The following is a 72089-nucleotide window of genomic DNA, read 5'->3' on the forward strand; positions in this document are numbered from 1 at the left end:
CAAAGCCTCTAAAAGAAATCCAATAATATTAGGTTGGGACATACCCCCAACCATAGACAAAATTGATGTCCAAGTCTAAACCAATAGAGACATAAGAAAACTCAAAGCAAGAAATAGAGCCTTCTGAAGTATGGAAGCTCACCACTTCAAGTCAACACAAGTTATTTCTGAGTCCAATCACTGAGTAGGAGATGTAGTATGACCAACACCTATATTGCATGGGGATGCAGCATCGAAGATGGTTAGTAGTTAGAGCGTTACATGTAATACAAGAAAAAGGATAAAATAATACCAAAAGTTCAGATCTAACCAACTAATGCATATAACCAATGTAATGCATACATATATATATAACCATGCTAGGGTAAGGAACAAGATTAGCATGAACTTTAAAAACATTAACCTGGGTTGTGCAGCATGACCTTCATTGAATAAGGCACCCATGGGCTATTGTTACGACCCAATTTTCTGGAATCGAAATATCACACGGTGCTCATGATCTCGAAGGAACACAAGCCAACCTTCTACTGATATCTATACCTCAAAACTACATAATATAGATAATAAATACGGAAAATTGGTCATAAGGTTCAAAAGATCAAAACATACTCCAAAATTGAGATACATTTGTCCGAAAAGCCTCTAGACTATCTGAATTGCGGAGTTGATGGGATATGTCCCCAACTAAATCCGTCTACTGAAAATAAGCAAAATCCATTGAAATAAAAAACAAGGATCATTCTCAAATTAAAAGGACTCACTGTTACACCTACTGTTGCTGACTGGGACTGAACTGCTGAAGGTACTCTGGATCTCGTGCCTCTGAACCTATGGTGTCAAATAAAACACCATAGTGCAAATGCATCAGTACAGGAATGTATCAAGTATGAAGATGAGGTAAGGCTAAATACAAGGGCTCATGCATGAATAATTACTTAACTGAATAATCATGAGAGTACCGAACGAGAACACATACATGAATGCGCAACCATAATCACATTCATTACAACTCTAAATACTAAAACTCGGATACTACTTTACTGTCATCTGAACTCACCACTAACACTGAGATACTGAATCACTAAATTATCTGATACTGATAACTGATTAACTAGATATACTCACATCAATGACTGAATTCTAAGCTCACTACTCTAGATTGACAGAATCGGAGATCAACCACTCAAATGGATGATTTTGGAATCTACTATCAATGATAAAAAAATGATTATGTCCAAATCTGACAACAAGAATACTCAATAGAATCTGAGACTGAGATCAAGCCTATATCGGGAGATCTCTTGATCTGATAATAAATAACTGTATATGAGACCAAGCCTATCTGACAGATGGTCATGAATCAATGGAACTATCTAAGTTCCTCACTGAGATAGATGACTGTACCTCACAATCCTAATTTCTGAAGATTGATACTAAAACTACAACTATGGGAATTAGTTACTTAACCGACATGCCCCGACCAACCATAGGTGGGGTCCAACCTATAACCCCAGCTGGAAGGGTGTCAATACCATTCCACGGGTAAAGACCTCTTTGGTCAAGCCTCTCTGGTGGTTGACCCTCACAGGATGTCATCCTAAGACAATATAATAGTCAAACCTCTCTCTATGGGTGACAGCCTCTACTGATGGTGACCCCTGCATCCTGCGCTGGCTACGCAGTTCTAGAGTTTAGGAATTTCTCCTAACGACAGCCTCTCTCTCTAACAGGGAGCTGTCATCCCTTTCCTCACTCGGTGCTAGCTCCTACTCCCAACTGTAAGACTCTGAACTGAATTCTCAACTGAACGCAAACTGAACTAAATCTGATACTGTTCATATTTGTCAAATAATCTGACTGAGTTAAGATGAATTCACTTGGTTCTATATCTGACGAAATAATACTAAATCACGGTATATGACTAACGTTACAAAGTTTGAATAGATTACTCGATGACTACCGAGGCCAAAATTGAACACTTGGATACTATAAGATCTGAGCTGAGTACAACACTGAGGCTAGATTACTGGAGATACAAGGATTACAAAGATTATGGAGATTACTGAAATTTCTTAAGTTCTATATCTATCTGAGGATACAGAGTTCTATAATTCACTGAGTTTTGAGAATCATGGCCCGATTGGGATTATCGTAAAAACTGACACAAGCTCTAGACAGAGCTAAATTGTCGGGTATAACTACCCCCAAGACTCGATAACACAAAAGTAAGACATAACCATTCTTGACTATTCATAACCACGGTCATTCATTCATCATCACAATCACCAAAAAATATCTTCAAGAATTTAGGAATCATAACCATATATTCACATCACAATCACTATGGCATCACTTCAAGCATTTAGGAATCATAACCATATATTCACGATCACAATCACTAAGGCATCACTTTAAGCAGTTAGGAATCATAGACATATAATAGCGTAGGGGAAACATTCTATTAGATCATACTCCATTCAACAAGGTTTTGCATCAAGTACTTCGCACGTATATCCGTCTTGGTATGTATTGGATAGCACATGATTGGTAAAACTTCATACTATCATGTCATAATTTACTCGTCAAGCACTTGGCATATATTAAAGGCTTAGTATGTATCAAAGAGCACATAATTGGGGAACTTCCTGCTATCATGTCTCAACTTGTTCAGTAAGGCTTTTCAACAAGAACTAGGCATGCATGGGTCTACACCTAATTAGGGATTTCATGTTATCATACCACAATTCATTCATTAAGGCATTTCAACAAACACATGGCATGCATGAACTTGCATACAATTGGGGTTTCCTAATCAACATGCTATAATGGCCCTAATTCTTCACATAGGCATTTTATCAAACATATAGGGAGCATGCTCTGCTTATTCAACCATTTCTACACTTAACTGAGATGAACATATCACATAGAAAGAAACTTGAATAGGGTTTATCATAACCATTACATGAATTTCACATACTAGGGTCAAAGCTTGAAAGCATTGTAAACAAACATGAATAACAACTCAATCATAGAAGGAACATCAATTTCAACTTACATGAATCATGAAAACCCATAAACACAATATCTTTGAATTTTATAAAAAGGGTTCTTGAGCTTCTTGGATGAAAGGAACCCAAGAATCAACATCTACATACCTTGGGGAAACTCTTTTCTTGAAAGCCCTTGGAGAGATTCTTGATTCTTCTTGATTTCTCTTGATCTCTATTGATTTTTCTTGAAGAAGAAACAAGGGTTTTGATTTTGTAAAACCCTAGTTTTGATGTTGAAGATGGGAAATAAGGCTGAGAGCCTTTTATCGAGTATATATAGGGGCTGAAAAAGAGTGGAAAAAGACCAAAAAGCCCTTGGAATTAAACTAAAAAATCTTGATTTTACATACTGGCGCGATGCGCCATAATCACACCAGTTCACTAGAAATTGGACAAATGGGAAACTACATGACGGCGTGACACGGTGGCAATCGCGTTGCCACCTTGGTTGCAAACTGAAAAGGCACCGCGATGCGGTGGATCACATTGGGGCACTGGAAATTGACAATTCTAAAATTAAGCCTTGGCGCGATGCGCCAAAATTGTGGAGGCTTACTGGATTTTGACGATTGTCATTTTGGCTGGCTCCGTGATGTGCTAAAGTGCCAGGTGGCACACTGTCTCACTAAAATATCTCTAACTCTTTGCCCGAGTATTGGATTTGGGCAAATTTGATATCGACAGAAGGATTATTCAATGCTCTACATGACAAAAAATTGATATTAGGAAAATTCTACATGGTTCAAAGTATTTCACACTTGGGAAGACACCTCTCAACCTTTTAAGGCCGAATTAACACTTCACTGAACACGCTCTAAGGCTCAGACTAGGAGAGAATTTTGTGGGGTGTTATATTATCTCCCCCTTGGAAATATTCATCCTCGAATGTTACTTGATAGACTAAGAATACTGATCAACTGAACTTACTCAGGGAAAAGAACATCTCAAGAGATGACTACACAATTGGAACAACTAACATACTGATTTTCTCATACTGGACATGCATATCTGATGCATGAAATACTAGACTGAAGCTACTCAGCTGAATTCTCATAACACACATGCATATCTAATGCATAGACTCATAATTGAATTAATCTCATGAATGCATGACTGAATGCACTGAAAAAAACTGAACTCTTTCTACTGAACATGAATATCTAATGCATGAAGGTCTGACTGAACTAACTCTCGAAAGCATGACTGGCTATGTAATGATAACTAAGGTTAACTTTGTAAGGAGAGTCTGAACATACAACTGAATAAGTCTAAAGACATACAAATACCACACTATCATGGGGTATCTCCCCCTTGGGACTCAAAGTCCCTCTACAAACTCTTCGCTGAAACACTGGGGTGGTGCATAGGGCACCTACAAATTGGGTCATGATTGAGAGACTTAGATCTGAAACTCATGCATGGCTCATGCTGACATATAAGCTCAAAATAGAAGAAAGGGATCTAACAATGCATATCACAAAGATGAAGGACTCATAACATACCCGAGTCTATTTTAGGGAACTTTTCCCGATCAAGGAGAGCCCGAAGCACATGAAGTCTTCTCTAACACCGACCACTACTGACACCAGAAGGGGCACCCAGCTGAAGAAACTCTCTACCCCTCTAAGCTAGAACTCTACATTCTCGCATTCTATGGCCTGGATCACTACACCCAAAGAACGCATCACTACCGGCTTGACACACACCTTGGTGGCTCTTGCCACACTCTCCACAAAGTGAATAGGTACGAATACCACTAGCACTACGCTGGGCTTTAGAGCTTCGTGCTCCATCATAACTGACACCCTTGAACTCAGGTATGGGTACACTAGCTGAGGATAGAGCTGGGACTGAAAATCTCTAACTATGCTGGGAACGGCTACCACCCTGGGACCCTACATGAAAGAAACTATGACTATCTATCCTGGCCGTCTTTCTTTCTCACTCCTTTTCTTTTATCTTATCCGCATCAATCTGTTACGCATGCATCATCAATCTAGTAAGGTCCATATCTCTGTGAAGCATAGCAGTTCTATACTTTTTCAACACTAACCCGGACACACCAGTCACAAACTTACTCATACTCACTCTAGGGTCAGCTATCAAGTCGGGAGCATACTTAGCTAATTGGTTGAACTTAGGACAATACTCCTTAACTGTCATGGAATCTTACCTTAGGTTTATGAACTTGTCTACCTTAGCCTCTCTCATATCTAGTGGGAAAAACCTATCTAGAAAGGTACCCTGAAACTTTTGCCATGTCACGGGAGCTGCATCATTCCCTCTACCCTCCTTCTAAGTCACTACCCAATCATGAGAAATATCCTTCAACCTATTAGATGTTAACTCAACACTCTCCTCCACAAAAACATACATAATTAGGGTAATCTTTCTCACCTCCCTTAGATAAAGTTGTGGGTCCTCCCTACTACTGACCCAAAGAATTCTGGTAGATTCATCTTCATGAAATCTCTAATCCTAGCTGCGACTGAACCCTCATTTTGCTGAGGTGGGCTACAGCCTAACGGTTGCCCTAAACGTTAGTCACAGCTTAGGCTAGAGCATGAAAAGATGCTCAAAAATCGGCATGTGACACACTCTCAGTCTCAAGATCTACTGGCTGAAGGGGCTGGTCATAAACCTAGGGGCATAATCTCTGTGAGGAGGCATACTCTGTAAATAGAAGAAAGAAGTGGATTAGACTGAGGATCAGCTTGAGCTCATGCTTATTGGCACAACATGAATACAGAATGAAGGGAAACTGCTCCAAAAAATATCTTATAGCCTCGTGTACATAAATGTGGCGTGCAACACACCCATGCATAAGACTCTACAAGATGTAGCTTTTTAGACTCCCTAGGACACTATTGAACCTTAGGCTCTGATACCAAGTTTGTAACGACCCAATTTTATGGAACTGAAACGTCACACAGTGCTCATGATCCCGAAGGACCACAAGCTAACCCTCTACTGATATCTGTACCCCAAAACTGCATAATATAGATAATAAATTAGAAAAATTAGCAATAAGGTTCAAAACATCTAAACATACTCCAAAATTAAAAACTGAATTATGATACATTTGTTCGAAAAGCCTTTAGACTGTCTAAACTACGCAGTTGATGGGACATGTCCCCAACTAACTCTGCCTACTAAAAATAAGCAAAATTCGATGAAATAATAAAACAAGGATCATCCTCGAATGAAGAGGACTCACTGCTATGCCTACTGCTGCTGACTGGGATTGAACTGCTTAGGGTACTCTGGATCTCGTGCCTCTAAACCTATGGTCTCAAATAAAATACCATAGCACAAATACATCAGTACAGGAATGTACCGAGTATGAAGATATGGTAAGGCTAAATACAAGGGCTCATGCATGAACAATTACTTCACTGAATAATCATAAGAGTGCTGAACGAGAACACATACATGAATGCACAACCATAATCATAATCATCACAACTCGAAAAAAAAAATTAAAACTCGGATGCTACTTCACTGTCATCTGAACTCACCACTAACACTGAGATACTGAATCACTGAATTATCTGATACTGATAACTGATTAACTGGATATACTCATATCAATGACTGAATTTTGAGCTCACTACTATCGACTGACGAAATCAGAGATCAACCTCTCTAATGGGTGATTTCAGAATCTGTTATCAATGATAAGAAAATGATCATGTCCAAATCTGACAACAAGAATACTCAACAGAATGTGAGACCGAGATCAAGCCTATCTATCGAGGGATCTCTTGATCTGATAATAAATAACTGTATATGAGAACAAGCCTATCTGACGGATGGTCATAAATCAATGGAACTATCTGAGTTCCTCACTGGGATAGATAACTATACCTCACAGTCCTAATTTGTGAGGATTGATACTAAAACTAAAACTGTGGGAAGTAGTTACTTAACCGACATGCCCCATCCTTCCATACGTGGGTTCCAACCTGTAACCCCAGCTGGAAGGGTGTCAATACCGTGCCACGGTTAAAGACCTCTCCGGTTATGCCTCTCTTATGGTTGACCCTCACAGGATGTCATCCTAAGCCAATATAATAGTCAAACCTCTCTCTACGGGTGACAGCCTCTACTGACGGTGACTCCTACATCCTGCGCTGGCTACATAGTTTTGGATTTCAGGGATTGCTCCAAATGACTCGACCTCTCTCTCTGACGAGGAGCCGTCATCCCTTCCCTCACTTGGTGCTAGCTCCTACTCCCAACTGAAAGACTCTGAACTGAATAAGCAACTGAACGCAAACTGAACTAAATCTGATACTATTCACATTTGTCAAATGATCTGATTGAGTTAAGATGAATTCACTTGGTTCTGTATCTGATGGAATACTACTAAATCACGGTATCTGACTGATGATACAAAGTTTGAATATATTACTCGGTCACTACCGAGGCCAGAACTGAACACTTGGATAGTACAAAATCTGAGTTGAGTACAACACTGAGGCTACATTACTAGCGATACAGGGATTACGAAGATTATGGAGATTACTGAGATTTCTTAAGTTCTGTATCTGTTTGAGGATATAGAGTTCTATAATTCGCTAAGTTTTGAGAATCATGTCCCGACTGGGATTATCGTGAAAAATGACACAGGCTCTAGACAATAGCTAAATTGTCGGGTATAAATACCCCCAGGACTCGATAACACAAACGTAAGACATAACCATTCTTGACTAGTCATAACCACGGTCATTCATTCATCATCACAATCACCAAAGCATCTATTCAAGCATTTAAGAATCATAACCATATATTCACATCACAGTCACTAAGGCATCACTTCAAGCATTTAGGAATCACAACCATATATTCACTATCACAATAACTAAAGCATCACTTCAAGTAGTTAGGAATCATAGAAATATAATAGCATAGGGTAAACATGCTATTAAATCATACTCCATTCAACAAGGTCTTGCATCAAGTACTTCGTACGTATATCCGTCTTGGAATGTATTGGATAGCACATAATTGGAGAAACTTCAAGCTATTATGTCACAATTTACTTGTCAAGCACTTGGCATGTATTAAAGTCTTAGTATGTATCAAAGAGCACGTAATTGGGGAATTTGCTACTATCATCTCTCAACTTGGTCACTAAGGCCTTTCAACAAACACTAGGCATGCATGGGTCTACGCCTAATTGGGGATTTCATGCTATCATACCACAATTCATTTATTAAGGCATTTCAACAAACACTTGGCATGGATGAACTTGCATACAATTGGGGTTTCCTAATCAACATCCTATAATGGCCCTAATTCTTCACATAAGCATGTTATCAAATATATGGGGAGCATGCTTTTCTTATTCAACCATTTCTACAATTAATTGACATGAACACATCACATAGAAAGCAACTTGAAGAGGGTTTATCATAACCATCACATGAATTCCACTTACTAGGGTCAAAGCTTGAAAGCATTGTAAACAAACATAAATCACAACTCAATCATAGAAGGAATATCAATTTCAACTCACATGAATCATGAAAACCCATAAACACAGTATCTTTGAATATTAGAAAAAGTTTCTTGAGCTTCTTGGATGAAAGAGACCCAAGAATCAACATCTACATACCTTGGGGAAACGCTTTTCTTTAATGCCCTTGGAGAGATTCTTGATTCCTCTTGATTTCTCTTGATCTTTATTGATTTTGCTTGAAGAAGAAATAAGGGTTTTGATTTTGTAAAACCCTAGTTTTGATGTTGAAGATGGGAAATAAGGCTGAGAGCCTTTTTATCGAGTATATATAAGGGCTGAAAAAGAGTGGAAAAGGACCAAAAAGCCCTTGGAATTAAGCTAAAATTTTGATTTTACATGCTGGCGTGACGCGCCATAATCACGCCGATTCACTGGAAATTGGACAATTGGGAAACTGCATGACGGCGTGATGCGGTGGCAATCGCGTTGCCACCTTGGTTGCAAACTGGAAAGGCACTGCGATGTGGTGAAATCGCGTTGGTACACTAGAAATTGACAATTCTGAAATTAAACCTTGGCACGATGCACCAAAATCGTGGAGGCTCACTTGATTTTGATGATTGCCATTTTGGCTGGCTCTGCAATGTGCTAAAGTGTCAGGTGGCACACTGTCCCACCAAAATAGCTCTAACTCTTTGTCTGAGTATCGGATTTGGGCGAATTTGATATTGACAGAAGGCTTATTCAATGCTCTACATAACAAAAATTTGATATTAGAGAAATTCTACACGGTTCAAAGTATTTCACACTTGGAAAGACACCTCTCAACTTTTTAGGGAGGATTAACAATTTACTGAACGCGCTCTAAGGCTCAGACTAGGAGAGAATTTTGTGGGGTGTTACAGCTATATGGGCCCAGCTCTCTCCTAACTGGAAGGGCCCTAGTATGTGTAGTCTCACAAACTAAAGAATGTCCATAATCGTATTTTCTTGACTTTCCTAAACCTTTACCAACTTTGACAACATAGCCTCCATCCTTGATTCACTATCCTAATTATCTGGTCGAACATATGCACCACCTTTCTATTTATATTCATCCTTATGTCTCCAGTCACCATCTCTCTCTCTACTTTTATATCTATATCTATCCTTATAGTAGTTTCAACCTTGGTTCCCTTTCCTGGAGTTCCAATTGTCTTGAGCAAATGATTGGACCTTAGCCTTAAAAATAGCCAACTCTCCATCTAGATATTTTGCCTCTTCATCTATATTTGAATTATATGACCTAGAGGCCTTACCTTGTGTACCTACTATACACCTTCTCAAAATTCATCGTTGTGAACTGCTTTGTCAGCAACCCAATCTCTGTCCTTAGCTATGCAACCTCCTACTCTATTGTGTCATTTGCAACTCTGTGCTCGCTAGAAGCCCCAATAGCATAAGTGTCAGTGCCTCTCTATCTTCTGAGTATGCTACCCTCAGCTGGTGAGAGAGATCTGATTTATTATCTTCGATGCTACCTCCCAACATAAGCGGATGAATGCTCCACCAGTAATGGTATCCTCCATTGCTTTTGAACTAGTATTAAGGGCTCAATAGAATTTTCAAGCAAGTTGTTTCCCGTAATTCTATGATTAGACACCATCATCAACTTTTTTTTTAAATTAAAACCATGCCTCAAACATTGATTCAGAATGCAGTTGCCTGAAATTATATATCTCATCCTTCAACTGTAGTATTCTAGTCAGCAGGAAGAAATGGTTCAAAAACTATCTTCGCAACTCGTTCCAAGTAGTAATAGACCTACGACAAATTTTTTCTAACCATAACATAGCTTCCCTAGTTAGATATAAAGGGAACAACCTGAGTTTCAGAGATACCTAATCTACCCCAGGTATAGTATATGAAGTGAAAATTCTAACAAAATTAATGAGGTGCATGTTTGCATTATCAATTGGCAAGCCCGCAAACACACCTTTCAGATTCAACAACTAGATCATAGCACTGTTAATGTCAAACTTAAACCCGATAGCAATGCAGGAGGAATGATAGCTCTTGTCTTGGTAGGCTCAAATTATCACAATTCCTTTTTTGGATCATCATATGGTGGCAATTATTGATAGGATGGGAGTACTTAAGCTCTACCTCTTCTACCTCTATCTCAATTTCTGTCGACTTTTACTCAATGATCCGCTCCTTGTCTCTACCTTTCCATCTCTGCCTCCTACCTATACGATGGGCATCCACATCCCTCATTGCATTAGCAGCATTTGCTTTTACTAATAATTGATCAGTGGTTCGATCAATTATCTTCTAAACTATACCAGGAAGAGAAAGAGGCAAGCAAGAAGGATTGTCCTAAAGACCCTTAAGATGACCTTCACATTTGTGTTCTGTCACCCTATGATTCATTTTTAGGATTATCTTTGGCTCAACATCAAGTGGGAGCAAGGGATTTCCTAGCCTCTTATTCTAAGAATACACCAACGTATGCCCTAAGAAGAACAAAAAAATAAAACCCAAAAACCTCAACAACTTCAATCAATAACTCCGCAGTCATATTCCCCAGTAACCCAACTAGATTAGGGTTGACCCCACACGGAATAGGTCAAACTCATCTCTCAAACTTGCTGAAGTAGCCAGAAGTGAATAAAAGTAAATGAGGGTTTACAATAATCAGTAAAAGTAACAATAGTTGAATGTTTTTGGTTGTAAGCAATCTAAAACAAACACTAGGTTTGTGTTCCCCTGGTTACTTGAGTTGATCTTAGCATAGCTTTTTACCCCCAGACTGATGGTCACTCGGAGTGGACCATTCAGGTTTTGAAGGATATGCTCAGCACATATGTGATGGACTTTGATGGTCAATAGGAGTAGCATCTATCTTTGGTGGACTTTGCGCATAATAATAGCTACCATTTTAGCGTTAAGATGGCTCCTTTTGAGGCTTTGTATGTTTGGCATTATTGCTTCTCCAATTGGTTGGTTTGAGGTTTCTAAGATTACACCACGAGGTACAGACTTGCATCGTAAGTCTTTGGATAGAGTTTGGGTCATTCAGGATAGACTTCGAGCAACTCATAGTAGACAGAAGTGCCAGGTAAATCGTAGACTTTGTGCCTTGAGATTTAGTATTGGTAATCGAGTCTTTCTTCATGTATCACCCATGAAGGGCAAGATAAAGCTTGGGAAGAGGAGCAAGCTTAGCCCCAGGTACATTGGACCTTTTGAAATTCTTAGGACTATTGGGATGTGGCTTATGAGGTAGTATTACCCCCATATTTATCAGCTGTTCATCCAGTTTTTCATGTTTTGATGCTTCAGCGTTATATTCTGAATGAGTCTCATGTCATTCATTGGGATTTAGTGTAGTTAGATGAGAGGTTGTCTTTCATTGAGGAATTTGTCTTCATCTTAGCTAGGGGTGTGAGATAGTTGTGTTCTAGAGATATCTTAATAGTTAAAGTCCTATAGAGACACCAACCTATAGATGAGGCTATTTGGGAGGGTGAGTCTGATATGCGTGGTAGTTATCCTCAACTTTCCGCTGGTTCATGTATTTCTCTTGCCTTTAGTTCGAGGACGAACTAGATTTTTAGTGGTGGATGTTGTATTACTTGATTTTTGGTAATTTTTATGAATTATTTATTTCTGTGTGATTTGACCATTTTACCCCTACTCGTGGTTGCTTTGTGGTACTTCTGAGGTGTGAGAAAAATTGTCATGGTTCCTAATGTTTTTCGATGTGATTTGTGCAAGGTTGTGGTTTACGGTGGTTATAAAAGTTTTATAGTTGACTTTGGTCAAAATTTATTGAATTGTGCATTGGATGGAAAAACAGACTACTATAGCAGCTCCGAAATGTCGATTTTAGGTTAGTATCATAGTTTGCGTAATTTTATGGCTTTTATATATAATTTCAATCCTCGATTTGAAAAGTTGTGAAATTGAATTTCTGGGATCAACTTTGTGAAAACAATATTTTCTCAAAAAACAAATATGGCCATTGAGTTTGGGGCGTCGAATTTAATCTAGTAGTATATTTCGTTTGCATTCTCGAGATTTCGAATAAATTCGAAGGGGTCCATAGAGACTTGAAATTCTTTAAGTTTCCAGCTGGTGCACCCGTTTATGCGACCTTTTGGTCGCTTAAGCGACCTGGAAGACAGTTGAGGGTATCACTTAAGCGACTCCCCCATCGCTTAGGCACCTATCAGTTAAGCGATAGCCATGTCGCTTAGGTGGTACTTCTAGGGTGTGGGAATAAATGCCACGATTTTCAATGTATTTTGGTGTGATTAGTGCGAGGTTGTGGTTTTTGGTGGTTATAAAAGCTTTATATTTGACTTCGGTCAAAATTTATTGATCTATGCATTGGATGAAACAACGGACTGCGTTAGTAACTCCGAAACATAGATTTTAGGTTGTTATCATAGTTGGTGTAATTTTACGACTTTTATATATAATTTCAACCCTCGATTCTAAAAGCTATAAAATTGGATTTTGGGGGTCAACTTTATGAAAACAACATTTTCTTGAAAATCTGATATGGCCATTAAGTTCGGAGCATCAAATTTTATTTAGTAGCATATTTTGTTTGCATTCTCGAGATTTCGGATGAATTCTAAGGGGTCCACAAAGACTTGAAATTCTCCAAGTTTTCAGCTAGTGGACCCGCTTAGGCGACCTTTTGGTCGCTTAAGCGACCTGAAAGATAGCTGAGGGTATCGCTTAAGTGACTCCCCCATCGCTTAAGCACCGTCACTTAAGCGGCAGCCATGTCGCTTACGCGATGAGGCGGGCATCGCTTAAGTGACGCGGCAATTGCTTAGGCAATGTCTAGGTGGGTTAAATTCCCTATTTTTGTAATATTTCACCATTTTTGAGACTTGGAGCTTAGAGCTTGGAGTTTCGAGTTTTTCGATAATTTCTTTCATTTTCAAGCTTGGGTAAGCTCCAAATCCCTATTTCAATTATTTTTCTTCGATTCTTGCCATACAAATCCTTTTAAAACTTAAATTCAAAGGTGAAATTTAAAGATTCTGGCCTGAAAGGTCTAAAATTGATAATTCTTCGATTTACACCCCAATTCTAACCTATTTTCACTTGAATTTTTGTCTAAGGGTTCCTTTAACTATGGGTAATATATTTTTGGACTAAAATTTTGATTTTACCCTTCTTTTCTGAAAATCTATTTTGGGAGTCTGTTTTGATCCTGACTAGTTAATGGGCCATATGGGTATCATTGACTTTCTTTAACGCGTAGATTTTATATTTGTGTGTTTTAGTTGATTCTGAGTCCATTGGTAAAGAGAAAGCTCCGTGATAAAGTCTTTTAGACTAATTTTCGATATTCGAGGTAGGTTATGGCTTAACTTTCTTCAGACTGGGCTAAGTAATAAATATTAATATAAAATCATGTTATGAGTGTATGAACTAATCATGAAAATGACTTTATTATTGTGTTATGCCCGTGTGGAGTCTGATGTATTTATTTGGTGGTTTTGAGACATTATCTGTTATGTATGACCATATGGGGTCTTATATGATGTTGTTGGCCTTATGTATGTATATTTTGTGGCATTTTTCTTATGAAAAAAGCCTAAATTTGAATTTATGTGATATCAATGGCATATTTTTGTGTATATTAATCTATTAGCATATGGATTGCATGAATTCATGGATGGTTGACATATTGAATGAATTTCTGACTCACATGGTTAGTATATTGGTTGGACTTGAAAATTCTCAGTCTGGTTGGTTGTGAGAATTACATCCTTATATTATATACACTTGTGAAACATTGGTACCACTATTGAAATACTGAAAACACTTACTTTATGACATTTTTATAGACCTTTTTGCGATGTATATGCTGGAGAGGAGTCATGAATATTGATATTGAATATTGAATTGTATATGGGTTGACGAACCATCATGGGTCTTAACTCGGGAGCACAGCTCAATAGGTGTATACGGAGGTTATGCGACAACATCGTGCATCACATCACATCATATCATCATCATCATCTTCATTGCATTCCATATATATTGTGCTCATGCTGTGTTGTATTATTATCTTTCATGTGAAATCTGTCTATGTGCACTTCTTTTTCATACTTGTATGTGCGATATCTATATAATTGTGCTTCTTTCTAATATTTTTGTGTGGTATATATGAATATTATAGAACTGTTAGGGAAGATGGTGTGTTCGTTACCATTTGGAACATTTTTTGACTGCAGATGACGTGCCCATAATGTGTATTTTATATTCTTTATTTTCTACTTTACTCAAACGCCCTATGATATCTACTTAGTACAAGTGGACCGTACTCACCCCTACAACTCTCTTTTGATGCAGATCCAGGTATAAGTACACTACTGGTAGCTGATTCAGGCGATATCTAGAGTATATTCGAGGTAGCGATCGACCTATGCTTTCGGAGTTGACCTACTAAATCTCCTATCTATTTCATGTCTTTTGTTTTGTATTCAGAAACATATTATGGTCCTTTTGGTCTATTATTGTATCTTTGACATTCGAGATATATTTAGTAGTTCTTACGCTGTGACACCTGATTTTGAAATATTGTAGGCATCTTTGGTCATGTATTTCCCATTATTTTTATATATGTGCGGTTCGACTACATTCTAGGAGTTTTGCCTTGAATTTTGGTACTATTTCCTCATTTCATTTCATATCAGTTTGGGTGATAGGCTTGCCACGACAAGTATCATCATGACTCTTGATTTTTGGGTTATGATAGCATCTCACATTCGTCTCTGATGTAGTAATTCTCATCACCATACTGATCATGATTTCTTGGACCATCATATCGTCCACTGAACCATCGTACTCATGAGCTTCATCACTTTGCTGACAAGCACTCAAAGAACCCTCATATGGTTCATCATCACTATACTCATAGCTTATGCAGTCACTAATATCATCTCAACAATAATTCAAAGCTACGAATGACATTCTCCCTTATATCACCTTTTGTACCTACAAAACTTGCAAATAAGTTAGTAATAAAAGTCTCACGTCACTCATATATGAACTCTCAATTCACCTTCTATGGCTTCTTCTCAAGACTGCTCGTAAACTAGTTTTGCTCAACTAATTCAAGGTCTCCTATCTTGGTGGTGGAGTGGATTTTTCTGACTCTTGAAAGAAGGACAAGTCAAATAAAGCTAAAAGGACTTAAATCAAGAAGTTTATCTTCGAATTAAGATGAAAAAAGTCGAAGAAAAGAAGCACAAAAAACAATCGAACCAAAAAAAGTTAACAAAAGTAGAAAAATTATTTGTGTTACTCTATTTGATGAATCAAAAAGAGTTTTGATGTTTTGAAACTAGTTAATAGTCATTAAATGAGTTAATTACTTGTTTAATAGTTGAGAAATCAAAGAGGAAAGAGTTTTCAAAAAAGAACGACGAAGTTTGAATACATAGAAAAAATGTTGAGACCCGAACAAAAGAAAAAACTTAGGCTTTGGAACTACAGAAAATTGGCTTCTGAAACTGCACTACAGGCGCGATTGGGCAAGTCAGGGTCACTTGATGTTGATGCGGCTGACCGTGTGGCTGCGGCTTTGGCAGTCAACGATTGGCTTTAACCGTTGACTGTTGACATGGCATGTCCACGTGGAATTTCAAAAAAAAAAAATTCTTTTCAAATTTTCACACGTGGACCTACAAACACTTGGTCAACTTTGATTTTAAAATTTTTGGATCAAAGTTTACTTTTTCTATCTTCTTCAAGAACAAGATTAAGGAGTTCAAGAAAACCAAGAAAAGACCTAAATCTTCACAAATTCATGACTCCTTCGTTTTAACTTCAAATTCAACGAAATTTTCAATCAAGCACTCCTTTCAACACCACCAACAAATCCTCTAATTTTTAGCCTTCAATATCAAGCAAAACATAAATTCACTTTTCAAAATTGACAAACCCTTCAATGATAACTTCACTTCTACCCCTCCAAATCAAATGAAATTCGAGATTTAGGCTCAAAAAACACTAGGAAATCTAAATCTTGTATCAAAAACTACAAATCAAAACAAAAAGAATTAGATTTTTTTGAAAATTTTGGATGATTTTTTTTTTTTGGTTTTTGAATAGATGAATACTCCAAGATTTAGATTTGTGAAAACAAACCTAAACCTAGGGTCTTGATAGCAAACCAACGATTCTAGTCGAAAACTAGAGTTAAAATTGTGAAAAATCAAATAAAGAAAAGAATATATGAAATTATCGAGATTCGAATTTACTAGCAACAAGGGCTTAATATCTTCACCTCTCAATTGAACCCAATCAAACAACAACAACCCGGCTCAATCAAAGATGAGACAATCAAATTAAATCCACAAAAAGGAGACTCGATGATTAATTAAGTGAAAGAAGTTAACACGAGCAATATCAAAAATCCAACCTAATCACTCAACTACAATTAACTACTTAATTAATCCAATGCTAAGCTTCACCTAGAAACTACAAGCTTAGAAGTACTCAATTCATAATAAACATCATAAACTTCATAAACTACCTTCAAAATGAGGAAATCGTTTATTTATGCTAAGAAAATAAAAAAGACTACTAGCTTTTATAATTTTATCATTAATGAGACAAGAGCATTGTTTGGTTGCCTGTTTTGTAAATCTTGAATTTAAGAGATGGTCAATTGCACACATAGCCCTTTCTCCCTCCTCTTCAATTTGATCGACCTTCCATACATTGTATGTGTTCTTTTGACATTCTTATGGCTCCAAGCTATCATCCATAAGTGGAAGTCCATCTTAATGTGCCTCACACTAACCATGCTCGTATCAGTAGAATATCCCATTCACCCACATTTTACTACAGCTTCCGTCCAAGAAGCCGGAAAAACCTTCACTAGAAAGTGACTGTGCAAGCCTAACAGTAGTTAAATGAATGGACCTAGGAAAATGCGCCCGAGAGCATTTTTTTTATGAAGTGTATGCCTGAGACTCAGAAATTTCAAATCAACATAGATGCAACCTAACAGCCGAGGAAGCTGAAACCAAAACTATATCAAATGAGGGTCTGAATCAAAGTAGAGGCAAAAATAACTCTATTTCTTCCCAACTAAGTAAGCGTTTGGCCTTGACAATTGCAACTTTTTGGAATTGTATTTGACCATCAACATAAATTAGAGTTATTTTTTTATTTTGTAAGAGAAATGTAAGTGAAAAAGTGAAAACTAAATAAGTTTTCACTTGTTTGAAACTCTTATGGTCAAATACCGTTTTTGGAATAAAGTAAAAATAAATTCCTGAAAAAAGGTAAAAAATTCTCATCTCAAAGACATTCTCAAAAGTTGTCCTAAGAGCAGTAACGTCAATGGAATTCTTATGGCCAAACACCAGTTTTGGAATAAAGTGAAAAAATTCCTGAGAAAAGTTAAAATTCTTATCTCCAAGACGTCATATTTTCAAAAGTTGTCCTAAGAGCAGTAACGTCAAGATCACATACACCAAATTGATTAAATTTTATTAACATCAGGACAAATGGTACAAATCAACACTCTGTAATTCGATCATCGGGCATATTCACACCACAGAATTTAATTTGACAACATTTACCGACTCCAGAAAATCATACCTTTCTGAAGCCTAAATCTTCAATCACTTTGGCATTGTTACCACAGATGGTCATTGGTACAGTTCTTCAATCTATAAAGCTTTGATACTAGGACTAATAGTACCATATCTATATAGCACCACATCTATACTCATTGATCCAGCGGAAGCAAACAAAAACCTTACTCCCTTCAAGTAGGTGCATTTCAGACATAGGAATCTTAATACTTCTGCTATTGCATTTCACAGATAATCCTAAGTCGTCGTTGTCACACCAACAACAACATTGCTCACCTAGCACATGTAAGATTGTGTATCAGAAATATTTAACCACTAATGAAGCACAAGAAAAAATGAATCAAAGGTGAGCAGTAATAGACAACAATGAAACAGAGGTTGAAATTAGAGAAACAGACCAACTTGCCACTTTCATCTAAAGACATAGGATTCTGGACGACCACGGTTTGATTCTGTGAACGGGCTGTAGCCTATACAAGACAATGTTTTAGAAGTGAATCCTGGTAGGCCAATCACAAGCTGCAAATGGTTAGTAAGGCGCAGCAGATTAAGAACTCACTGTTGAAGAAGAGGGTCCAGCGGAGGATGTCACACCACCATTAGAGGTGTGCATAGGAACTGGGACTCTTCCATCTACGGCCTGTATGGTGATACATAGACACATTAAAACTGAAAAAGAATAATCACAACAGAATGTGAATGGTAATAGCATAAGTGATGAATTAGTAACTGAAACCAAACCCATTTCTAACACAGCTGAGCAAAGCAAGGAGAATTAGACGAGTAAGGCGTTTGCAGAGAATAGTTTCCTGTGAGTCTGTGACATAACCTCTGAACTTATGTGAAGAGAAACACCAAATCAATCAGCAGATATACTTTCTCTTGTTCTGCAATAACTGGTAACCATACCTGGAAATTATGGGTCTCTAACAGCAAACATGATTTCTTTCAAACATAACTTCAATAAAGACCACACTTTGACGGTGAAACCACTTCCCACCTTTCTTTATGCAAGACCGCAACATGTGTCATAAAATGTAGTTAATTCCTTGGTTGGTCACTCAACTTATGAGATTATCTTAATGAAGTCATTTTTTTTACAACTTATGAGATTATCTTAATAAAGTCATTTTTTAAGGACAATAAAGTCACCTATCTTTATGTGAACATAACTTCAATAAAAACCGCACTTTGACAGTGAAACCACTTCCCACCTTTTTTATGCAAGACCTCAATATGTCATAAAATGGTGTTAATTTCTTGGATGGTCACTCAACTTAAAATGACTTTAATAGGACATTCTTAAAAGTTGAGAGACCATTCAAGGAATACACTTTCATAAAATGTCAACCATGAGGTCTCAAGTTCAAATCCAAGCGGAAGAGTAAAACACACTATTTCTTTCCATCTGCCCAAGCCTCAATAAATGCAGTTACTTGATACTTGTGTCACAACCCGAGCGGGGGCTCTGGCCGTGACAGAATGGTATCAAAGCCGCTCCTGTGTCAGCCCTGTCAATGAGGGCCAGAGTTCAAACTGAGTGTAGGCAAATCCCGGTGAGGCGGGGCAAACCTCAGTCCTGAGTCTAGGCAAATCCCATTCGGTGGGGCAAACCTCAGCGAGGACGTTGAGTCCATAAGAGGCGGCGTATATGAAATCCCCAACTTAGGATAAGGAGTCACACATCGGCAAAACACGGGAGAGATACTGGGTATATAAGTAAGCAAGCCTTACTCCCTAGTGACGCGTTTTAAAGCCGTGTGGGCCTAGGCCCAGAGCGGACAATATCACTAATGGGTTGGGGAGTTATAGGGGTCTCTCGGGCCTTGATGGTTCGGGATAACCGTCACGGCCAGAGCCCCGGCTCGGGTCATGACAACTTGTCAGTGGGAGTTAGCAAGTTTCCTGTGGGATAGGTCGACGTGCATGCAAGCTAGCCCCGACACCAACTAAACTATACTCAGATCTTTTAGATAATATATTGCAGAGTGTAGGGGCAAAAACACACCTAAACTATTTCCTTTTTTTTAGTATCATAATTGAACTATTGGGAGTGAGTTTCCTACCTAAACTATTATCCAATGATTAATGGAACACACCTCAACAAATATTTAATGGTGTGCGTACAACACTTTTTTTTTTTTTAAATTCTGCCACGTGGCACTCCGCATGGAAAAATAAGTCCATCCTGACAAAAGATAAATTATAATTATATTAAAAGTTAAAAGGTTAAAAATTAACACCACGTAAAATAATTTACAGTGTGTCGCATCCAATATCTTCTTCTCCACCTTCTCAACAGAAGTCTCATCTCAGTCGTGGCGTAACATCTCTGACTTATTTTCCACTAATTAGGTACAATTTCATCGTGGTTTCAAAAACTTTACTTTTCACTATATATGTGTCAACTAATAAAGCCATAATATGTGCCATGTGGATGGAGATTTTATGGCCAAACATGTCTAAAAGCGTTTGCAGACAAACATTTGGTCTAGTCCGCGTCTAGGTGTGTTTCGCTAACTATTGAGTGATACACTGGATAAATTACTGAATCTCCACTATGAGCTTCTCAGTTCTAACCAATGGCTCACCAGCAGGGTTCTTAGGGGCACAAAGGGTCTTAACCAAGGTGATCTCCTATGTCACCTGTCTTGTTTTTATTAGCAATGGAAGCTCTCAATAGCATGGTCAAAACAGCAAACAGAAATGGCTGGCTAAGAGGCTTCAATGTTTCTAGAGAAGGGATAGCCTAGAGGTAACTCATCTACTGTATGCAGATAATACTCTCATTTTTTGTGATGTAGATGAAGAACAGCTCCAGATCCTGAAGGTGATACTGGTCGTTTTGAAGGGATTTTCAGGCTACACATCAACTGGAGCTTTATGTATCCTATCAATGAGGTCACAGACTTGGGAATCCTTGAATACAATTTTGGGAGGTGAAATTGATAGCCTACCAACAGTCTCTTTGTGTATGCCTTTAGGTGATAAATCAAAATCTGATGAAATTTGGGATAGTGTGATTGAAAAATGTGAGAAGAAACAGGCAATGTGGAAAAAGCAATACTTGTCACTAGGTGGTATATTAACTCTTACCAATTCGATGCTTGATTCCCTGACAACTTATATGATGTCCCAATTCCCTATTCGAGCTGGAATCGTTAGTAGGCTGGAGAGAATAAAAAGGGCAGCCCGGTGCACTAAAGCTACTACTATGCGCGGTGTCCGGGGAAGGGCCCCACCACAAGGGTGTATCGTACGCAGCTTTACCTTGCATTTCTGCCAGAGGCTGTTTCTAAGGCTTAAACCCGTAACCTCTTGGTCACATGGCAACAACTTTACCAGTTACTCCAAGGCTCCCCTTCTGTAGGTTGGAGAGAATAAGGAAGAATTTTTTGTGGCAAGGGAACAAAAACTGGAAAGGTTACAACTTGGTCAAGAGGAAGTATATGATTATTGACAAAATGTTTGGGGGGTTGGGAAGAACGTATTTGGAGAACCATAGCAAGGCACTTAGAAGAAATGGCTATGGAAGTATGTTAATGACAAACAAACCTTGTGGGGGAGAGTTATAGAATCCAAGTATGAGGAGGAAGATAGGTGGATGACTAAGTAAGTGACAACTCCATAGGAGTCCAATTATATAAATCCATAAGAAGTTTCTCGACTGAACTCGAGAATTATATATACTACAATCAAGGTCAACAAGGGGATGAAAAGTAGCTTTTCGCCAGATGTGTGGCATGAAGAACGTAACTTGGAAACCCTATTCCCAGATATCTATTCTTTATTACATACCAACAAAGGACTATAGCAAAGCTATGGACTCCAGTAGGGTGGAGATTTAACGTTAGAAGGCAACCTAATGATTGGGAAATACAGAGAATGGCAGATTTCATCAACAAAATTAAGCAGTTTAGTGGGCTGAAAGCAGGTGATGATGAATTGTGGTGGCAGGATGGTGAGAAAGGTTCTTTCAGGTGAATAGAGCTTACACGAGATTGAATAGACCCAACCAGCATCCTAGAAGCTGGGCTTAGAAGAACATCTGGAAAACCAAAATTCCATATGAAGTGGCGTGCTCTATATGGCTTCTGGCAAAAGAGATGGTGCTAACTCAGGAAAATCTAATGAAGAGAGGGATAACCTAACTAGGTGCTTCTTGCGTGGTGAGCAAGAAGAGAGTGTCACACTTGTTCCTCCATAGTAAGATCACTGGACAACTATGGAGATTGTTTCTAAACCTCAGAGTTACAGCAAGGTGCATGCCTAGGAAGATTACAGGGGCCTTAAGCTGGGAGCAGGCAAGGAGGCTAACCAAGAGCAGAGGAAGATAAAGGATAGTCCCAGCATGCATTTGGTGGACTATTTGAAAGGAGAGGAACTCTAGGTGTTTTGAGAATATAGAAAACAGTATTCAGCAGATCAAGCTCAACTACATCTTGCTACTGTGTTTATAACCAGATATTTACTAATGATTTTGTCTCTATTATTGATGTTTTAGGGTAATTATAGACATAGGATCATAGGAGCATAGTTGTAAGATGCACTTATGTAAAGTTCAGCAACTCTTGTAAGAATCTCTTCATAGTATATACATACACGATGTCACCAGTTTCAAAAAAAAATCACTCTCAATGGTTTAGGTGTGACTTTGTGATACAAGTACGACTACGAGGATGGACGTGTGAAAGTGCAATGAACTCGAGGCTTGGAGTGTGCAAGAAAAATGCAAAAGAGAGCCTAAAACACACACCAAAACCGAACCTACACTACACTCCATGGGCAGCATTTTGAGGCTTTTCATTAAAGGGTCTTTTGGTCATTTTGTATTCTATTTGTAACCTAGTATAAATAGAACATTGTAGGTCATTTTGTCTTAGATTATTCATGATATTGTGAGTGTATAACACTTTGGAACACAAGCCCTCTCTCCTTGAGGCACAAACCCGAAATTAGGTCAAGAGGAGTGTGGAATCACTCTTGTTGGATTCTTGCTTAGAACGTTGGGTGCTAGAGGAGGTTGAGTTGTCTCTCTTGTGTCCACTAAAGAGATAGGTATTTGTTGAGTGTACTGTTAAGGGTCCAAGTGTGGAATAAGCTCTTGGGTTCTTAAGATTATACCTTCACTTTGTCTATCTATCTATCCCTTTATTTCATTGTTATTGTGTAGTTTGGTATTGTTGTTATTGTAACTGTTTGGTTGTTGTTGTTTCACATTGTTATTGTTCTTCTTGTTCATCATCTTATTGTTGGTTTAACTTAGTTTGGGTTGGCTTAAAATAGGTGTTGAACACCTTGAATATTGTCATTCTTGTATTGTATTCTTAAAGCCGAGTGTGGTCTCCAATCGATCCTAGGATCCTTGTGATTTGTGGACTGTTTGGGGTGTGTTTTGTGTCTTCCATTGTTTTCTTGTATCATTTGGTATCAGAGCATGGCTTGATTTTGTTCCCAAAAAAAACACAGTATCATGATACAAGAAGTTTGTTTGGTCCTAGGATCCTAACAAGTTTGTTTGTTTGTTTTTGTTATTGTCTTTCTTAGGTCCCATGGATGACGGTACTTTCAAGACTGCCCTTGAAGATGTCCACCGAAACCTTGAAAGACTATGTCACATACATGACTCCCCGAATCCAAAACCATTAATCCAACCTCCACTTGACCAAGGAACAATGGCCCTTCTTGAAACTATCCTCCGTGACTGTGAAAGACGAGAAAGGGAGTGGATGCCATACAAACCACTATATCAAAGGCTCCCTTGTGATGAGAAATTGTCAAAGGTACAAGCGGGCTGCCATGACACACATCAAAGTGAAGACCGTAACTCATGCGAGTTACAAGGTAAAAATGTTAATCCCCACACTCCTACAAACTTGGAATATTGTGATGTGACTAGTAGTAGCCAAATGAGAGTGGTTTCGGGTTTGCATAGAGTAGAAGTGCATGGGTCTTCCTTTTGTGATACTCTTGGTATTGTCAGGATGCATGACAACTAAGTTTTTGTTGTAAGTAAGCAAGCACTAATTGATCCTTTAGATGACAAAATTAATTCTTCTCGTAAGAATGATTTATGTCTATCTAGTGCTAGCACTTGTGACTTGAATAAGGTTCCATTGCCGTGTACTAAGAGTATTCACACACTAGTTGACCCTTTTGAAAACCAAGGTGAGTCTAAATTGGTATGTGAGTTGCCAACAACTAGTGAGGATGTGAAAAATGATCAATCGGGTGACGATGACCTTGACGTGCTTGAATGTCTAGACAATCCGATTAGTGTTTGTTCTTGTGAAGTTGGTTTTGATTGTACTCCCTTTGCTGTCCATGATGGTTTATGTCTATTTAGGACTACTCTCTTGAAATAGAAAGTGTTGCATGCCTAGAAATGCTATCTACTCCTTCGTGTGTTTCCTATGTTGAGCTTGCTAATCAATGAACTTGAAATTAGTAAGTACTTGCATGAGGACACCCTACTTCTTCGGAGGTAGCAGTATGGACTGCGTACATCTTACCCTCCCCAGACCCCACTTTGTGGGAACACACTGGGTTTGTTGTTATTGTTGCATGAGGACACCATAGTTGGAGTTGACTCGTGTGACACCTTTCCCTACCCTCTTTGTGCTCGTGATATTTTCTATCGTTATATAGAGGGTATGTCTAATTTTGAGGGTGGCACCTTAGGGGAAAGTAAGTATGACCGAAAACCATGGCCATGGCTACTTCTCCCATTTGATCCTGGTACCATCTTGGGGGGGAAAGGATTACGCTCGACCTATTTTTCTTTTGTCTTGATGCTTGCCCGAGCCAACTCCTTTGTTGCATTTGTACTAATCTTTTCATGATTAAAACAAAGGACCCGTGGCTAAACTTTAAGTTTGTTCCGCCTCGGCATGGCATGTTGATGTGTTATTTTTGCTAACCCTAACCCCTCATGTCATGAGGATGTGTGCTTGTTTATCTTCTCTTGATTTTGCAAGGTACGGATTCGAGCTCGAATCCTTTTCAAGATGGGGAGGATGATACAAGTACGACCATGAGGATGGACGTGTGAAAGTACAATGAACCCAAGGCTTGGAGTGTGCAAGAAAAATGCAAAAGAGGGCCTAAAACACACACCAAAACCGAACCTAGACTACACTCCATGGGCGATATTTTGAGGCTTTTCATTAAAGGGTCTTTCGGTCATTTTGTATTCTATTTGTAACCTAGTATAAATAGAATATTGTAGGTCATTTTGTCTTAGATTATTCATGATATTATGAGTGTATTAACACTTTGGAACACAAGTCCTCTCTCCTTGAGGCACAAACCCGAAATTAGGTCAAGAGGAGTGTGGAATCACTCTTGTTGGATTCTTGCTTGGAACGTTGGGTGCTAGAGGAGGTTGAGGTCTCTCTTGTGTCCACCGAAGACATAGGTATTTGTTGAGTGTACTCTTAAGGGTCCAAGTGTGGAATAAGCTCTTGGGTTCTTAAGATTATACCTTCACTTTGTCTATCTATCTATCCCTTTGTTTCATTGTAATCGTGTAGTTTGGTATTGTTATTGTAACCGTTTGGTTGTTGTTGTTTCACATTGTTATTGTTCTTCTTGTTCATCATCTTATTGTTGGTTAACTTAGTTTGGGTTGGCTTAAAATAGGTGTTGAACATCTTGAATATTGTCATTCTTGTATTGTATTCTTGAATTCGAGTGTGGTCTCCAATCGGTCCTAGGATCCTTGTGATTTGTGGACTGTTTTGGGGTGTGTTTTGTGTCTTCAATTGTTTTCCTGTATCACTTTGACCCCTCACTCTATTTTATACCTTTCAAATGGCCCTCTTTTGCTTCAAGCAGGGTTTATGATAAGGAAGCCTGATCACTCGATTTTATTTTTAACTACTGTAAGTTGAAGACAATGTTGAAGTTGTGTAAGACCCTAACACAAATGAGAATCCAGTTCGCCTATAGGGCACGTTTTTCTTGAAGGATCAACCACCACAAGATGCTACGTGATTAGTGATAGGTGGCAATACATTCTGATCATTTTGAGTAGACCAACAAGATAGCTACTCATCAAAGCCGAATTCCTCCCTCCTGGTGGGAGATTTTATATTGGAATATCCTTGTGAAAAAGATTCTATATCAAAAAAAGATTACCTATTGTATGTTTAGAGATTTTCTTCTAGATTTCTGAGTAAATTTACATTTACTTTCATATTTATCTTTTAGATAGATGCCTTTAGATTTTTACAGACTTGGTTTTATCCCCTAATGTTATCACTTTTCTAATTTGATTTTATTCTTAATCTTTTGGTTAGAGTTTTGTAAGTAAAAAATAAATTGTCTCTAGAGTTCTGACTTGTCCTCATCTTTTCATATGTAAATAGGACTATTATTTTTTTGGAGACACTTCAAAAATACGTGAAAGTTTGATTAGGATATAACAGGTATCTTATTCCCTTTCTACTTACTCGATTCTTCCTTCTGTTTCCTTCTGCCCCGCTTTCTATCTCACTTCTTTATTTCTCTCTATTCTCTCACTTATTCTCTCTCTTTTCTCGCTCAGGTACACTAAAACATGCATACAGAAACATTAATCCATCAAAAAACATTTCACCAAAGAATTAAAAAACCAAAAAAAGGACTGATTCTCACACTAATGTGTGTGATACAGTGGCATATGGCACATTTAACTGATGGAGCTCCGCACGGATACATCAGCATAGTACGACAGTTCCCACAGTTGACATGAGCAAATTGGTTAGGACCTGATGATCAAGAGAAAATTAAAATTAGCAACGGAAGTGCATAAAACCAAAACAAAGAAATATAGGAAAATGAAGATACAGAGACGAAAACCTCGAGCAGAAACGCACAACTAATGTAGCTCGGCTAAATCCTGTTATTCTAGTACATGATATGAATAGCTAAATTTTAAGTGCTAGTCACCTATCAATTCAACAAAACCACTACTTACATTTTAATAAAAATTCTTCACAAATTTATCCAACAAAAAGAAAGGTTCTTCACACAACAACTAATAGTAGTACAACAACATATCTAGTGAAATCCCACAAGTGAGGTCTGGTGAGGGTAGAGTGTACGCAGACTTTACCACTACCTTGTTAAGGTAGAGAGTTTGTTTCTGAAAAACCCTCGGCTCAAGTGCAACAAATCCAGGTACAAAGAAGAAGGAAATAGTGAAGAAAATATAAAAACTAACAAGGAAACAGTGCAAAGCCTACCAAAAGAAAACAATAACAACAACAATATAGTGTGATAAATGGAACACAAACACAATCAACAACAGTCTATTGATAGACATCACAGGCAGGGACAAGAATACTTTAATTTAAGACCACAAGATTCGAGGGTCTTCTTTACTTTCTTAAACTCCATGCCAAGTCAAAACCTGACGAAGAAATTGAAACTAGGGAAGTAATAGATTTTATATCCTATAATTGTTTTCGGGGAGACATGTACATCTTATAGATCTTCATTTCCTACTATTTTAAAATTTTTACAAGAGAATATATAGAACAATAATGTTACATGGGAGTGATGCTGGGCAGCTAAAGTCCAAAACATCTACAAAATGAGTCATAAAATGACCAAATTCACGAAAAGTTTCAAGTAGCATACATTGAGGATAAAATAAAAGGTGTGTTTAAATGGTTTGACCATGTCTTATGTCAATCGCCAGATGCACAAAACTGTAGTAAGTGAAGGTGTTAAATTATAACTTAATATAAGGGAGAATCCCTTTTTTCTTCGGCCTCACAGGTCCTAATGAGAATTTCATACGTAAAATAACAGGTGGCTACTGCAGTTTGACTTTCCATTACATTGCCCTCATTTAATTGAATATCATTCCCAAATGGAACATTATAATTGGTCTGTTCGTGTGTTGTGTAGCTTTTTAAGGATTTTTTTTGCCGTGGGCCCAACGTTCATCGCTTGAAGGTAATTCTTACTTGAATTGTCTTATACTACTCCCATTTCATATTATTTGGCCCCTATTGATTTGGCATATTCTTTTTTATAAAATTTTAATTCAAGGTGTATTTTACTTAATTAATCGTATCAATGATGTTTTGGAAATAGAAATTTGTCCACTACTAATTTTATATAGTTATTTAATAATAAGGATAATATGAAAAAAATATTAAAACTCTCTTAATTTACTTAAATAGACAAGTAAAATAAAATATTTATTTTTAGTTTAGGGGCCAAGAAAAAAGAAATAGAGATATTTTTGTAATAAGCTAACTTTTATCCATGGATTTTGAAAGTAGTTTTTAAAAATTTATCTTCAAATATCTATTAGGGCATAAAATTTGATCAAATTTTGTAAAATCTAATCTTCAAATTCATTCATAATAGCTTTGAAAAATCTCAAGTTAAATGCATGTCCAAGCACATCCAAATTCATTCATAAAATTTTATTTCTTATCAAAGTTAAATGCATGTTCAAACGCATCTTCAAATTTCAAAACTCACAATTTTAAAAACTCAAATTTTAAAATCTTAATAAATAGAATTACATGCTAAAAATTCTCAAAAATAGAAAATATTTTTCAATTTATGATCTTCACCGAGTTGTAATTATTGTATTTGATCATTTAAGTTTATAGAATATTGAATCACTTCAGTCTCTTGGGGTCTTTCGGAAGCAATCGCTTTACCTCGACGGCCTAGGGATAAGATTTACATACCTTTGCTCTCTCCAAATTTCGCTAGTTAAATCACATTGAGTATATTGACGTTAAATCACTTGCATACTTTGGTATTATTTAATTTTACTTCGCCATAAATGAATGTTTCTTTAAAATATCACCCAATTTCATAACGAAGAACTTTAATAATTATGAAAACTTATATATGATTAACCTTTAAATTAATGATGTAATAGAAAAATATAATACAAATTATACTAGTTCAATAATAATTAGATATTACTTTTTCTATCTTGAATTTGGCACGGGCCTCCTAGAACTAGTAGGACAAGCTAGACCTAAAATCACTTTGAAGAAAGTTGTCTCAAAGATTCTACTATCTCTTGGGATCCATGCAAAGTGAAAGATAGGGCACAAATAGAAGAAAAGTTTTATAGGCGATACCTATTAGTTGAGAATATGTTTAGCCATGTTAGCACTTTTACATGCCCTATGTTTTTTGGGGGTTGTTTAGCCTTTCAAATATTTATACGTCGCTAGAAAATGTAATGAACTTCTATACCTTTTACTTTATTTTTATTACTCCCTCCGTTTCAGAAAAAAATGACTTGTTTTGACTTGGCACGGAGTTTAAGAAAATAAGAAAGACTTGAATCTTATGGTCTTAAATTAATGCCAAATGTACTAAAATACCCTTTAATCATATGTTCTTAAACACGCTACATGGAAAGTCGAAATTCAAGTGTTGCCAAAAAAAGAAAAGGGTCATTTTTTTTAAGATGCACAATGTGTGGACTTACCAGAGGGGATAGAGTCAGGAATGAGACCGTCCGGGAGAAGTTAGGAGTGGCTTCGTTGGAGGATAAGATGCGCGAAGGAAGGTTGACATGGTTTGGGCATGTGATGAGAAGGGGCACGGATGCCCCAATTCGTAGGTGTGAGAGGTTAGCGTTAGATGGCTTCAAGAGAAGGAGAGGTAGGCCATAGAAGTACAGGAGGGAAGTGATTACACATGATATGGAGCAGCTTCTGCTTACTGAGGACATGACCCTAGATAGGAAGGTGTGGAGGTTGTGGATAAGGATAGAAGGCTAGGTTGTGTGCGTGGATTTAGTAAGTAGTTAGAAGAGCTCAGGTTGAGTCGGGCTAGTAACCCTAGGATTGGGTCCAGAGATAGGAGCCCGATCAGGCAGGCTTAGGTCTCTTTTTACTATTGCACTTATTTATTTTATTTCTTATTGCTCTGAGTTCTATTTTTATTGTGTCTTATTCCTTTTCATGTTATGACATCCATCTTGCTTCTTATTTAATTACGCTTTGGTCTACTTTTCTCTATATTGAGCCGGGGGTCTATCGGAAACAGCCTCTCTACTTCTCTGGAGGTAGCGGTATGGACTGCGTACATTCTACCCTCCCCAAACCCCACTTGGTGGGAATACACTGGGTTTGTTGTTGTTGTTGTTGTTGTCATTCTTTTTTAAACAAAATAAAAAGAAAAATATGTCATTCTTTTTGGGACGGAGGGAGTATTATTATTATTATATTTATTTTGGATAATATTGGCAGGAGATGAGTTTACATGTTCATATAGCCCCCCTCAACTTGTTTAGGACTGAAGTATAATTATTGTAGTTGTTGTAAAGAAAAATTATGCAAAATCCACAAGAGAAAAAAAACAAGGGGAGGAACTGCTGAAAGAAAGGAGTTCGGTGTTAGAAACTTTGGCAAATGCCAACTTGTAGGAAAATGCTTACAAAGATTTGGTAGATACAAGTACAGCATGTAAATCTGTAGTAACAGCTATTGGGCAGAAGATGGAGGACTGTGGACTTCAAGTAAAATAACCCCCAGCATGAAGTGCACGGAAGCATATCCGAGAATACTGAGAAGTCAATATTTCAATGCACCCATTGTACGTTTTTATCTTTATCAGCATCAAATATAAGTTTATTTTATGTAGCATATCCAATTAACTAGTTTCCAATAAACTGACAATTTAACATATGAAATAAATCTTAGATCATGTAGTATACCCACTTAACTAGTCGTCGATAAACTAATATACATAGGATCGTTTAGTTCTTGTACTAGAACAAAAAAGGCTCATTTTATTCACATACTAATAATGTTAGGATTATCATGCATGCATAGTTTATTCCGTCAATAATGAAAGAGTGATTTTTATGTGGTGAATAATAAAGAAGGGATTTTTAGGCAGTGAAAAATAATATAGTAATTTGTATATATTGAACAATAATACATTGAATGTTATGTAGGGAGAACTTACTTTAAGGGCGTGTCTGTCTTTAAGCAATTTTATTCTCGTATTGCTAATACAAATACTTTTTCCATATTCTATCCTATGAAAAACACATACTTTTTCCATATCCTATCTTGTGCAAAATAAGCAAAGATTCCTGCATAAATGTTTTTAATCAATAAAATTCCTGCATAACTTAATGCAGATATTATTTAATATTATCAACTAAATAAAGCATTAGTTGTGTGTGACTTAATTTTTTGTAGGGCCAACCAAACATTGAATTAGTTATGTTGGGATAATTTCCTTAACCCCTCCAACCAAAGACTCTACTATTTTATGTTAGATTTTATGCTGAGATATCTTTCCTAATCCCTTAAACCAAACAACGTTGAAGATATGAAAACAGACGTTGTAGAAGAAAAAACATCTGTTGGAAAAAATGAAGGCAGGAAAGCAAAGTCAGAATATATGGAATATTATCCCTGTTATATCCAAATGACATAATGGAACATCGAGATGTTTCGAAGGGATTTTCAATCTAATTCAGCACAGAAGACTTCAATGCATGCAGTCTTTATCTTTTGGTGTCGGTTTGTGGATTTTGTAGGCCCTCTTCATTTCTTTCTTATGAAAGGGCAGCTAATACCTCTTTCTGTACTTTGCAAGTATGTTCTAGATACTAAACGCACAAAATTACTTACCTTATAAAGAGAATTGCTAATCAGACTGTGATTTCTTAATTTCTAAAGAAAAAAATCTCAAATATTGTACCTGGCACAAGGTTCACCGTATGACAGCAAGCGCATCTCACACTCGTTGCCCCACGTGGATGCATCAATAAGGTGCGACAGCCTCCACATATCAGTTGAGCCATTTCCATTCCTGCATAGAGGACAGAATTTAAGAAACATCAGAAGAATGGGTCAGTTGAAGGCATATATAGTGCCGCAAATAGCTGCAAGCTTGTGTCATCTGGGAATGTTGGCAATCAGATGATAAAAGCTCCGCGCCGTGATAATCGAATCAGTTTTTTTCTCCTTTTAGGATTTGTTGGGTGAAGACAGTGCTCCAAAGACAATGATTGTTACCCATCCAATGGTATTGTAAGGAATTGCTTGATTGTTGGAAAAAGAGAAGAAAAGATCACTGGTTAGTGATAATTTTCTCCTATTCCAGTCAACAGGGATTTTCTCCAATTCCAGTCAACAGGGATGGCTTGAGTGTTTGAGATATATGAGCAACAACCTAAAAAGTCTTGGTCCAAATTCTAGCTACAACAATTGGTAGAGTCTAAGTAAGCAAGCAAGATCATCCGGCAGTTGTGCTTATGGATTATAGTCTTATAACATGCTGCCTGATAGATCAAATTGAGGTGCACTCGAACTAGATCAGATTTCATCACCATAAAATTTGAAAAAAGAAAAACTCCCACTTCAAACTTTATTACAGGGAAGTACTGGCAATAATAAGTGTTGAAAAAGAGATCTTATAACGAAAAAGTTCAACCGCCACATTTTTCTCAACCTTGGTTTTTAAAAACATGCAATAAAATTATTTTCCTTTCTTGCTTCACTTCACGTCATTTCTCTCAAGAAAGACATTTTTTAACTACTTCCCCAATATTCAAAATGAGCCAAGAGAAAACATGCTCCAGCATAAAATTAACAGAAAGAATGTAATGGAAAATGCATTTGCTGGACCAACAGAGGAAAAGTTATAATGAGGGGGAAAATGAATTATTACAACCTCCCCTCAAATCCTATAGATCCCAATTGTTCATCTCACTAACTAGGTCCCTACAAAAATCGCCAAACAATTGAAACTGAAATGTCAACCTTTACCGGACAAGACTCATGGTTAAATTCACTAAGCCAACCAAAACCAAACCAAATCACACCCCAAGTTTAATAATTATCAATTTTTGGAACATTTCACAATGTGCACCAATGAGATTCAACTTGTGTGCAGTTAGAAGCTAATAGAACAGCCTTTCAACCCACCTATGCCATTAGTAGTTTCTATTTAATGGATGGAAACTACAAAAGCAAAGATGAGGCAATACATTGTATTGTGCTGTGGACTTCATGTTGTTTCCTTGTACAGTCAGAACTCTCTATAACGTCACCTCGTTATAATGGCATTTCTCTATAGCGACCTGATTTTCTCCGAAATCGATTTTTCATGTTATATTTAACTTCTCTAAAACAACATTCTACCTATAATAGCAATGACATTTATTACAGCAGTACACTATTTGTAAAACTAACTCTCTATAATAACATACTAAAATATTATGTAATAATATTTTGTAATAAATATATTATGTACAAAATAAAATACCAAAATATTTAGGTTAATCATCATTAATGACATCCACATAGTAAATTTCAAGTGCGAATATCTAATTTAAATAAAAAATTGTATTTAAATGGTGTATATCAGTTATTTCATCACTTCACAAGAAAAAGGCTACTAATTAAGAGGCCCCGTAAAACTTCGATGATTTTATTTTTGACCCTCCCGCATGCGTAATGTCAATCTTTGACTTGAATTACGATTAGGGGTGTTAAAAGGGTGTTTTGGAAAAGTTTCAGATTTTTCGGAAAGGGTTAGGGACATTTTGGGACCGCGAGGGTCCGCAATAAGGCCGTGTCTGCGATAATGGCATGCCACAGTGATGTTTTAATTTCGTCCAGTTTTGTTTTTTTCACTTGGGGTGAGGGACTTTTGGTCGTTTTACCCGTTGTACGACCTTACAACATAAAATAACTCCATTCCCTTCAATTTTAAAAAATCAAATCATTCTCTCTCAAACTCAAAACCCAAGAACATTCAAGGGTTTTACAGTAAATTCATTATCCGGGCTCCAAACTTCGAATTGACTTCAATTTCTTGTGTATTTCAAGCATGTTTCTCTTCCCTAAACTTGCATTTTACATTGTGGCATTAATTGAATGGATTTTCATATGATTTAAATTGTGAGTTTTGAAATTGGGTTGAGGAATTTTGGTTGTTACTGATTGAATTACTTGTCTCATGTTTTAAATTGATTATTCATGCTTTAAATTGATATTTTTGGGACTGAATTGGTGCATTGTTTAAATGATTGGAATAAGGGACATGGGTTTCCCCAAATTGGATGAATTTTGGCTTAGAATTGACATTAACCTCAACCCACTTTATAATCTTGGTTTTAAATATGGAGACTTGCATGGTTTAACTTGTTTTGAACCCATTGCATTGGATTAAAGGATAAATGGATTATGAATATGGTTTTGGATGGCCTTGGTGGCCTTGATTTTTGATTTTAAATGGAACTTGGGAGTCCAATTTGGTTGTGTGAATTGGTTTGGCATAATTAAATAAGCTTGCAAGCATAATAGTATGACGATACCAAGTGGTAAATGCCTTAATGAATGACTCTTGGGTTATTGGTTGGTTTTATATGCAAATTGTTTTAATTTGGGCTTAAAGAGAGTTGTGTAGCTCACCGTGAAGGTGTAAGTCCAAGGGGAACAAACACTGAAAACCACATTTGCCGACGTTGGGGTTCTATATGACCCTGGTGGCTTTAGTTTTCCCTCGATTTTTCCTCGATTCCTGCGGTTAACATGCAGTGAGAACTTTCAGCAGGGAGAGCTGAACCCATATAGTCCATGGGTGTCTTTAAGATGGATTGATTTACACAAATTAGATTAATTCTTTAAACTCTCATGTACATGACCCTTGTCCCTATCCCGGCATCCTATATTTATATATATATATATATATATGAATGTGTGCATGTGGTTTTGACTGATTTAGACATGACATTACTTTATCACTTTCCCTGAGTTACATCCTAATGCTTATCCCACTGACCGTCCTAAGACACTACATTGTTTCATGATATAGGGTTCAAAGACTTTTTTGTTGCTCCTGTACAGCATTAGGTGGTTGACCACATCTATTGAGTTGTTATGAAATAGTGAGCCTCCATCCTTCGAAAGGCTTTGTCATTTAATTACTCTTTCTTTATTGTCATAGTACTTTTGGATTCTTTTGGTCATAGTCAGGGGCATGTCCCAACTTAATTGATGTTTTGGTTTTAGAGGCACTTGTTGACAAGTGTGGGTTGGATTGTTGGTTTTGGACTCTTAGAACTCAGTTGACTTACTTATTTTTTATTACAATCTTGATTTGTTTCCGCGTTATTACTATTATTGTGCTCTTGAGATTAGGCTAAGGGGGTGGTCTCCGGTCCATGACGAGCTTGAGATACCCGTCGCGGCCAGGCTCGGGGTCGGGGTCGAGGTCGGGTCGTGACACTAATTTTTGCTCTTTTAATACTTATGCTCTTTCTAATTTCGCATACTTTTATTTATAACAGCTAAATTAGATCTGAACGTCAATGCCAGTATACATATATAACAGCACCCCTCTATAGCAGTCGTAAATTTTTCAAACAAACGTTGCCACTATAGAGACTGTACTATTAAACGGTGGATGTTGGTAAACTAGTTGATTTTTAGGGCATAATTATGATTTGATAGTTGATAGTGTGTGGATGATATGATGTCTTTTTTCGGTAGCAAGATGGTATGATGTCAATTACCTATATCAGCTTTTTTTTAGTTAAGGCAAAGTTGTATTCTTCACCATTGAGGATATGTTTGCAACCTCCAATAAATTACATGGGCAATAATCATACTTACAAAGAACCTAAGTTGCTCGGACTCGCCAATTTCGGTGTTGCACCCGTGTCGACACGACACTGACACAGGTAAGGGTGTGGGATCTATGTCGGATCTGGTCAAACGAAATCGGATGTGTTGACCAACAATTCGAAGAAAAATTGAAATTTTGTTATTTCAAAGTAAAGATTTGAATAGCTCAAAAACAAAATACCTTCAATTTTGCTGCTACATAGTAATTTATATTAGTCCTTTTGTCTCTTTTGAAGCTTTTTCTTGGTAAATCTTCTTGTTCGTGTTGGTTATCGCAGGTACTGTTCATGATGTTGCAGGTTTTTGAAGCCGAGAATTGGTGGTGCCGTGGTGGACTATTAGATTGTGCGCATCCTAATTTTGTATTGTATTGGAAAAAAGAGATATGCAAAACATGTAGTTGGGGACGAAGATTGAAGAGAGAAGACGAAGTAGAGGAACAAAATGAAGACGACTCAGAGTTCAAACACTAACACTAATTTTTTTTTTTTAATTGACCTTTAGTCCTTTAATAGCTGTCAAGTTGATTATTTATTAATAAAAATAAATATTATTATTTTTTTGGTTAAATGAGATAAACATTCCATATTATAATTAGAGCTTAGTTAATAGTTGCCTCCTTGATTATTTATTATTAAGAATAAATAATTTATTCATTTTTTTGGTTAAATGAGATAAGCACTGTATATTAATTAGAGTTTATAAAATAAGGATAAACATTATAATTATTTAATTATAAATTAAAAATTAATGTATATGCTTTGAAAGCACACATTTAACTAAATTTAGCGTAAGTATATATTGAACATATTAATATTTTCATTCTTTTTTAGTTTCAAAATACTAGTCAATTTTAAAAAATAAAAAAGCATGAATTATTCTTTTTCAACTTGAACCTTTGTATTAGTCTTTTCATATTTAAGAAGCATGTAAATAGATAAAGACTAAAGAATTTATAAGAGATATATTAATTAAATCACACTCTTAAATAATCATTTCTTTCAACTAAAAATGAACAGAGAAAGTACATTATAAATTCTATATTAACTAACAAATAATATTATTACATTGATCCAAATATTATATTATAAGTAAAGATTGACTTTATTTGACTAATTTGAGACTAACTTAATTGATAACAAGATATCATACTAAGAATCACATTTTGTTAGATTTTTTGATTCTTTTTGTCAGTGTTTCTGAATTATTGAAATACTTAAAATGTAATTATTATATATTAGAAATAGTGATCGACGGTGTTTAACTAACTTAACTGATAACAAGATATCATATTAGGGATCTCATTTTGTTAGATCTTTCGATTCTTTGTCAGTGTGAGTTCTGAACTATCGTAATACTTAAATGTAATTATAATAAAAGTAACAATTGACAATATTTGACTAACTTAATTAATAACAAGATATCATATTAGGGATCACATCTTATTAGACTGTTTGATTCTTCTAGTCAGTGTAAGTTTTGAACTATCGAAATACTTAAAATGTAATTATATATTAGAAGTAACATTTGACAATATTTGACTAACTTAGTTGATAACAAGATATCATATTAGGGATCACATCTTGTTAGATCGTTTGATTCTTTTACTCAGTGTAAGTTATAATCTATTGAAATACTTGAAGTGTAATTATATATTAGAAGTAGTGATCGACATTGTTAGGGATCACATCTTAAAAGATCGTTTGATTCTTCTTGTCAGTGTAAGTTCTGAACTATTGTAACACTTAAAATATAATTATATATTAGAAGTAACAATAGACGTCAATATTTAACTAACTTACTTGATAACAAGATATCATATTAGGAAACACATCTTGTTAGATCGTTTGATTCTTCTTGTTAGTGTAAGTTCTGAAGATATCATAGTAGGGATCACATCTTAATAGATCATTTGAATCTTTTTGTCAGTGTAAGTTATGAACTATAAAAATACTTAAAATGTAATTATAATTAGAAGTAGTGATCGACATGGTTAGGGATCACAATTTAAAAGATCGTTTGATCCTTCTTGTCAGTATAAGTTCTGAACTATTGTAACACTTAAAATGTAATTATACATTAGAAGTAACAATTAACGATAATATTTGACTAACTTAGCTGATAGCAAAATATCATATTAGGGATCACATTTTGTTAGATCATTGATTCTTCTTGTCAGTGTAAGTTATATTAGGGATCACATCTTGTTAGATCGTTTGATTCTTCTTGTCAGTGTAAGTTCTGAATTATCAAAAAACTTGAAGTGTAATTATATATTAGAAGTAACAACTAACGACTAATTTAACGATCGACTTTAGAATTAATATGATTTTGAAATTTGAATTTACGATCAAAACTAAACTAATTGACTCTCGAAATTAGAATTGTGCCACATAAATCAGAACAAAAAATATATTCTTACTAAAACATGATAATAGTTTTAAATTGAAATATCAAAAAAATGAGATTTGTACTACTTTAAATAAAATAGCCACCAAAATTAACTTTTTGATAAGAAAAAAGTCAAATATCATAAAAAATGTCATATTCTTGTAGATATGCATGGAAAAAGATGCATGGGAAACTTCATCTTTTCACCAACTTTTCAGTTTTCCCTCTCAAAGACTAAAAGGCCATTCTTGTTCTAAAAGGAAACCAAAAACAGCAAAGCTAAAAAATTGCCAACAAGTTGTTCTTAACAAAATTTTCTTCTATAGCTAAAAAATTTCAAAAGTTTTCTGTTCTACCATGGCATCATCAGAAGCAAAAGAAAAAAGTATTTTAAGACCAACAAAAAGTGTTGAATTAGATTTTAATGATAGACCTCTGTGGAATCATGTCAAGGTTCTTATGATTGCTCCTGATGGTGGTGGAAATAGAGTGTGGTCAAATAACTTTTGCAATAAAAGGGTTACAAGTTCATATTCTAAGGTAAAAGCACATTTTATAAAACTTTCTGGTCATGGAGTGCATATGCAAAGAAATTAGTAATGAAATATGTGCAACATTAAAGATGGAGGACAAAGAAGTTGAAAAGAAAAATTCAATAGTGCAATTAGATGCAAGAAAAAGGGCAGATTATGTATCCCTTCCTGAAGGCTTAGATTTATCGCAACCGAAAAAGCGAAAAGGATCGACCAGTAAAGCACCAGAGAAGTCGTTTAGCATTGCCAATAGAAACATTGCCGACAAGTTGGTGGCTCGGATGCTCTATCCATCAAGTTTATCATTCAACCTTGCAACTTCCCCTTACTTTAAAAAGTATTCGGAGTTTTTGGCGGCAAATCCTATACGCGGTTATGTTCCACCCACTTATAATAGGTTAAGAACAACATTTTTGGCTCAAGAAAAAGCTAATATAAATAGAAAATTACAACCTATTAGAGATACATAGAAAAGAAAAGAGTTGTCAATATGTTCGGATGGATGGTTGGATATTAAAAGACGACCTTTGATAAATATAATGGGAGCATCTAATGGTGGACCTATATTCTTGAAATCCATTAATCCTAGTGGAGTTGTCGAGGATGGTGGGTACATTGCTAAGTTATTTATTAAAGTCATTGAAGATGTTGACCCAAAAAATGTCGTTCAAGTTATCACCGATAATTAAAGCTTGATGGTACTACTGTTGAAGAAACTTTTCCACACATATTTTGGACACCGTGTGTTGTACGTTGTCTCAATCTTGCTTTAAAAAGTATGTACCAACCTTCCGAAAAATCAGCCCACTTTTCAAGTTGTGCATGGATACTACAAGTGATTGGCGAAGTGAATAGTTTGAAGAATTTTGTTGTGAATCATGACATGACGCATGCCATTTTCCAAAAGCACTCGGAGTTATCTTTATTAAAAGTTGTCGAAACAAGATTCGCTTCCCACATTGTTATGACTTCTCATGTTTATAAACTAAAATTGTTATTGGAAAAAAATGGTAATGGATGACGAATGGAAACATTACAAGGGAGACAAAGTACTTGAAGCGAAGGCGAGTGAGATAAAGTCGCTTGTGATGGATGATGCATGGTGGAATAAAGTTGAATACTTTTTAAAATGTACGGAGCAATAGTATACATGCTTAGAAGAGCTGACCTTGATACTCCACAATTGCATCTTATTTATGACATGTGGGACACCATGATTGAAAAGGTGAAGGTGATTGTATTTGAGCATGAGGGGAAAGATCTTATTAACGGTCAATCAGAATTTTTTGATACAATTCAAGAAATTCTTGTGGCTAGGTGGAATAAGAGTAATACCCCATTGCATTGTTTAGCACATTCCTTGGTTCCCAAATACTATTATGAATTGTGGCTTCAAGGGAAAGGTAATGGGATAAGAAGATTTGCTCCAAATGAAGATAGGGAGATTGCCTCAGATAGGATCAAATGCTTTCAAAGATACTTCAAAGATCCAAATGATTTGAAGCAAGTTTCTTTGGAGTATGGGGCATTTTGTAGTTCAAGGGGTCACTTTAGTGAGCCTCACATGATTAATGTTGTGGTGTATGAAGATCCTCTATCTTGGTGAGCTAGCTATGGTGTGAATGCTCCACTTTTACAAAGTTTGGATTACAAGTCGCTCTCCCAACCGGCTTCTTCATCTTGTTGTGAAAGAAATCGGAGCACTTATTCATTAATTCATAGCATCAAGAGAAACAAATTAGCTTCTTCAAGAGCCGAAGATTTAGTGTTTGTGCATTATAATCTTCGCTTGCTTTCTCGAAAGAAAGAAAAATACATAAATGGTCCAAGCAAATATTGGGATTGAGGCAAGTCTTTTGATACTTCTTAAGTAATTTTTTATTATGATAAGATTCTTTCACAATATTCTAAATTCGTTTGGTATTATTTTAGGTGGAGACCATTTCAACATTGATGAAAGTGTCAATGAGTTAGTTGAATTGTTAATCGACGAATCTCAACTAGAAGGTATCTTCTTTGAAAATGAAGTTCAGACTTTAGACGAAGATTACATGGAAGAAATTAAAGAAGATGACCTTTGATTTAGATGTACTCATGTTCATATTACATGTCTCAAATAGAACTTAGTTTAAATGTACATTTTATGTAATTATTTTTGGTATATGATCTTGTGAACATGTAGCTTATGTGTGATTTTTGGTGATCATTTGACTCTTAATTTGAATAGTTAATTGACTTGTCTCTCATGACTTTCTCTTGGTCTATTTGATTATAACTTGGTAACTCATCTCGACTTATTTCCAAAAGACTAAAACGTATGTTTCGTATCTCCCTTAATCTTAGCTTTGTTTTAGTTTTTTATTTGCTATATTTCAATGTGTTATAATATCTTATTTTAATACTTTGTTGTGTGAGTTGTAGGAAAAGGGATGAATCTCTTTTAGAGAGTTCTACTTGCTTACGACCTCATTCCTTCATGATCTAACTCTACAAGGCACAAGTTACATGTAAGTTTTTCACAATATCTCATAAATATAATTATGCATATTTGATATTTTTGTAACTATATGAATAAATTTTTAATTTTTTTTCCCGAGTCCCCGCACCAGTATCCGTATTCAGATCCATATCCCTGAATCTTAAAAATTCGATCATAAAGGTCTGCACCCGTGCCGGACACCCGCACTCGAGTCCGAGCAACTTAGCAAAGAACCTAGGACATCTACTAACTAACTTGCTTCATCTTTACACCAAAAATACAAAGTACTAATGCAAGATTCTATGACTCTCTACATGGGATTAGTAATATTCTAAAAACATCTATTGTTTCTTTCCATCCAAATGGACCACCATATCCATGAAGGAATTATGCTCCACCATTTTTTTCTGAGTTTTGTTCCCTCCTCTCTTCATCCAACATTTAAGAAGATCTACAGTATTCTCAGGCATTACCCATGGTCATTGAGTTAGGTGGAGGAACATGTGCCATATCTGAGTAGTGATTCTGCAATGAAGGAACAAATGGTTGTTTATTTCCTCTTTTTCATTACAGAAGAAACACCTGGAGACAATCCGGAAACCCCTTCTTTTCGATTTTTCCTGAGTCAAGCAAGCTCTCCGGCAGACTAACCATGTGACGTACTTCACCTTGGTTGGAATGTTACATTTCCATATTTGTCTCCATGGTCAAGGAATGCCCCTGGTTGTACCAAATGTTCTCTTTTATAAAGTCTTCCTACTGATAACCTCTCATCCTTTTCATGTCTCCAGCTATAGTGTCTAGTTCTGCATTACAACCAGGGAATCACCTCGTTTCTGTAGTACCATAGCAACTTTGTCAACCTCTCAATCATTCAGGAGCCTTCCAAATGTAAGGTTCCATCCTTGAGGAGACCATGTGCCTACAATTGTTGCTCAAGGATTACCACAAAACGAGCATATATCACGGTACGCATCCATTAAAAACTCTTGACCAATCCACTTGTCCTTCCAAAAATAGATTTTGGTTCCCTCTCCCACTTTGTACCAAATGTTCTCAGACAACTTAGGTCATACGTTCCTAATTGTCCTCCATACAGAAACCCATAAGTACTAGTTACTGTATTGGAAACCCACTGGTCAGTTTGACCATATTTACTAGTAATAACTTCTTTTCATAAAGCATGATCTTCATTGACAAACCTCCCGAGCCACTTTGAAAGTAAACACTTATTCTGAAGCCCCAAATTCTTGATACCAATCCCTCCTAATTGTTTGCTGAGTTGAGCAATTTGCCATTTGAATAAATGAATACTTTTTCCTTCCTTGTTGCCCAACCACAAGAAGTCTGTCCTCAGTTTGTCTAGTTTCTCTTCCACCTTAACATGCAGAGGGAAAAGTGACATGACATATGACGGTAGCGCATCTCGAACTGAGTTGATCAGGATTGCTCTTCCAAGTAGCTAAATTTTTCTCAGTCTTCTCCACAATACCATCCCAAATTTCCAACTCCTTATGATTACTGCTCAAAGGCATTCCTAGATAGGTAGTTGGAAATTTTTCTACTTCACAACTTAAGATATAGGCTAGGTTTTAAATGTTCGCAACTTCCTTACATACTGCTTTTCCTCCAATTAACAGATAGCCCTGAAACTGTCTCAAAAATCACAAGTCACTCTGATAAAACACACTTGATCTGCCTTTGCATCACAAAATATCAGTGTCATGAACATATAACAGTTGACAAATTTGCACCTCTTCACCTGTTTGGATTGCCCATACTAAACCCCTTAAGCCAATTCCTTTGTATGGCCACCCACAGCATGTTATTGAGCTCCTCCATGGCTAGAATGAATAGGAAAGGTCAGAGAGGGTCTCCCTGTCTTAACCCTTTCTCTGAAGATAAAAAACCGCAGGTTCTCCATTTATCAAAATAGAGAACCTGACAGTTTTGATGCAAAAAGCTATCCATTTCAGCCATTTTTCTCCAAATCCCATATGTTTCAGAGTGCTAATGAGGAAATCCAAGTTTACATGATCATAAGCTTTCTCAATGTCAAGCTTACACACGATCCCTGGGACTCCACCTTTGAGCTTGAGTCCACACTTTCACTAGCTATTAAAGTTGCATCCATAATTTGATTCCCATGAATGAAGGTCATTTGGTGCTTGTTGACTAGCTTGCTAACAACCCTCTTCAATCTTTCAGCCAGAAGCTTGGCAAAAACTTTATACATTCCACTAGTGAGACTTATGGGTCTAAAGTCTCTCAATTCAAAGGCTCCGGCTTTCTTAGGGATGAGGGCCACAAAGTGGCATTAAGACTTTCTTCAAACTCGTGTCTCACATGAAATTGTCACACAGCATTCATAAAGTCAAAATTCAACAACTCCCTGGGGCTATCACTGGCACACAACTTTATACAGTTCAACACTTCAGTTTCTTCGAATTGTTTCTGCAACCATTCTCTTTCTTCGTCATTTAAACTGTCCACCTCTTAGAAATTGAACTCTGGTCGACCATCTTTCTGTTTCCTTGTATAGCTTCTGATAAAAATTAACAACTTCCGTTTTAACATCTTCTAGCTATGTAATAGAATTCCCCTCCACCATCAGAGTGAAGATAGAGTTAAATCTTTTGTGAATTGTAGCCATCCCGTGAAAGAATTTAGTGTTCTTAACCCCCTGTTTGAGCCACTATACTCTCGACCTCCGTCTCCAAGTTATTTCCTCTTGATTCACAACCTCCTCAAACTGTATAGATAGATGTATTTTCTCTACCATCTTTTCTTCTACTAGAATTCTTAGTTCCTGAATTTTCTCTAATTTTGATAGCTGGTTTATGATTTCCTCTTTCTTCTGTTTCCAATTATTTCTTTGTGTCAATCTCCATTCCTTCAATTTTTCCTTTAACATCTTCAGTTTTCAAGCTAATACAAAAGACCATGTACCAGTTACATGGAAGGAAAGCCACCACTCTTTGACTTTGTGAGCAAAACCATCCACATCATCCACATCAGTTCTTTTTTTTAAGGAAAATATTAAAATAAAAAAGGATAAGAAAAGAGCAAGTGTATTTTAAGAGCAGTGTCATCCTTAGTAGGAGTCCCATTATGCCACCAAGCACTGTAACTTCTCGTTCTAACTTCAAGCACCATAAATTTAGCTTGCATTGTAGGAGGCTCTTAGCTCGAGTTGTACAAAAATAGATGTATTGAAGGGCTCTTACAAATCCTAGAAACTCTAATGCTAGGAGAAAACTAAGAGCAAAATTGTCTAATCCATACTCCCAACCACCAAGTTACGAACCAGAGAATTAACGTTGAACTTTTTGGTAACCCTTCCCTTCGCTCTTGTGCTAAAGGCTCTCTTACCACAGGTCGCCATTCCATCCTTTTTCGAAAGGGTAGATGCTTTTCTCCTCGATTCATCGAGATTTCCGTAGATTCTGCAACCTTCAATATTGAATGGATCTCCCTTTCAGTTCTTATCACCATTGAGTTGTTCAAAACCGATCCATCACCATCACAAGGTAAACTTGGGTCCACACTAGCTATATGTAAAAGTTTATCAGGCACAGCATCAACTAGTTTTGTAATATTCTAAATGATAATTTTCTCCTCTGTAAATTCCATAGGTTTTTAAAAGCAGGCAAATGAAAAGGAAGAGAACATTTTATTTTATTTTTTTGAAGCAGATAAACTTGAAAAGGAAGAGAACATTTTATAGGAAATGGTTAAAGCTTTGAAACACGTTCAAATGGAATAGGCTAAAAGCTTTGAGCCTGCGTCTCTTCAGATGCTTAAATCCACTTTTGATGCAAGTCATAAAGGGTCTTTAACTTGAGTCAAGATCCCGAGTCATTTTATTCTCACAATAGAATTACAGTAGCACAAGAACAGAAAAGTTGATTTGCCTCTTTGAAAAAGAGACTTCTCTTCAAGTCAAAGCAGGATAGAGGGCCGGGTCATACTATCCAAAGTGTTAACAAAGCTATAGAGTGCTATTGGAATGTTGGAATTATATATCAAATATGTAGCTAGGCTTGGAAGAAATATGGATAAATTGAGAAGCAGTATCATAAATGAAATGGAAAGGGGAACTATAGTGAAAGGGAGAAGTATAGACTATCCTGGCCACGAGCTCACCAGCTATGTTGCTCCGACATGCACGCAGCAATATTTTCAAGAAGTCCGAGCAGCATACCTCACCGGGCAAGAAGGGTTTCTAGGGCCCGGGAAAGCCTACCTATAGCTTGTTTAGCGAGGACTGAGGAGAGCAAGATTCCAAGAAGGGCCTCGCCTTTCCCATGTCAGCCGAGGAGAAATTTGAGAAAGAAAATTTACGAGCCAAAATTTTGACACACAGTAACGAGAGGTTGATGGCGAAATTTGTCAAGAAGCTAGGTTTGGCTAAAAATTGGATCCTTGCAAGGCGAGCAAGTGATGAGAAGGCCTTTTGAAAAAAAAGGGACGAGGGTCTTGCCAAGTAAGTTGCTTAGACTCACCAAAAATGTTGTCGCACCTGCGTCGGATCCTCCAAAAATACACTATTTTTAGAGGATCAGACACGCACCCGTAGACATATTTGAAGAGTCCTGGCAACTTAGCTTGCCAGGCATGACTTCGGTGGGGAGCCGAGGAGCAAGATCGAAAATTTATTATGGGAACTCATTTATTGAAGTTTTGGTACCTTTTAAAAGAGGAAAGGCTCCATCGTTAATGTACTTCCAGGTACGATATTGATAGTCATTTATGAAAGATCCTGTCTATTTATTACAAGATATAACACTCTCACGGATTAAAGTTCACCACATGCTAATCCTCAAGGTTTGTCAAGAATATTAAGAACTTGAAAATTTCTAAGGTTTCTTCAAAGGGTAATTTCTTGCTTTTTCCTCCCACGATGATAAAATATAAAATTATGAAGGTATTTAGAATTTGAAAACACCATTTGAATTGTGGATTAAGTGAACTCCAGAAACGAGTAGTCTTGAAAAAGTAATATATCCACGAGAGAAAATAACAAATAGTAAATTAGGGGTAGGAATGAATTAAGGATCCCATTGACCCCAATGATTAGGAATATCATATGGTAGATCATTTAAATATCAGTTAACGGAATATATAATGGTAGAAGAAGGAATAAAGTGAACCCTATTTTATCCAGTTGGTTATTAATTAATTGAAATTGAACCGGTCTATGTAGATTACATTGTGTTGGGTGCTCGAATGTCTTTTGGATTGCATCGAAGAGCCCCTTAAGACATTTTATTAAAAATGCATGACTTCCAAATTCATGAAAAATGTTTGACATGTTAGTATGAGTTCGTAAGCGCAAGCAAGGCACGCTTATCACGCTTTGAATGACCTATGTTAGCTTACATGTTACGTACATGTTTATACCTTATGTTGGCTAGACCTAATTATAAGATTGAAAATAGCATTTATGACATCTTTCTACATGATCTATGATTTCCTTTAGAATAAGTGAACAAATTTATGTAAAAGTCTCATGTGTATATGCGTTACTTGATTTCAAATATAGGATTTATTTAGGGCTGTGCAAAAACCGAACCGACCAATAAACCGAACCGATAAAAATGTTATTGGGTTATTGGTATTGGGTTATCGGGTCAACGGTTTTTTATTGGTTTTATAAAAAAATTTATTGGGTAAACGGTTCGGTATTGATTTTAGCTTAAGATACACTAAGTTATTGTTTTATCTCTATTTATGTTATATATTTAAATATCTCTCTCAATCTATTTATCTATCTATCTATCTATCTATATATATATATATAGAGAGAGAGATATGTGTATGTATATAGATTATATGCACTACTAATTCATAATACAGTAATTCACAAAGTATTAACCTCTTCAGGGCAACAAAGGCACAATATAAAGTTCGGCTATTATCGTAATAAAAAACTTGAAGCATTTATAGCTTCCAACAATTAGGATTCAATTTTTTTCCTAACATTCAATGTTTGAAGATTCTTGTAAACTAAAATGCATTGCGTAGGTTTTGACGGTAATTAAGATTTCATTTTTTAATGTTAGTTGTTACTATTTTTATTTTATAAGTATTTTCTTATTGGTTAAACCGAAAACCGAACCGTTAAGGACCAAAAACCGATAAACTGAAACCGATAAGAAAATATCTTATTGGTTGGTTATTGGTTTTACATATTTAAAAACCGAAAACCAATAAACCGAACCAATAACATGTAAAACCAAACCGATTGATGGACACCCCTAGATTTATTATCAAGTTTAAATATTTAAATTGATGTTTTCCGTTACATGTAGGTTTAAATGTCTCATGAGCTAAATATGCCAAAATTTGATGTTTAGAGGACCCTAAGATGGTTACGTTTTTAAGTTATGTGGGTCTCAGATTAGAACTGGGAGGGTATTCATTCCCTGAGGTGGAAACATTTAAGAAACTAAACATGCTACTCATACCATTTCTAATTTTTAATGGCAGCTACTCATACCATTCCAAAAGGAGGTAATTTTTTGTGTTAGCACTTATCGTTGAAACAATACAACATTATGGTGAGACAGCCTTGTCGACTGGGTGTTGGTTATCCGTCATGGTGTCCACAAGGCCTAGTATGCTATGTCAGTTTCTATGGGAATCCCCAGTTGAAGTTATGGTATATTTATTTATATTAGAATTTTATCAGTACAATTTTCAAATGTTTATTGCTTTCCAAAAATGATTTCTTTCTGAAATATTTTACGTTATTTTGCTATTTACACATTAACTATGTTTTAAAATATCACTTTAACCTTAGCGGGCAGAGTCAAAAATATTAACATGGTACAAATACCCAACTCCCACAGGCATTGTTGTCATTGTGGTATGTTGCAAACATTGTGGTACGAGCTAGGTGTCATCTCTTTAGTTTTTTATATTTAGATGAGCCCACCTAAATACTGGGTATGTTGTTGTTGCTGTTGTTGTAGATGAGCCCACCTATATTGTATGTGGAAGCTAGTTTAGATCCTTGTTCTTTTGTTGAGCTGGGACATGTCTCGTATCATATGCTCATGTATATTCATCTATGTTGCGCGGACTCGTCGGTCCCACTGCTGAACCCGTCCCGACGCGACGCTGGTGTGGGCGAGGACGCGGGGTGCGTCTCCTATTCAGTCAAACGAATCCGGAGGCATTGACCCACCTTCAAGAACAAATTGGGTTGTCATCGTCAGAAGGGAGAAAGATTAGCGACGGGTTTAGGGTTATCGTCGCCGGAAGGGAGAAAACCGACGACTGTTATCATCGTCGGAAGGGCAAAATCCGGCGACTGTAATCATTGTCGTCGGAATTTGAATAGTTGGGAAGAAAAGAGAGACTGGTTGGGAACTGTGAAGAATAACTTTCAGATCAAATGGATTTTAATAATTATATTTTTAAAATATAAAAAGAATTTTATATTAATATAGTAAAAAAATATATGTCTGTTGGTTTTTCATAAAAAAAAATTATATTAATATAGTAAAAAAAATATATGTGCCTGTTGGTTTCCCAAAACTACAAGTATATATGATAGAGTAATCCTAATTGAAAAAATAACTAAAAGTTATCTTAAAAGTTAAAAGTGAATTTTTAGAATATATTTATAACTCTATATTTATAATAATTAATTTTTTTAGCCGAATCCCCGCACCCGTATCCATACTTGGATTCGCATCCCCAAATCTTAAAATTTAAATTTTGATGAATCCGACTCTCGGATCCGCACCCGTCTCGGATACCCGCACCCGAGTCCATACAACTTAAATATTCATAAAGGTTCCATGACACTTTCTATGGGATGTCTAGATGTATACATGGGATTCATTATTTTGCTTTCTCATGTTCATGATGATCATTCAGTTTTATGTAATGTTTTGGCTATGCACCTAACTTTGGTTTCTGCTATGATGAGGTTGACAAGCCAGATGTTTTGGTCATAAATTTTCCAAATGATCATGGTATATTCATGCAACTGTATGCTCATTGAAATAGGTAGACAGGTCTATGTGATCTTCTCAGTGCATGTTAATTGTTGCGTGTCATGCTCCTATTTATTTGGGCTTGACATTCACAATAAAACCCTGAGCCCAAAGGAAAGAGTAGCTGAGTGTTGCAGATTAGAAAATCTATGGAAGCTTTCCTACATAAGTTCAAATTCTTCTTCTCCCACCAGCTTGATGTAGAACTCAAAGAAGAGAAAAGAGGCACTTTCAGCACCATTACCCTTTCTCTCTTGGGAAGTAAGTGTTTAACTAAGGGGCGAGCCCCATTTTATAGCTTATACACTTCTCTTTATGTTTGACCATCTTCCTTACTAACAAATCTCTTAGAATATCAATTTGTTGTTTACTGGCTAGTATTTTATGAAACAAGTTAGCTCTCATACTTTGGGACCAATTAGTTGATCACTAACTACCACATGCTAATACATGTATCACCAACATTCCCTGTAAACTGTTTACAGCTAATCACTTATCAATTTCAACTAGAAGCTCAGTCTATCGTATATCTAAAAAGGACTTGTAAGGACTAGTTATATAAGTAGTAATAAACTCCACATGTTTTTTTAATCCTAGAGAAAAAAAATAAAATTAAGTCCAAGTCCTTAAATATATTTGACTACCATTTTGCAGGAAAGGCATTAGCTTGAACTCTAAACACACTGTTTTCTTTCCCCTTTTTCCCTGTATAGGAGAAGGGGAAGACAGGAGAGGATTCCATCACCAACTTCATCCACGAGGAATCATGCATTTCAGCTCCTATGATATTTTCTTGCCATGTTTCAATATAGCAGTTAACCAGAATCCAAAGATGAAGTTATAGTTTAAAGTATTACTCTTTGTTCACCATTGGCTAGCACAAAATGAAATAGAAATTGAAATAGTATCAAAAGAAAAGGCATACAGACTCAGCCCAAGTGTCAAATAAACTTGTGTTCTGTATTTTTTATCACAAAAATCATGGATAATAGTAGAGCAGAAAGGAGAGATACCAGGAGGTGGGACAGGGGTGAGGACATTGCACACTGCACAGCAGACATTAGTAGCTCCTCTAGGATAAAGAAGAATTGTCCTACACCCACTGCACACCAACTGACTCTGCATAGCTGCACCCCAAAATCAACAACCAAATATACACACCAATCCTACAGTATAAGACAAATGTTTCACTTCTAAGTTCCCAAATCAAACAAAATTCATGATCAAAATATGGAACTTTTTAAATAATTTTCTTCAATTTCTATCCTTCAAATATTAAGCACTGTCCGCACAATTCTTCAATACTTTGAGCTTCATCAAAGAATAAAAGAAACTTCAATCCATTAATTCATCATGCTCGGATTCTCAAACACCGAGCAAATCGCCAAATTATATATCTATTTTATCCCATAGTTTAGCTTCCACTACTTTCATAAGAAACTGATCTTATCTTAAACGAATTAGAAACCATAAACAACCAGAAATTGAAGAAAAACAATTGTTACCAGTGTACGAAGAAACCCGAAAGGTAGGGCCAAACAAATATACAGAAGAATTGGCGATAAGGGGATTAATTCCTAATTTTCTGGGAAATGGGACAATGGAATTGTGAATAAAAATAAAATATTGGCAATTTATAGATTTTCAGAAGATGGATTTGGTAATCTTATCAAATTTCGATTCTCTGTTTCTTCTTTGTTTTTCATTCTAATCTTATTACTACGTCTTCTCCGTTAAATATTATTGAAAGAATTTTATTTCTTTTTTGGTCTTTTTTGGGTTTTCAATCCGGAGATTAAACTAAATTCGTGTAAAATCGGAAGTTCTCTCCTTTTCCTTTGTCCAAGCAGAGAACTTTCCCTACACGACCCGGGTTCGCCCCGTTTGTTTATTAGTATACCGAGATAAACATTCCTGCTACTTATCAAATCACACAATACTTTATGTGGTGGTTTGGTTGGAAACAAGTTATCTTGAAATAATTTTTATTTAAGATAAATTAATATATAAAAAATAGCTTATTTTGTTATTATGATATAAATAATTCGGAAACTACTTAATACCTCCAATCAAATATAAGATGAAATAATCATGTACTTGAAATTATTATACCTTATACCTCACATCAAACAACCCTTAACACAAAAAGATATGAAATGATGATTAAGAAAAATACTGACCTACTATACATAAGTCATGTATCACTAAATATACTAGTTTAGGCTATATGTGTTGCACGTGTCTTTTTGCGTAGAGAAGTTTGACAAAATAAATTCTTTAAATAAATTAAAACATTTATATATAAACATTGAATATAAACTCTATTGATAAATAAAAAGTAATCACAATACAAATAAATATAAGAGAATATCTTATTTATCAAGATTGCTCGTCCAATGTAACACCCCCGGGGTTTGAACTCTGAAATTCTCTTGGTGTTGTGCTCACTGCTCAGACTACGAGTCAGTTGACGATTCGTGAAGACTCCTCGCGAGTCATAAGGTGCTAATCATAGCCTGACCAGTAAGTTTGTCCATGGTTTTTATTGAGGTCACGAGTCGTATAGTGAGGTCACGAGTCGTGATGAGGGACTCGTGACCATACCAGTATAATGGCCCAAACTTTCTACCCAAATCACGAGTCGTGGTGACGACACGTGAAAGTCCTCGTGAGTCGTGAGGTAACTCGTAGTCACTGGCGATAATTTTCTTTACTTAACAAGTCATAAACACTCGCTTCTCTCACAAATTCTCAAGTCAAGAACAAAGTTAGGGTTTCAAGGGATTGGTCATCTAGGGCTCAATTTGTGGTCTCTCTTCCAAATTCCTTAGTGTTTCAGGCATGTATCTCTTTCCTAACTTAGTTTTATATAAAAGCATATGTTTAATCATGGTTTATATAAATTTAATTGTGGGTTTCGATTGATGGGTTGAGGGTTTTGAATAACTGTTACTTGGTTGGTTTTCCTATGGTTTAGAATTATCATTCATGCTTTATCTCATGGTTATTGAACTAATGTGTGTGCATGGGTTTGGGTGAATGGGAAAAGGAGGTCGTGGTATTCCCCCAATTTTATGAAACTTGGTTTGGAATTGGCATATATAAATTTGATTTTGGAACATGGAAATATGCATAATTTAACCCATTTTGGAACTATTATAATGCATAAAAGGCTAATGAAATATACACAGTTTTGAAAGGCCTTGGTGGCCATGGATTGGTTTTAAATTAAAACTTGAAGGTCGTGGATTCCTCTAAGCTAATGGATAAGTGGAATGGCATAATGGAAATTGATTTGCAAAGTCAATGGGTACGACGATACCAAATGGTAATTGCCTAAATGAATAACTCTTTAGTTAAATGGATGGGTTATGTATAAATGTTTTAATTAGGCTTAAAAGGGGTTGTGTAGCTCATCGTGGAAGATGAAAGTCCCGAGGGAACCGATACTAAAAATCACATTTGCCGGCATGGGGGTCTTTATGACTGTGTGCATAGTTTATATATATATAAGCATGAGTGGCAGCTAAAAGCAGGCAGCTGGCGATCGACACGTCTACTTCCAATTGTCTGTTTGCTCCATGATTTTACTATTTCACCCCTAATTAATTATTATATGACATTTATGTATTAAAAAAAATAATATTTAATAAAAAATATTATAAATATTTATAAAAGAAAATAGACATTTATGATAGGGTTGTTTCGGCTGCTTCAACTGTAATGTTACTATATAACCCATAATTAATTATTATGAGTCATCCAAGTATTTAAAAATTAATAATATTTACTCTAAAAAGGGTAAAATAAACATAAAATGATAAATTAACTATTGATATTTTAAATTAATTTGACATCTTATATAAGGCCCACTTAAATTTGTTTCACAAATATTTTTATAGCAATTTTGCTTTATCACTTCTAATTAGTTATTATGAGTCATTCAAGACGTGTCAGTTTTGTTACTTCAATCGTAATATTTGGTTAACTCTCAAAATTATATTAGTATCATTTAAATTGAAATAGAAAAAAATATTATAAATCACAATAATTAAAAGTTTATATTACTTTTAAAATATAAATTGACTATTAATACAATTACAATTGCAAACAACTTAAAATAGTAAAGTACAACAGGAAAAAGGTATTATAGATTACAATATCTAACAACTTAAAAAATTTAAAAACATATTTAAAATATAATTTATTATTTTATTTATTTATATCACATAAATTGAGATAAAAAAATAACATATATTGGGTCCGTGCTGGCACGGGCCTTCCACATCTAGAATATATATATTGGATGGGGTCGAGCCATTCCCTGTCTCATCCTTGGATTTCCTGGTTCGTGTGGCTAACATACATTGAAACCCTTTCAAGGGGGGAGTTGAACACATATAGCCTGTGGGTGCCCCTAGGATGGTTAGAGCCACAATCAAGCTTAATGGTTTTAAATCTTATGCTAAACCTTGTCCATCATCCCAGCATTTTATATATGTATATATGCATGTATGTGAACATATACATTGAATTTGGGCCTGATTTTGAAATGGCAAATCTTATCCTGAGTTACATGCTAGCGCTTACCCCGCTAACCAATTAGCCACCTAAGTTTACATTTTAATAATGACAAACTAATGAGTGGACCTTTGCAGGATATTAGAAGACTGCAAATGATGGAAGGATAAAGGAAACATATAAGGAAGATGGTTCTAGGAATGAAAGGACATCAAATCATGATTCGCAACATCCAAGCAAATCAATCAAAACGAGAACAAACAGAAGGAGAATCCCAGTCCCGAAATCGCAGTAGATTATATTAATCACAATGAAGTAAAAGGAAGAAAAGATCACAAACAAACTTGAAAAAGCATTAATCACTACAAAACCAAAAGAAAGAAAAGACCACGGACATATCTGATATGGACGTGAGTAAAAGTCGTATATGGACATATTATACGGCTATATTTCTCAATCAAGCAATCAATTCAAATCCTTGATTAAGAAGAAATTCTTGGGTTTCCTTATGAAGAGTAGCATCCGAAGATTATAAAATAAGAAGACTAAAGATAAACAAGTGTTACGCAACTTCAAGAAAAATCTCAAAGTGTCTCAATCTTAGTCTCAAGAAACTTTGTAACTCTTAGTTTACAATTGTTGTATAACGTGTAGGATTCAGTCAACTTTATAACACAAACTGAAGCTGCATCATAAGATTTGAAGAACAAAATAAGTCTTCGAAACTTGTTTTCTATCATTGTACTCGAACCGACATTGAACGATCTAAGAAAACACTGAAACCCAAGGGGACTGGAAGTAGGCACTATATTGGTGTTCCAAACTAGGATAAATCACTGTGTCTTTACTTTAAATTTGATTATTTATTTGCTTGATTATTTTGAACCTAATTTGTTTCGTAAAGTGTACTGATCTGCAGGAGAGTCGACTATGATGAGCCAATAGTCGACTTACAGTAAATTTTCAATTCACCCCCCTTCTTGAATTTCAATTGGTATCAGAGCAGGTCTCACCAATAGTGTTGCTTAACTGCAAGTGAGAAAAGATCAAATGGCAAATTATCAAATTACCAGTGCTCTTCTTTAGGATGGTCACTCCTCTATAAGACCACCATACTTTCATTGACAGCACTACTCTTACTGGAAGAATAGATTTAAAATCTTTGTACAATCAAATGACTTCCAAGACTGAGTTGTCATCAAGAATGGTCCAAAGCCGATTCCAGGACTCAAAGAGAAGCAAAAAGTAAAGGAAAAGAACCTAGCAATATTGACATAGAAGACCCTGAAAGTTTTGAGGTCACCAAAAAACAACAAGAGGTAATCCAAACTAATGAACGTGGTATAAGTTTACTTCTTTGCGCAGTTAGTGGAGAAGAATACACCAAGATATCAACTTGCGAGACTGTAAAAGAAATGTGGGACAAACTGAAAGTAACCTATGAAAGAACCACCAAAGTCAAAAAGTCAAAAATTGCTGCCCTGGTCAATGAATACGAGTTGTGCAAAATAAAAAAGAATGAGAACATTAAACCAATGTTTTCCAGATTTAGCAAGATCGTATGCGAACTGAAATCACCGAGGATGATCTATCCATATAACCTACAAGTCCAGAAGTTGGTTCGAAGTCTCCAAAAAATTTGAAAAACTAAAGCTTCCATCCTGGAAGACTGGGATCTTCACAACATGACATATGATGAACTATGAGGTAACCTTATTGCATGAAATTATATCAACATGTACCACAAGGAGAGAAATAAGAAACCAGTAGCCTTCAACGCTATTCCAACTGAAGAAGAGGACATTTTAGAAGATGTCAATAGTGAAGGAATGACCCTCATTAATCGTGGAGTAAGACAAATCATGTGACAGAGACAATAAATATCCCAAGGAGCCAAAAAATAATGACTCCACTAGAAACGATGATCGTTGTTATCACTGTGAAAGGCCTGGTCACTTCAAACAAAATTATCCAGAATTAAGAAGAAGAACATCCCGGAAGAATCAAAATCTTAGAGCTTGGAGTGATGAAGGTGAAATTGAAGAAGAAATAGAAGATATGTGCTTCATGGCAACAGGTGAATTTAGCAAGGTAAGACTACACAATTGTCATAATTATAATATTCTTGAATCTAATTTAGATATGATAACTGACGAGCTTCAAAAAATTATATATGAATAAAACAAATTTGCTCAAGAGAAGAAAAGCTGTGAAGCTCTATTTAACAAAAATTCAAAGAGGAACAAAGAAATTATCAAATAGAAATTAAAGCATGTCAAATTAAAATTAACTTCCTTCATGAAGAGCTTGATGATGTAAAAATAAGATTAAATAGTATTAAGAGACCACCAACTCACAGTTTCGTGAGATCAAATTCTTTTAAAAACAATTCAAGTTCCTCATCAGAATAGTTTAAATCAGCCAAGACCTCCTTCTCCTCTCGAGGACTTGTCTGTTTTATCTATGGATAAAGAGGGCACAAATCGTACAGTTGCAGGCATAATCCTAAAAGTATGTGGGTTAGTAAGCCCAAAGGAAGCACATCTAACCCGCAAGGGCCCAAGACCACTTGGGGTACCTAAACAAAATTAATTTTCTTATTTTATAGGAACAGGTCCGCAAGAGCTATAAGAAGGGAATATGGGTCATTGATAGCGGATGTTCTAGAAACATGATCTAGAAGAAAGAAAAATTTTCTACTTTAAAGAAAATAAATGAGGGATCAGTTAGATTCGGTGACAATGCTAGAGGCAAAATCATTAGAGTCGGCATAGTAAAACTCAACTCATTATGTGAATTCACTGAAGTATATCTGGTAGGTGGCCTTAAACATAATCTACTTAGCATCAGTTAGTTGTCTGAAGCTGGTTTTTGAGTCTTCTTTAAAGCCAAAAATTGCTCAATCAAATATGACAAAAGAGACATTTCTCTCATCGGTGAACACATTGATAATTATTATGTCCTAAATAGTCATGACTTTGCTACCTTAATTTTCCTCACTGTGCAAACCAATAATATTTGGTTGTGGCACATAAAGCTTGGGCATGCTAGTATGCATATCATTGAGAAGTTGTCCAAACTGGAATTGGTGAAAGGTTTGCCAAAACTCAAGTTTGAAAAGGATCACATCCGTGATGCTTGCCATTTGAATAAACAAACCCGAACATAATTCAAAGTCAAAGACATGTCTTTATCACCAAACCTCTTCAAATAATCCATACGGATCTGTTTGGCTCCACCAAGACCTCAAGCATTGGTGGAAAGAGATATGTTTTTGTTATAGTTGATGATTACTTACATTTTACTTGGGTAATATTTCTTACTTATAAACATGAGGCTTTCATAAACTTTGAGATTTTTTGTAAAAAGGTATAGAGAGAAGCTGGACACCTCATCACTTATGTTCATAGTGATCATAAATGAGAATTAAAAAATAAGCGGTTTGAGAGTATTGTGCTCAGAACGGATACTCTCAGAACTTTTCTTCACCTTGGTATCCTAAGCAAAATGGTATAGTAGAGCAAAAGAATCGATCACTCCAGGAAACTGCCAGGACCATGTGTAATGCCCCGAAATCGGGTCCCGAGACGTCATACAGTGCTTAAGGTCACAAGTGACCCCAAGCTAACCCTTCTACTGGCATAACTCATAAGCAATTGAATAAAAATACAAATCCATACAAATCAGCAGAAATTAACTCTTTTCTGAATCTGATCGATACAAAAATGAAATTTTACAGGATTACAATTCTGCCTTTACAACCAAAATTGAAACAAAATACATCAACTTCTACTGACCGTCTATGAAGCCTCTATTAGTACTGACTGTAGGTAGTCGGATCATGACTCCCGACTACCCCAACTAAATACGATTGAATAAAGAAAATACAACACTGTAAACTCTACATAACTAACCCAAGCCCTTGAATCAAAAGGACTCATCACCTGCTGACTGGATACCACGAACTGACTGGATCTGAAGGTACAACTATACCTTGTACCTACATTTCGAGAAAATGTAGCCCACATACGAATATGTTAGTCAGTACCATGGAAAAATATCAAGCATATGGGGGTGCAATGCATATATAAAATAATATCTTAATGTCATCACAGTTTATAAAATTATGCATGCTGATATAGATGACTCACTTAGCTCAAATTAAATCATCAAAATCATGGATGAATAATACATGTAAAGTAAAACAAGTGAGTCATTATAATACGTTCTCAATTCACGTTCATCTTAATTTCAAATCATCAAAACAATCAAATCTCATGTCAATTCTGATTATAATATATTCCTTAAATCTTTTAAGAATAATGTCTTTCTCAAACTCAGCCTTTTAAGCAAATATGTTTTCATCTTAGATAGAAGAGTACACACACACACATTGGGAGATCCTATAACCGACATAAACCATGTGAGCTACATAGAGTCCAACGTACAACCCACGTTGGGGAGAGCCGTCCTATCCTTGCCATCGGAGTAGGAATTCCAGTATCAATTCAAAAACACTAGTGATCACTATATAAATCAGCCTCAGGCTTACATCCTACGGGGCACGTAGTTCTAGGGAAGTAAGGTCACTTTATACCTCCCACTCGGTGCTAAAGATTACTCCCAGACTTACCTCAGAAATTTAAATCAGCCTCAATATGATGCCCCGCGTCACTACCCATTAAATTCATCACGTTTTGGGCACGATTTCGAGCATTTCGGGTGCATTTCAGAGCCCGACGGGGCTTCCACAACGTGTATTGACAAGGCCAACGTGGGGGCATCTTTGGGAGGTCAAATTACAAGCTTGGGTCAACATTTATGGGGCTTTAGAGCCTTGACCAGCTGCTGAATAGAGACTGCACAAAAAAATCAGGTTGCTAGACAAAGGCCTTTCACTAGTGCATGGATTACATGGCCAAATGTAGAAATATTGACTAGCATTTATCGTACCCCTTGACTAAGGGACATTATATATATCTTGTAAGGCCCTCTTGGGCAGATATCACATATTTGTTTTTACTCAAGAAATATATAAGAAAATTGGCTCTTCGGGCCTCCCAAATTGAGTGTCTTCCTTTGCTATTTTCCTTATGTGTTTGTGTGAATGTTCAAAGGTTCTTAGGGATTGATTTAAAGCTGGTTTAGGACTGAGTTTAGAATTGATATCGAGAGTGTTAAGCTATCCGCACGTGGCTAAAAATAGGCCCGTGAAAAGTGGTATCAAAGCAGCACTTTGAACATGGCATACGACGGCGATGATGAGGTTCACGGTGGAGACAATTTAGGCAAAACCAAGACCAGAAAATGTGACAACAGTAAGAACAAGGATGAGGCCCAACTTCCAGTTAGTGAGGCTGTCACAAATATGGAAGATGGTGAAGTTTCAGCATCTGGCACTTTCGATGAGAGAATCGTTAGCACGGAGGCTGGTTTAGCGGTTTTGGGCCATCGCTTCAAGACCCTTGAGTCCAACGTTATCCTTGAGGCTGATGCTCTTAAAGGGCTGGAAGAAGTCATGGCCGACTTGTCCGAGCAAAATAAAGAGCACAAGGAGGGGCTGACCATCTTGGAACTCAAGCTTACGGAAGCATTATCGGTGCTACACGAGGAGTTTGGGTCGAAACTGCCCGAGGTGATGTTGGGGCAGTCCGCTTTGCAGGAAGAAGTTGCTGATTTGAAGCAACAACTGGAAGCAACCCGTGTTGGTGGAAGTCATGGTTCCGTGGCTTACCATGATACTCGTATTGAGGCTCCTAAACCCAACGTGTTTAAGGGTGAAAGGAACGCTCAAGACGTAGAAAATTTCATATGGCAATTGGAGTCGTATTTTGAGCACGTCAAGATTATTGATGGGGCAGCAAGGATCCGGATTGCAACCATGTACTTCAGTGACGTCGCAATGTTGTGGTGGCGTAGGGAAAAAGTAGACATGGAGAGGGGTCTTTGCACCATAGCTAATTGGGATCAGTTTAAGGATGAGTTGAAGGAGCAATTTTACCCTCAAAACGTTGTAGATGAAGCTCGACGGAAGTTGAAGGAACTTAAACAAGCTTCTTCCATTCATAACTACGTGAGGGAATTTACGAAGCTCTCACTTCTTGTGACAAGTTTCAGCAGTGAGGACTTGCTATTCTTCTTTCTTGATGGCCTCTAAAATTGTTCCAAACAAGAGTTGAGGAGGCGTAATGTTAAGACCATGGATGAGGCCATTAAAGTGGCGGAATCCTTGACTGATTTTCATGCCGATTATGCCAAGGCGAAGGATAGTCAGAACAAGCCAGTTGCTGCCAAGGGAGATCATGGGGACAAGGGTAAAGACAAGTTTATTCCCAACAAAAATTGTGAGTTCAAAGGCGAACGCAACCAGCCATCGTCATTCCGCAAGAACTACGAGGAAAAGAAGAAAGGTATAGCTAACTGCGATAGCGGCTGCTACCTTTGCGGGGATACATCTCACTTTGCGAGATCTTGTCCTTCATTGAGTAAGCTGGGAGAGATGATTGCAGAAACACGGAAGGATCACGCTAGTGCGCAAGCCGGAAGTTCCGGGGAGCAAGAAGCACAAGCTGCCGATCCGGAGAAAGGAAAGGGACATACCATTGGTTTGTTGAACCACATGGCCTTGTTCAACCACATGACGCTTACTGATCTTGCTGCAAAGAATCATAGCGTTAGAGCTTGAGAGTCATTATTTGTTGATGGAGAGGTGAATGGCCGAGCAGTCCGCATTATGGTGGACACCGGAGCAACGCATAACTTTGTCATGGAAGAAAAGGCTAAAGAACTTGGCCTTGCATTGTGATTCCATGTTAAAGATCGTAAATTATCTCCCTACCAATGTCAATGGCCTCGCTCCTCGGGTGAGTCTCACCTTGGGAGGTTGGAAGGGAGAAGCGGATTTTTCAGATGTTCCGATAGATGTCTTTAATATTGTATTAGGGATGGATTTTTGGTATGAGATTAACGCGTTTATTTTGCCACGTCTCAACCAGATAGCCATTTGTGATGTGGGTGGTTCTTGCATTATTCCACTTATTCCTGTCGCTCAAAGTGGCACACGTTTGTCGGTGATGCAGCTTGTTAAAGGTTTCAAGAAAGGAGACCCAACCTTTTTTGCGACATTGATGGAGATCGTTGGCTGCCAAGAAGCTGAATTAGTACCTTCATGTGTCCAACGTGTTCTTGAAAAGAACAAAGATGTAATGCCGGAGGAGCTGCCCAAACGGTTAACTCCACGAAGGGAAGTTGATCACGAGATCGAGCTGGTACCCGGGGCAAAGCCACCAGCTATGACCCCGTATCGGATGTCACCTCCGGAGCTTGAGGAACTTAGAAAAAAACTGAAGAAGCTGCTGGAATCAGGCCATATCCGACCATCTAAGGCACCCTTTGGAGCTCCAGTCTTATTTCAAAAGAAGAAGGAAGGGACGTTGCGATTGTGTATTAATTATCGTGCTCTCAACAAAGTCACAGTGAAAAACAAATATCCCATTCCTTTGATAGCTGATTTTTTTTATCGCTTGGGGCAAGCCAAAGTGTTCACGAAGATGGATTTGAGGAAAGGCTATTATCAAGTTCGCATAGCCGAAGAAGATGAAGCCAAGACGACTTGTGTGACTTGTTATGGGTCCTATGAGTGGTTGGTCATGCCTTTTGGACTGACCAACGCACCAGCCATATTTTGCATACTAATGAACAAGATCTTCCAGCCATATTTGGATCAATTCGTGGTCATATACTTGGACAACATTGTTGTTTATAGTAGCTCAATGGAGGAGCACGTTAGACACCTTTAAATCGTGTTTAATGTGCTACGGGAAAACGAACTATGCGTCAAAAGGGAGAAGTGTACTTTTGCACAGCCAAAGGTCCAATTCTTGGGCCATACGATCAGCCAAGGGCAGATTCAAATGGATAGTGACAAAGTTGAGGCGATCCGGGATTGGGAGGTTCCAACGAAGGTACCCGAATTGAGGTCCTTCCTTGGCCTTGCTAATTATTACCGGAGATTTATTCTCGGATACTCGGATATTGCTGCTCCTCTCATGGATTTATTGAAGAAGAATCGTGTTTGGGAGTGGAATAGTTTGTGTCAAGGGGCATTCAACAACCTCAAGGCAGCCATCATCAAGGAACCGGTTTTGGCTTTACCGGATTTCATGAAACTGTTTGAGGTGCAAATGGATGCATCTAATTTTGCTATTGGCGGTGTCCTAATGCAAGTGGTCCATCCGATAGCATTTAAAAGTAGAAACTTAAATGATGCGGAGCGGCACTACACAGTCTATGAAAGGGAGATGACGGCTATCGTCCATTGCCTAAGGACATGGCGTCATTATTTGTTGGGAGCTCATTTCATCGTTAAGATGGATAATGTAGCGACCAGCTACTTCCAATCACAAAAGAAACTCTCGCCGAAGCAGGATCGATGGCAAGATTTCTTGGCGGAGTTTGATTACTCATTGGAGTATAAATCGGGAAAGGCAAACGTTGTTGCCGATGCATTGAGTCGCAAGGCTGTTTTGGCGACACTATTGAGCACGACCAGCTGTGGTGTGCTAGATACCATCAAGGAAGAGATGGAACATGATCCCGTTGCCAAACAACTTCTTGATTTGGCGCGCAAAGGCAAGACCCAAAAGTTTTGGGAAGAGGACGGACTATTATACACCACCGGAAGGTGAGTGTATGCGCCTAGATGGAAAAATCTTAGGCGCTTGGTGATCAAGGAGGGCCATGATATGACGTAGGCTGGTCATTCGGGACAGAAACGCACCATGGCTTTGTTAGAAGCAGCTTATTATTGGCCTTGCATGAGGGATGATATAGAGGTATACGTTCGCACTTGCCTTGTTTGCCAACAAGACAAGGTGGAACACAAGGCGCCTGGTGGATTACTTGAGCCGCTGCCCACTGCGGAGAAACCATGGGACAGTGTCACCATGAATTTTATTACATGTTTGCCTAACTCGGAGGGTTGCAGAGCAATCATGGTTGTCGTTGATCGCTTCTCCAAATATGCAACATTCTCAGCTGCCACATCGAATTGTAAAGCCAAGGAGGCAGCCCGATTATTTCTCAAAAATGTAGTTAAACTTTGGGGCGTGCCTAGGCATATAATTAGCGATCGAGACCCGCTATTCACTGGAGCATTTTGGAAGGAGCTATTCAGTTTATTGGGGTCAGAGCTGCACTTTTCAACCAGCTTCCATCCCCAAACCGACGGACAAACAGAGCGAGTAAATGGGTTACTCGAGTGCTACTTGAGGCACTTTATTAGTGCCAATCAAAGGGACTGGTCACGGTTGCTCGACACGGCCCAATTCTCATACAATTTGCAATGGAGTGAGGCAACAGGTCGTAGTCCATTCGAACTTGCAACGGGGCAGCAACCAAAAACTCTACAATTCTTACCGGTTAACGCCGGAATGAGGAATCCGGGTGCTTATCATATGGCAAAAGCTTGGGAGGAACAAGTCGATATGGCAAGGTCGTATCTTGATAAAGCAGCCCGCAAAATGAAGAAATTCGCTGATCGTAATCGTCGTCCAGTCCATTACCGGATTGGAGACAAAGTGATGGTCAAGCTCAATCCGAGGCAATTCAAGTTGTTGAGGAGCGTCAATCAAAGTTTGATCTGAAAGTACGAGGGTCCATTCGATATTGTTGCCAAGGTTGGCAAAATTTCATATAAGCTGGACATGCCATCACATTTAAAGATTTATCCCGTCTTCCATGCAAGCAAATTAAAACCGTATTTCAAAGACAAGGAAGACGTGGAGCGGGGTAAGTCTAGTCGGGCCTAAATCTTCATGACGTCCGCTGCCACGGATAAGCAAATTGAGGACATAATTGATCATCAATTGGTTCGAGGAAAAGGTTGGGGCAATTCAAGTGCCCAATTCTTAGTCCATTGGAAGGGGCAATCACCCGAGGAGGCATCGTGGGAAAAATATAAGGACTTATGGTAGTTCAAGGTGCAAGTCCACAAATATTTGCAGCTATGTGGCACCGCGGCCGTCGCCAAATCGGTGGGGTAGAGTGTGACACCCTGCATCACTACCCATTAAATTCATCACGTTTTGGGCACGATTCTGAGCATTTTGGGTGTATTTCGGAGCTCGATGGGGCTTCCACAACGTCTATTTACAAGGCCAACGTGGGGGCATCTTTGGGAGGTCAAATTACAAGCTTGGGTCAACATTTATGGGGCTTTGGATCCTTGACCAGCTGCTGAACAGAGACTGCACAGAAAAATCAGGTTGCTAGACAAGGGCCTTTCACTAGTGCATGGATTGCATGGCCAAATGTAGAAATGTTGACTAGCATTTATTGTACCCCTTGACTAACGGACATTATATATATCTTGTAAGGCCCTCTTGGGCAGATATCACATACTTGTTTTTACTCAAGAAACATATAAGAAAATTGGCTCTACGGGCCTCCCAAATCGAGTGTCTTCCTTTGCTATTTTCCTTACGTGTTTGTGTGAATGTTCAAAGGTTCTTGGGGACTGATTTAGAGCTGGTTTAGGACTGAGTTTAGCATCGATATCGAGAGTGTTAAGCTATCCCCATGTGGCTAAAAATAGGCCCGTGACATCTGGCTCATAAATTCACAATAAACACTTCAACAATTTTCATCGGGAGCCAATTTGCTACCCCTTTATTATAATCAATAAAAACGTGGATTTCTTTCACATTCGAGTTCAAAATAACTCATTCACGACCAAAAGGTAAAATCATTCAAAGTATCTCAAATATTCAACATCAACGTGCTTATAACACATACTTTCTCAGAAAACACAATTTCAAATGGGGTTCGCGACCCAAATATCAAAATCATGATAAATATCGTTCAAGATTCATACTTTATATCACCACACATGTAAATTCATATTTCAAAATCATTAACATTAATATTTCATAATAATCATCATAAGATATGGGTTCATGCTTCAAATTCATAAAAATCAAATAAAAATCATGCCTTTGTAAAGAAAATTACTTTTGGGCACAAGAACGAAAGAGAGTTCTTGTTGAAAAACCCCACATACCTTGAATGATGAACTTTAGATCGATACTCATTTTTGAGATGTTAATCGTGCCTTTGAATGATGGTTCTTGGAGTTCTTGAACTAGGAACTTGGAATCTTGAATAAATTTGCAGAATTAATGGTGAACTTTGGAGTTTCTTGAAGTTCTTGAACTAGGAATTTGGAATCTTGAATAAATTTGTAGAATTAATGGTGAACTTTGGAGGTTCTTGAAGTTGGATGTAGGAACTTAGGGTTTTCTTTTTAAGGGAATTTGATAAAATATAACATATAATGCTTCTAATAGGCTTTAATATAGGGTTTGGATGGATTTTGGGTGAGGGGAATGACCAAAACGCCCCTAAAAATCAAATAATTCTCGAATCTGTCCTTTGATGGACTGTTTTGATAGTTTGAAGTAGATCACCCATAATGTTTTACTCCGATATCCAAATTAGATGAAACCAATTTCATTAGAAAGAAGACTCTCATATCTTTCTGTTGATATATAGTATCTCACACAAATCATTGTGTATGAGAAGTTATGATCGTTTGAAGTTGACCCAAAAATTCACTTTTGATAGGCTGAAGTAGATCGACCATAACTTTTTGCTCTGATAGACAAATTGGATGAAACTAATTTCATTGGAAAGAGGACTCGCAGAGCTTTCCGTTGATGTGCAAGGAGTTATGATCATTTAAATTTAGAGGAAAAATACGCCAGGCCTCAGTACTTTTTTTTCCTGTACGTTTTACTATTCACAGTTCGATCGGAATGGTCGTAGTTCGATCGGAATGGTTGTAACTCATCGCTCGAGTGTCTATTTTCGATGATCTATATATCTTTGGAAAGCATATTGGATACTCTACGCAATGGTAGGTCAACACATTAGAAATACTACACAAAAATTTATGGATCGCTCTAAAGCATAGAACTCGATATGTTTCTCACGAAATCTTTACGAAGATAATTTTTTGGGGTATTACATTATCTCTCCCTTGGAAACATTCGTCCTTGAATGTCGCTTGATAGGATAAAAGCACTGATCAACTGACCTTCTTAAGGGACACGAACATCTGAGACATATCGGCATGATTGGAATTACAGTTTCCTAGTCCTCATACTAAACATGCATATCTGGCGCATAAATATCTAACTGAACTGACTCTAGAATGTATGAATGCGTATGCAACAATAGCCAATTCAAGGCTCGTAATGAGAACTTGAGCATGAACTAGATGTGTTTAAAACACGGATGTTTTAAGAAGTCACGGGGTATCTCCCCCTTGGGAATCTATGTTCCTCTACAACACTTATTTCACAGGGTCACTAAGACTGTGCACGGGGCACCTATGAATTAGCTCATATGCATGACGTACGAACAGAGGTATACTCGTAACTACTGAGATGCTCCGTATGAAAATGATTTCATTCGTAAGATCCTTGGATAACTTGATGAATGATAAATGAGAAGGTACACTATACGATTCTGATTGACTGAGCTGGAATACTTGGAAAATAAAGATCGTTTAGTAGAAGTTTACGAATTGAAGCATAACTAGCTTCCAGAATCTGAAACATGTACACCACAATCCCTCAAGATAACCACTTAAAACTTCAATTAACCACAATATACATGAAAGCTTAATCTCAATCTTACTTCACATTACTACTTAGCTCAAAATAAGCATACACCATCTAGAGCTTCAACGCTTTCTGCTCAACTTTGGAATTTCAATCTTAGAGTCTAACGCTCAACTCAAATTTTTCTAATCCTTAACGGACCACACTACCTCTATCATCGCTTATTAAAATCACGCTTGGAAACTTATATTTCTAAACCATAAGAATCAAAATCACATCTAAGAAGCTCAACTATTACAGTCATACACTAATCCTCGAAATTAAAGCAGTCCCATAATATCTTGGGTGAACTTTCTCATCATAAACACAACATCAAACTTAATCACGAATCAAGCAAACTTAGGCTCTTATATCCACTATTCAAGCCTACTAGATCACTTCCTAACAACTAATACCATTAATCAAGAAATCATCACAGTCACCTTCACGATCACTAATCATTCAAACTTAACTTTTAGCACACAATATAACTTAAAACTTTTCACACGAAATTTCTACTTAGAAACTATAAAACAATCATTAACAAATGCTAGCCCATTTAAACTTCATAACAATAATAATTGGTCATAATCATATAGATTATCTTATTCACAATCCATTAACACATCCTTCTTTCACCCGTTACTACTATCTATCCTTTATACACAACTTAACTTAGTTCATAGCTCTCTACGTCTTAACTTAACTTTCTCATGCAATCTGGAGAGCGCCTAGATTAACAATACTTACCCACCGAGTACTTCCATCACTAACCTATACTCTCGATCATACAAATACCGTCAACACCCATTTTGTACCTCAAACAAACTATATCACTTCCTATTAACCCAATTTCATGCAAAAAGGGATTTCACTATACTTATGCTTAACAAATCACACTTACCATCCTTCTTACTACTACACCTCCACATCTCACATTTTCAGCCAGCACAAGGAACAAGATGAACTATAAGTTGCTAGTGGATCAAAATAGGCCGCACACGGCTCCACTAGGCTTTGAATATAAGTTTTGAAAAAAAAAATTTGAGATGAATAACAAAGCAGCTGTGCTAGTGAATTAAAAGAGCCCCACACAGCTTCACTACACTTTGATTTTTCACAAACATAATGATAACAAGATTACATAATACAAGAGATAGAAACTTGACATACAACATTCAACGATCTAAGAATACACCTTACTATGTCTTAATTAAATAACTCATAAGAATGAGGGCATAACTTTCAACTTAAGGAACTTAACACACTAAAGAGCTCCTCTCAAGCCCTTTGTGTAACTTTTAAAATTTCTTCTAGAATATATAGAAGCATTACCTGGGGAAGAACTGGAGCTTGCAAATTATGTTATCTCAAAAATAATACATAGAGGGAGAAGTATAGATTAACATTGTAGATTCTGAGGAGGAATCTGAAAGCACACCTAACCTAGGCTTAGTTCACGACTTTTATGAACATGAATAAAGTACTTCAATCTTTGGAACTCAAATGCACTGATAGGATACTTTCTAGCTCTCTTACAATCCCATATCTATCTACGAAGAATTAAGCTTAACTGTTTTTGATACCTTAAAAATGAGGCATAGTTGGCCAGAATAGAGTAAGATAAAAATCTATATAAGCTTCTTAGAGAACTTTTTTATAGCACGATCTTAGACTTGAAAGAAGGGAAACATTTTCTAAATACCCTGTAGCCTCTCAAAGAAAAGTACAGATGTCTCCGTACCGTTTCGCAAGAATCTACTAGACACGACTTCATAGACACCCTAGGACACTTGAACTCTGTGCTCTGATACCATGTTTGTAACACCCCAAAATCGGGTCCCGAGACGTCACAAGATGCTTAAGGTCACAAGTGACCCCAAGCTAACCCTTCTACTGGCATAACTCATAAGCAACTGAATAAAAATACAAATCCATACAAATCAGTAGAAATTAACTCTTTTCTGAATTTGATCGATATAAAAATGAAATTTTAAAGGATTATAATTCTGCCTTTACAACCAAAATTGAAACAAAATACATCAACTTCTACTGACTGTCTATGAAGCCTCTATTAGTACTGACTGTAGGTAGCCGAGTCATGACTCTCGACTACCCTAACTCAATACGACTGAATAAAAAAAATACAACACTATAAACTCTGCATAACTAACCCAAGCCCTTGAATAAAAAAGACTCATCAGCTGCTGACTGGATACCACGAACTGACTGGATCTGAAGGTACAACTATACCTTGTACCTATATTTCGAGAAAATACAGCCCACATACGAATATGTGGGTCAGTACCATGGAAAAATACCGAGCATATGGGGGTGCAATACATATATAAAATAATATCTTAATATCATCACAATTTATAAAATTATGCATGCTGATATAAATGACTCACTTAGCTCGAATTAAATCATCAAAATCATGGATGAATAATACGTGAAAGTAAAATAAGTGAGTCATTAAAATACATTCTCAATTCACTTTCATCTCAATTTCAAATCATCAAAACAATCAAATCTCATGTCAATTATCATTATCATATATTCCTTAAATCTTTTAAGAATAATGACTTTCTCAAACTCAACCTTTTAAGCAAATATGTTTTTATCTCAGATAAAAGAGTATAGACACACATTGGGAGATCCTATAACCGACATACACTATGTGAGCTACATAAAGTCCAACATACAACCCACGTTGGGGAGAGCCGTCCTATCCTTTCCATTAGAGTAGGACTTCCAGTATCAATTCAAAAACACTAGTGATCACTATATAAATCAGCCTCAGGCTCACATCCTATGGGGGCACGTAGTTCTAGAGAAGTAAAGTCACTTTGTACCTCTCACTCGGTGCTAAAGACTACTCTCGGACTTACCTCAGAAATTTAAATCAGCCTCAGGCTCATATTAAAGAAAATCCACAATAAACACTTCAACAATTTTCATCGGGAGCCAATTTGCTGCCCCTTTATCATAATCAATAAAAGTGTGGATTTCTTTCACAGTCGAGTTCAAAATAACTCATTCATGACCAAAAGGTCAAATCATTCAAAATATCTCAAATATTCAACATCAACGTGCTTATAACACACACTTTCTCAAAAAATACAATTTCAAATGGGATTCCTAACCCAAATATCAAAATCATGTTAAATATAGTTCAAGATTCATACTTTATATCACCATACATGTAAATTCATCTTTCAAAATCATAAACATCAAGATTTCATAATAATCATCATAAGATATGGGACATGATTCAAATTCGTAAAAATCAAATAAAAATCATGCCTTTGTAAAGAAAATTACTTTTGGGCATAAGAACGAAAGAGAGTTCTTATTGAAAAACCCCACATACCTTGAATGATGAACTTTAGATCGATACTCATTTTTGAGATGTTAATCGTGCCTTTGAATGATGGTTCTTGGAGTTCTTGAACTAGGAACTTGAAATCTTGAATAAATTTGCAGAATTAATGGTAAACTTTGGAGGTTCATGAAGTTTTTGAACTAGGAACTTGGAATCTTGAATAAATTTGCAGAATTAATGGTGAACTTTGGAAGTTCTTGAAGTTGGATATAGGAGCTTAGGGTTTTCTTTTTGAGGGAATTTGATGAAATATAACATATAATGCTTCTAATAGGCTTTAATATAGGGTTTGGACGGATTTTGGGTGAGCAGGAATGACCAAAACGCCCCTAAAAATCAAATAATTCTCGAATCTGTCCTTTGGTGGACTATTTTGATAGTCTAAAGGAGATCAACTATAACATTTTACTCCGACATCCAAATTGGATGAAACTACTTTCATTAGAAAGAGGACTCTCATATCTTTCCGTTGATATATAGTATCTCACCCATATCATTGTGTACGAGGAGTTATAATCATTTGAAGTTGATCCAAAAATTCACTTTTGATAGGCTGAAGTAGATCGATCATAACTTTTTGCTACGTTAGACAAATTGGATTAAACTAATTTCATTAGAAAGAGGACTCGTATAGCTTTCCGTTGATATATAGTAGATCACCCAAATCATTATTTACAAGGAGTTATGATCATTTAAAGTTGGATATAAATTATGCCAGGCCTCAGTACTTTTTTTTCCTGCACGTTTTACTGTTCACAGTTCGATCGAAATCGTCGTAGTTCGATCGAAATGGTCGCAACTCATCGCTCGAGTGTCCATTTTTGATGATCTAAATATCGTTGGAAAGATTATTCGATAATCTACACAATGGTAGGTCAACGTCTTATAAATACTACACAAAAAATTTATGGATCGCTCTAAAGCGTAGAACTTGATATGTTTCTCACGAAATTTTTACGAAGAAAATTTTTCGGGGTATTACACCATGCTATTAGAACATAACCTCCCAGATCACTTTAGGGTAGAAGCAGTAATCATAATATGTCACATCATCAATAGATGCTTGATCATACCCATTCTAAAGAAGACACCTTATGAACTCCGGAGAGGAAAGAATCCTAATATTAACTATTTCCATCCTTTTGTATGCAAATGTTTTATTCACAATAATGGTAAGAATAATTTGAGAAAATTCAATCCACGAAGTAATGAAGGTATTTTCCTTGGGTATTCTCCTACTAGTCGTGCTTACAGTGCCTTTAATAAAAGAACTTTATATGTTGAGGAATCTATGCATGTTGTATTTGAAGAATCTAATCACCCCCTATGATTTTAAATATTGATGAAGAATAGGGGAGTAATCTCTGGAGAAAATAATCGCACAACCTCTGAGACATAACAAGACAAGTAGACTATATCCCCTCCAGAGTCGACTCCCTTAGAAGAAATAGTGAAACCAAGTGTTCCAAGAGAGTGGAAACATGATGCCAGCTATCCAAATAAACTCATCATTAGAAATCTAGAAAAAAGAGTGCAAACAAGAGCATTATTGAGAAGACAAGAATCTGTTTCCCTTGTATCCCAAATTGAACCAAATAAAATTGATGAGGCCTTTAAAGATAAATTATGAGTCAAAGCTATGAAAGAAGAATTGGACCATTTTGAAAAAAATCAAGTTTGGATCTTAGTTGAAAGACTAAGAAACTACTCGATAATTGAAATTAGATAGGTCTACTGAAACAAATTGAATAAAAAAGGTAAGGTTATCAGAAATAAAGCTAGACTTGTAGCTCAAGGCTATTCCCAACAAGAAGGTATTGATTATGACGAGACCTTTGCCTCTGTGGCAAGGTTAGAGTCAATACTGATTTTATTAGCTTTTGTTGTTTTCAAATATTTTAAGCGGTATCAGATGGACATAAAAAACACTTTCTCAAATGGTTTCATTCATGAAGAAACTTTTGTAAAACAACCCCTAGGGTTTGAAAATTAGTTGGATCCAAATCTTATTTTCAAATTATCAAAAGTACTCTACGACCTTAAACAAGCTCCAAAGGCTTGGTATGAGAGATTGAGTACTTTCTTACTAAATAATTATTTTCAAAGGGGTAAAATTGACACACCTCTTTTCATACAGAATCTTGATTCAAATCTTCTTATTGTGCAAATTTACATTGATGATATCATTTTTAGTAGGTCTAACATCTCTCTGTGTGAGAATTTTGCTAACTTAATAAAAGGAGAATTCAAAATGAGTCTTATGGGTGATCTCACATTCTTCTTAGGATTACAAACCAAAAAAACTCCCAAAGGCACTTTCATCAGTCAAGCCAAGTACACGAATT

At 36.7% G+C, this 72089-nt stretch overlaps 1 protein-coding gene across 2 annotated transcripts; it reads right to left on the reverse strand.

Annotated features, from left to right (window-relative positions):
- Positions 1 to 18009: 18009 nt before the first annotated feature.
- Positions 18010 to 51068, reverse strand: LOC107857659 (protein LSD1). 2 transcript variants are annotated; one of them, XM_016702514.2, is made up of 7 exons: positions 50682 to 51068; positions 50190 to 50303; positions 31830 to 31940; positions 26775 to 26887; positions 18697 to 18777; positions 18536 to 18607; positions 18010 to 18413 (listed from the first exon to the last, which is right to left on the reverse strand). In XM_016702514.2, the coding sequence occupies exons 2-7, from the start codon at positions 50299 to 50301 to the stop codon at positions 18375 to 18377; spliced, it is 528 nt and encodes a 175-aa protein (XP_016558000.1). In that variant the 5' UTR covers positions 50302 to 50303; positions 50682 to 51068; the 3' UTR covers positions 18010 to 18374. The 2 variants fall into 2 exon arrangements, with proteins under 2 accessions (XP_016558000.1, XP_016557999.1); XM_016702513.2 differs by having other exon boundaries at positions 50190 to 50342; positions 50682 to 51067.
- Positions 51069 to 72089: the final 21021 nt, after the last annotated feature.

This window comes from Capsicum annuum, chromosome 2 (genome assembly GCF_002878395.1).
Source record: "Capsicum annuum cultivar UCD-10X-F1 chromosome 2, UCD10Xv1.1, whole genome shotgun sequence".
Lineage (NCBI taxonomy): Eukaryota > Viridiplantae > Streptophyta > Magnoliopsida > Solanales > Solanaceae > Capsicum > Capsicum annuum.

Excerpts from the sequence above, each read along its gene's own strand:
- LOC107857659 (XM_016702514.2), bottom strand. The coding sequence starts at position 50,301 with ATGCAGAGTCAGTTGGTGTGCAGTGGGTGTAGGACAATTCTTCTTTAT. Across the intron at positions 18,608-18,696 it reads CTGGACCCTCTTCTTCAACA|GCTACAGCCCGTTCACAGAA; the intron begins GTGAGTTCTTAA and ends TGTCTTGTATAG. Across the intron at positions 18,414-18,535 it reads TAGATGAAAGTGGCAAGTTG|GTGAGCAATGTTGTTGTTGG; the intron begins GTCTGTTTCTCT and ends TACATGTGCTAG.